Source organism: Lutra lutra, chromosome 12 (assembly GCF_902655055.1).
Source record: "Lutra lutra chromosome 12, mLutLut1.2, whole genome shotgun sequence".
Lineage (NCBI taxonomy): Eukaryota > Metazoa > Chordata > Mammalia > Carnivora > Mustelidae > Lutra > Lutra lutra.
This window is the reverse complement of record NC_062289.1, coordinates 65,563,263-65,632,248: the sequence shown is the minus strand read 5'-3', so window position 1 is coordinate 65,632,248 and position 68,986 is coordinate 65,563,263. Positions and strand designations below refer to the sequence as shown.

General features: G+C 53.5%; 2 protein-coding genes across 9 annotated transcripts; both read left to right on the top strand.

Moving 5' to 3' along the window:
* Positions 1–11,125: 11,125 nt before the first annotated feature.
* TOP3B (DNA topoisomerase III beta) lies at positions 11,126–34,762 on the top strand. 5 transcript variants are annotated; one of them, XM_047696755.1, is made up of 20 exons: positions 11,162–11,223; positions 16,898–17,099; positions 17,758–17,923; positions 18,003–18,204; positions 19,307–19,438; positions 20,700–20,806; positions 21,477–21,551; positions 22,934–23,130; positions 23,616–23,772; positions 24,551–24,664; positions 26,143–26,233; positions 28,069–28,223; positions 28,372–28,477; positions 29,165–29,311; positions 29,457–29,630; positions 30,869–30,997; positions 31,464–31,613; positions 31,996–32,096; positions 32,952–33,153; positions 34,198–34,762. In XM_047696755.1, the coding sequence occupies exons 4-20, from the start codon at positions 18,135–18,137 to the stop codon at positions 34,677–34,679; spliced, it is 2,589 nt and encodes an 862-aa protein (XP_047552711.1). In that variant the 5' UTR covers positions 11,162–11,223; positions 16,898–17,099; positions 17,758–17,923; positions 18,003–18,134; the 3' UTR covers positions 34,680–34,762. The 5 variants fall into 5 exon arrangements, with proteins under 5 accessions (XP_047552710.1, XP_047552711.1, XP_047552713.1 ...); XM_047696754.1 differs by lacking the exon at positions 16,898–17,099 and having other exon boundaries at positions 11,126–11,223; XM_047696756.1 differs by lacking the exons at positions 11,162–11,223; positions 16,898–17,099 and adding an exon at positions 16,252–16,271.
* A 5,308-nt stretch (positions 34,763–40,070) lies between these two features.
* On the top strand, positions 40,071–67,866 carry PPM1F (protein phosphatase, Mg2+/Mn2+ dependent 1F). Of its 4 annotated transcripts, none has more exons than XM_047696761.1 (8): positions 40,071–40,134; positions 46,566–46,822; positions 51,215–51,357; positions 56,997–57,199; positions 57,798–57,986; positions 60,044–60,187; positions 62,715–62,808; positions 63,971–67,866. In XM_047696761.1, exons 2-8 carry the CDS (start codon positions 46,626–46,628, stop codon positions 64,321–64,323), a joined length of 1,323 nt encoding a protein of 440 aa, XP_047552717.1. In that variant the 5' UTR covers positions 40,071–40,134; positions 46,566–46,625; the 3' UTR covers positions 64,324–67,866. The 4 variants fall into 4 exon arrangements, with proteins under 4 accessions (XP_047552717.1, XP_047552718.1, XP_047552716.1 ...); XM_047696762.1 differs by lacking the exon at positions 40,071–40,134 and adding an exon at positions 41,253–41,497; XM_047696760.1 differs by lacking the exon at positions 40,071–40,134 and adding an exon at positions 43,826–44,073.
* Positions 67,867–68,986: the final 1,120 nt, after the last annotated feature.

The following is a 68,986-nucleotide window of genomic DNA, read 5'->3' as shown; positions in this document are numbered from 1 at the left end:
CAGTTTAAAATAATCTTCACTCCAACTCAGGGGGTACAAGTGGGTCCCTACAAGTGGAATCTTACAGTATTTGTCCTTTTGTGACTGGCTTATTTCATTTAGCCTAGTGTCCTCAAGATTCACCCATGTTTTAGCATGTGCTAGAATTACCTCCCCCGCCTTTTTTTAGAATTCCCTTTCTTTTTAAGACTGAAATAAGTGTTTACCCATTCATCCACTGACGGACACTTGAGCTGCTTCTGCCTTTTGACTATTGTTAATAAATGTTCTTACGGCTATGGCTGTACAAATATTCTTCAAGATCCTCCTTTCAATTCTTTGGGGTATATACCCAGAAATAAAATTCCTGGATCTAATTTTAATTTTTGAGGAATTACCGTACTGTTTTCCATAATAGCTATACCACTTTACATTCCCACTAATTTCCACTAATTTCACATTCTCAGGAATAGTGCACAAGTGTTCCAATTTATCCGTATCCTCTCCAACACTTGTTAGTTGCTGGCTTTTTTGATAGTAGCCATCCTAATGTGTGTGAGGTAGTATCTCATTATCATTTCGATTTGCATGTCCCCATAATGATTAGTGATGCTCTGCATCTTTTTCATGTGCTTATTGGCCAGAAAATTATCTTTTAACACTATACTCACCTTTTAACACTGTACATCCAGCCTCCAAGGAGTCCTGCTCACTATACATCAATGGATACATCGGAGATTGAAAGCTCAGAATCATTATGGGCCTTACCTTCACTGGGTGTCACAGTTTTATTGGTGGTGATCTTTTTCTTTCCTGTGTGATGCATCTTACAAATTCATCTTTCTCGAAGCCATTTGACATTTGGAAAAGAGACTTTTCAAGGCTCCCGCACCAAAAAGTAATGGTCAGTGGTGCCTCGCTGCAAGGCTTGGTGGGAAAACTCATTAAGAGGATCCATGGAAACCCTTTGGAAGAGTGGTGGCCAGGTAGGTCCTTTTCAGTAAGTGCCAGTGTTTCCTTTCCCGTCTTGGTTCAGAGTGGCAAGTGCATCCCCGGGGGTCCCTAGGAGGAAGAAGCAGGTGCACAGAGCACGTAAGCCTCATGTCAGGCTTCAGCCACAAGAGAGAAAGGAGGAGAGGGAGAGTAGAAAAAGAAGGTGGGGAAGGAGAAATCCAAAGGTTTCAGTTGGCAAGGAGGGACAGAATGGATGCCTACTGCTGCCCTAGAGAAGAGACGTTGCTGTGGTGGTGAGCTCACCCAAGGCCAGATGGTCTTCTCACCAAGATATTCCTTGCTTCCAAATCACCCTCGCGACTCTCTAAGTATCCTCACTGCTGCAGCCAGCACCTGCCCACAGCCACCGCCAAACACGAATGGTCCCCAGAGATGCCAGCTCCACAGAAACTCCTAACTGTGGAAGCAGGGGCTCCCAGCACTTCGTGCACCCCAGAACACCACACACACCACAGCTGTAGAGATACCCAGTGCCCTGCATCATTAGCAGTTGGGAAGAAAAAGTTCTTGTGTTTCTCCTCTCCTCCTCACACAGAAAACTTCCTCGAGTAGATGTGTTGGTCTTCTCCCAGAGCAACCAATGCTCCAACACCAGCTGGGTGTGCTACAGTTCAACTCAGTTCTGGCTCACTACCCACATTTAATGGTACGTCCCACAGATGAAGAGCTCAGTCCCATAAGCTGCTCCCACTTCAGATCCCAATTGCAAGTTCCAGGTGGTTGCCAGTATGTCTGACCCATTGGCTATAAATTGAGACTCCTACAGTGCCTTCTTCAGTTCATCAATTTTCTAGAATGGCTCACAGAAACCAGGGAAACACATTTCCCTGGGCATTCCATAATCAAGGATATGAAAAAGGATACAGTGGAAGAACTAGATGAAGAAATACAGAGGGTGAGGTCTGGATGGATCCCGGGCCAACCTGGGTTCACCAACCTGGAAGCTCTCTGACCCCATACTTTACGGTTTTTTTTCCAGAGGCTTTGTCATATCAACATGATCATTAATTTGATCTCCAGCCCGTCTTCTCCTCCAAAGATGGGGGTAGAACTGATAGTTCCAAACATCTAGTCACACGAGGTCTTTCTTTCTTTTTTTTTTCCCAAGAGATTTCAAGAGATTTAGTTCTGTATGAAGAACCAGAGTCAAAAAATAAATAACAGCAGGAACCGGGGGCAGAGACCAATATTATTTCACAGGGGTGTGGCCCACATTCTTTGGGCATGTGATTAGCATTTGGCAAAGTCAACCGGGGGCATATAGGGAACTATTGAGTAATGAACTAGTGGATGGGTCTTTCACTCAAGCCCTGATTCTTGATTGTTGGAGTCCTAAAACCAACAGGATGATAGAAATTGTGGTGGCCCTGGATTGTTCACTGTGCTATGTATTCTCTGTATTTTTCTCCAAGGTAAGTACCACAGATCACTAGAATATAAGCCACAAGAGGGTAGATGGGTTTGTCTGTTCTATTCACTGCTGTATCTACAATGCCTGGCAATTAATAGATCATCACATAAATACTGGATGAATGTGAGAACAAGAGAAGATGTGAATGGGTAGACGTTGGCAGATGTAATTAACATGGTGAGCTCTTAGAGGTCAGTCTTCCTACTGTCATTTCCAGTGATCTCTGTACTGCTGTCTTAGCCTTTTGTAGCTTCATATTAGATAGTAACATTTTCTCTTTTTTAAAAATAAGTTTCTCTTTATTTATTTGAGAGAGAGAGCACAAGTACGGGGAGCAGCAGGCAGAGGGAGAGGGAGAAGCATGCTCCCTGCTGAGCCAGGAGCCCGATGGGGGGCCAGATCCCAGGACCCTGAGATCATGACCTAAGCCAAAGACAGAGGCTTAACCCACTGAGCCACCCAGGCACCCTTAGACAGTAACATTTCATCTCCCCATTCTCTGCTCATTTTCCCAGGCATCATTTTCGTTTGTTATTCTTAGGCATGAAAGCACAAGTATTTAGCCATGCTCCAAAATTAATACTACAGGTATTATGGAGCACTTAGATGGCACTGTCAGTTAAACCTCCAACTCTGGGTTTCAGCTCAGGTCATGATCTCGGGGTTGCGAGATTGAGCTCTGAGTCAGGCTCTGCACTCAGCGTGGAGTCTGCTTGAGATTCTCACCGTCTGCCCCTTCCCCCAATTGTGCATACTCTCTTGCTCTAAAATAAATGAAATATTTTTTTTAAGATTTATTTATTTATTTATTTGACAGACATCACGAGTAGGCAGAGAGGTAGGCAGAGAGAGAGGAGGAAGCAGGTTTCCTGCCAAGCAGAGAGCCCTACTCGGGGCTCGATCCCAGGACCCTGGGATCATGACCTGAGCCGAAGGCAGAGGCTTTAACCCACTGAGCCACCCAGGCGCCCCTGTTAATTATACTTCAATAAAAAAGAAAAGAAAAATGCTATGAAGAATTTAAATCCACAGTATTCATCATTCCACATAGTACTGTGGTCTGCTTTTCTTTTTATTTCACTAGATTAAAAGAATTACTATTTAGGGGAGCCTGGGCGGCTCAACCCATTAAGCATCTGCCTTTGGCTCAGGTCATGATCCCAGGGTCCTGGGATTGAGCCCCACATAGGGCTTTCCGCTAGGCGGAGTGTCTGCTTGTCCCTCTCCCTCTGCCCCTCCCCCTGCTTGTGCTCCCTCTGTCTCTCTCTCTCAAATAAATAAAATCTTAAAAAGGAAAAAAAAAGAATTAGTATTTGTAATGCCCCCCACTTTATCACTAGGCTATCCTTAGATATTTTAGGGGAGACAGGAAGGCAGCTTCTCTTGTGCAGGAAATTCATGTTTGCACCATTTATTTACATGGGTGTTTTGCTGGTGTTCACAGAATATACCTGCCCATTCTGGTGATTCTTCAATTATTTGTTTTGTGCAAAAAGGAATGTGAGGATGCACTCAGTCCAGGTCACAGGAGAGGGTCCCAAGAGCTCTTTCTCCTGAAACCCTGAGAAACATTTGAGCTTCTGAGACTCTTTAAGCTCTGCCCACTTCTGGGGGTGGCACTGTGAAATGTGACAGGAGTCCCCTGTCCGGACCCAGGAGAAGGAAAGCTTCAGTGCAGTCAATCAATGTTATGTTCTTCAATGCAGTTTTGTATTCTGCAATTTTAGTTTGTTTCTCCAAATTAATAGTCTACCACAAATACCATTTTATTCAAATTTCAAAAAGTAATTTTGAGGTCAGTATAATAATCCATCATATTTGGGGCATTTATACCCAAATTTATTTAAGAATTCCCCTAATTCTGTTTATTTCAACCCTGCTGTCTAATCTGGCAGCCGCTAGTCCCATGTTGCTGCTGAGCACTGGAAATGTAGCCGATCCAAATTGAGATATGCTGGGCACTTGAAATACACACTAGACTTTGAAAGTTTAGTATGAAAAAAAGAATGTTAAATGTTCAATTTTATATTTACCTTAAATAAATATTTAATTATTTAAATTTAATATTTTTACAGGGATTACATGTTTAAATTATACTATTCTGGATATACAGGGTTAAATAAAATATAAAAATTACTTATACCTGTTTCTTTATAGCTCTTTTTTAAAAAGATTTTATTTATTTATTTGAGAGAGAAAAAAGAGTGAGGGAGAGAGCATGAGGGGGTTAGGGTAGGCAGAGGGAGAGGGAGAAGCGGGCTCCCCACTCAGGAGCCTGATGCAGGGCTCAATCCCAGGACCCAAGGATCATGACCTGAGCTGAAGGCAGAGGTTTAACCCACTGAGCCACCCATACATCCCTATAGCTCTTTTATGTAGGTAATTCTCATTTGCGGCTCACATTCTATTTCTATTGGACAGCACTGATTTAAACCATTTCCAGCTTTAATAAACCATAACCAACCAAGATTCATCCTTGCTGTCATTTCTGATCTTTAAAATGTATTTTCCCCTCCATAATGAGCTTATGGTTTTCTCCTTTGAGCTACTAATGTGGAATTAGTTATAAATTCCTAACACTGAACTCTTTTTCAATTTGTGGGATGAAACTCACTTGTTGGTGATGGGTTGTTCTTTTCTTCTTTCTTTATTTTATTTTTTTTTTAGATTTTATTTTTAAGTAATCTCCACACCCAACATGGGGCTCAAACTTAACAATGCTAGGGGCGCCTGGGTGGCTCAGTGGGTTAAAGCCTCTGCCTTCGGCTCGGGTCATGATCCCGGGGTCCTGGGATCGAGCCCCGCATCGGGCTCTCTGCTCGGCGGGGAGCCTGCTTCCTCCTCTCTCTGACTGCCTCTCTGCCTACTTGTGGTCTCTGTCTGTCAAATAAATAAATAAAATCTTTAAAAAAAAAAAAACAAAAAACTTAACAATGCTGAGATCAAGAGTTGGGCGCTCTACTAATAGAGCCGGCCGGTGCCCTTGGGTTGCTGCTGTCTTCTTTTCTCATTATGTTTAGGACTGATGATGAAAGGGTTCTTTTCCTTTTCTCCTCTTTTATTTATTAGTATGTTAGACTACAGTGAAGGCTTGGGGTGTCTGCGTGGGGCAGTCGGTTAACCACTGAACTCTTGATTTCAGTGGAGGTCATGATCTCAGGGTTATGAGATCGAGCCCCAAATTGGGTTCCGTGCTCAGCATGGAGTGTGCTTGTCCCTCTCACTCTGCTCCTTCCCTGCTCTTTCACTCACTCTCTCTCATAAATAAACAATAAATAAATAAGTAAAAGAATACAGTGAAGGCCTGTGAGCCCACTGTCTAACCCGAGAACTGGAATAGCTTACAGCTTCTTCTGTGTCCACCCCTATTCCAGACCCCTACCCATCCCGCCACATTTCTGAATTTTATGTTTATCATTTTCTTCTTCTTTATCACAAATAATATAACAGATATGTATCTTCGTCTATTCAGGCTAATATAACAAAATGCCAGAGGCTGGCTAGCTTATAACAACAGAAATGTATTGCTCACAGTTCTGGAGGCTGGGAAGTCCAAGATCAAGGCACCAGCAGGGTCATGTTTCATGACGTCTCTCTTCCTGGTTCATAGCTCACACCTTCTTACTGTGTCCTCACGTGGTGGAAGGGGATAGGAATATATAAGACACTAATTCCCTTTGTGAGGGCTCTACCCTCACAACCCAGACATCTCCCAAAGGCCCACCTCCTAATATCATCATCTCTGGAGGTTAGAATGTCAACATAGGGAATGGGCAGGGAGGAGGGGAGGCACAAACCTTCAGAGCACAGCAATGTGTTTACCTAAACAGCATAATTTACTGTGCAGTTTTAATTGTATCTGAACTTTTACAAAAAGGATATCAGGCTGTATTAATGTTCTTGGAGTGTGTGTGTGTGTGTGTGTGTGTGTGTGTGTTTAAAAGATTTTGCTTATTTATTTGAGAGAGAAAGAAAGAGACAGAGAAAGCATGAGCAGGGGGAGGAGCAGAGGGAGAAGCAGACTCCCCAGTGACCAGGGAGCCCGATGTGGGGCTCCATCCTAGGACCTGCAAGATCATGACCCAAGCCGAAAGCAGACGCTTAACCATCTGAGCCACCCAGGAGCCCCTGGAGTGTGGTTTTCATTCAACATTGTATGACTAAAATTTATCTCTGTTCTTGTTTGGACATCATTCATTTTCACTGCTATGTAACATTCATCATGGGAATCATTCATTCAGTCTCACCTATGTGCCTTTGAGTTGTTTCCAGGTTTTGGTATTTCTAAATGTCTTGGCATCTGCTAAAGAAATAGAATCTCTAACTTAAAATTTTCCCACAAAGAAAATCTATGTCTAGATGGCTTCCCTACTGGATTTTTCTAAGCATTTAAAGACCTAATACTAATCCCACCTATGAGGCCCCACAGCTGGAGATGAGTAGCCTCCAGTCTCTCCTATCACCCCAGTGAGACAGGGAGGTTCTCAAATCAGCTCCCCTCCTCTGTGCTGTGCCTGCCCTCCCTGCATTCTGCCTGGGAGATGGTCCTGTGAAGGATGGCCTTGGTAGGGGCTGGAAGACAGCTCTGGACCCCTGGCGGCCCAACACAGGTGTTTGTATGTGAATGGAATCATCAGCATTGCCTGGGTGGCTCAGTTAAGCATCTGCCTTTGGCTCAGGTCATGATTCCAGGATTGTGGGATCAAGTCCTGCATCCAGCTTCTTGCTTGGCAGTGAGCCTGCTTCCACCTCTGCCTTTCCCCCTGCTTGTGCTCTCTCTCTCTCTCTCTGACAAATAAATAAATAAAAATCTTTTTTTTTTTTTTTAATGAATGGAGGGGCACCTGGGTGGCTCAGTGGATTAAAGCCTCTGCCTTCGGCTCAGGTCAGGATCTCAGAGTCCTGGGATCGAGCCCCACATCGGGCTCTCTGCTCAGCGGGGAGCCTGCTTTCTCCTCTCTCTCTGCCTGCCTCTCTGCCTACTTATGATCTGTCAAATAAGTAAATAAAATCTTTTAAAAAAATGAATGGAATCATCATGTGTACATTTATGATGACTGCCCTTTACTGCCTATCCGTTTTACGTTAACTATTTTTAGTCTCTGGGAGTTGAAGTTTGTTTCAAACACCACTTACGGAAAATAGTTTGCTTTCTCCTATTAATTGCTCTGGTGCCTTTGTGAAAAATGAATTGATATTATATATGTTTGTCCTTGACTGGAAGCTCTATTACATTTCTTTGATCTGTCTCCTTACACCAGCACCTTGATGTTTGATGACTGCCTTGTAGGAAGGGTTGAGAACAGGTCATGTAAGTCTCCCACCTGTATTCTTGTCTTTCAAGTATATAAAATAGACTAACAAAACACATTTGAGAAAAAAGTTACAAGTTTAGAAGATAGGCACGGGCACACACTCACACACACACAACACACACACACACACACACACACACACACACACACACACATTAAAAGGATCCAACACCTGTATAATAGGAGACCCTTAAAAGGAAAACCAAGACAAGAGAATAGGACAAAGTCAAGTACAAAAAGTACAGATTCAAGAAAACTTGTCTTAAATTTGAAAAAAAAAATCTTTGAAACCATATATTCCAAGGGAAACAGTGAACGTGAGAAAACATCCCAGTTACAAACACGAAGATGTATTCTGATAAAATCAATAAACTTAAAAGAAAAAGAAATAGACTTGGGCATCGAGGCAAAAAAAAATCACAAGAGAAAGAAAAATCAGACGATTAGACTTATTATTTTTTTAGATGATTAGACTTATTGAGAGCAACATTTGATACCAGAAGAAACTGGAATGACATATTTAAGATATTCAAGGAAGGAAAACATGAGTGAAGGAGTTTAGGTCCAGCCAAACTGACTTCCAAGTATAAAGACCACAGTTATCAATATGCCACCATCCCTCATGAAGACAGAGATGTATGTGGAGTGGGCATACATATGGTATAAATACTAAAAACATAAAAATGCCAGAATTGACTTACAAACCATCTCAGTGACAAGAAAGTAAAATTTACCCAGCAGATGTCATGAATGTGCTATAAGAGCCAAAATTTTTGTGTCACACTTACTTTAGGGTCTGGAGCTCTGAGCCATGCAGGTTTAAATGTGATATTATAGGAGTGACGGTAATAACTAGCTTTGTCGGGGCGCCTGGGTGGCTTAGTCAGTTAAGCGTCTGCCTTCACATCAGGTCATGATCCTGGGGTCCTGGGATCCAGTCCTGCATAGGGCTCCTTGCTCGGTGGGAAGCCTGCTTCTCCCTCTGTCTCTGCTTGCTTGCTTGCTCCCCCTGCTTGTGCTCTCTCTGTGTCAAATAAATAAATAAAATCTTAAAAAACAAAACAAAACAAAACTATGGTGCGCCTGGGTGGCTCAGTGGGTTAAAGCCTCTGCCTTTGGCTCAGGTCATGATCCCAGAGTCCTGGGATTGAGCCCCGCATCGGACTCCCCGCTCAGCAGGGAGCTTGCTTCCTTCTCTCTCTCTGCCTGCCTCTCTGACTACTTGTGATCTTTGTCTGTCAAATAAATAAATAAAATCTTAAAAAAATAAAATTAAATTTAAAAATTTAAAAAAAAAAAAAAAACTAGCTTTGTCCTCAGCCTGGAGCCCAGTGATAGTCAGGAGGGCCATGAAGCCAAACTTGGAGCCAGAGAACCAGTCCAGACTCCTAAGGGCTGATTGTTCTTCTTGTAGGTGAGGACTTTGGGGACCTGGAAGTTGCTGGTACAGTTTAAGGTACATCCCACAATGTTGCTGCCGTTTCCTGTGCAGGATATGGTTACCATGTCTCTCAGAGACCCTGACATTGAGGCAGCTGAGTTAGCACAGACTGAGCCCTGAAGCCTGAAAAGATAAAGAGAATGAAAGCAGTGAGAAGCCCCGCAGCCAGTGGTTGAGAACTTGGCTTCTGGAACCTGGCCACCTCATCTTGAAGGCCTGGCTCTGCCATTTATAAGGATATTAATCATTGTTGTAATCAGATTTAAGTGCACTAATATTAGAAAATTGCCTAGAACGAGTAAGTACTAGGTGGATGTTAACTATTAACAGTATGATCAGGGGGCACCTGGGTGGCTCAGGGGGTTAAAGCCTCTGCCTTCAGCTCAGGTCATGTTCCCAGGATCCTGGATTGAGCCCTGCATCGGGCTCTCTGCTCAGCGGGGAGCCTACTTCCCCATCTCTCTCTGCCTGCCTCTCTGCCTACTTATGATCTCTGTCAAATTAAAAATCAAAAAACAAAAAAACCAGTATGATCAGGACCATGGCCCAGCCTACGCCCAACGAAAGAGAGGAGAGACCCAGAAACGCTCAGGTTTCCCACCCACCACTACAAGGTACCCGTGTAGTAATTAATGAAGGTCAGTGGGTTCCTCTGAATCTGGGTCATTTGTCAACCTAAGGGTCCACAGGAAGTCCTGATCCGAAGTTCCCTGGGAGGTCTGGGCAGAGGACTCACCTGCAGAGCTTTCCAGGCACAGAGCAGAGGGCAGGGGTAGTTTCTCAGCTCTGACCAGAACATACTTGAGAGCCCCCAGAGCTGACCACTCAGTGGCCCTGCTGGGTCCAGCCCGCCGGTGCTATCTCCCAGTGGGCAGAATGAACCCAAACTGGATTTGAAGAGCAGAGGGGCTCTGGTGTTGCCTCTCTGCCCACTGGTTGCACCCCTTAGATCGAACCTTAGACTTCACTGCTAGCAGGGTGGAAAACAGACTGTAGGGCGCAGGGTGGAGTCCAGGAGACCAGGAGGGAGATGAGGCTTGGATCAGGATGGTGGCAGTGGAAATAGGGAGGACTGATTGGATCTCAAACATATTTTGAAGACAGGGATGGTAGGATTTTCAGATGGGTCACAATCGAGAAAAAGGGAGGAATCCAGGGTGTTTTCAAGGCACTGGGCATGGGCAACCAGAAACATGAACCTGCCATTTTGGAGGAGACCTTCCTGAGGAGTGGGTGTGGAATCAGGAGTTCTGTTTTGAAAATGAATCTCACTGTGACTTTGATTTTTGTCATTTTCCAACCTTAATTTGACCATAAAACCTTTCTTTTTCCAGAGCATCTATAGGGGCTCCTATTCCAAAAAAGACAGGTTGGGGAAAGTGTCTACAGGGAGCAAGGAAAATGTGTGTATACTATTATTTAAGAGATATTTAACTAGGGTCATGAAAATTATTTTAAGCTTTCCATAACCCTAATGCTTTAACACATACACACACACAAAAATTGCTTTTATTGCCCAATTTGTTTTCCAGATATATTTTACACAGCTCATTCATTCATTCCACAAACGTTCATAGCACTGAAAGAAGCCTGCTATACACATTCACATACACATGCACAGTTTCATTTTAATTATTAACAGCATATATATTTTCCTGTCTATCATCCAGTTTTTATAATCATTCTAAAATGTCATTCTTACTTCCCCGGTGGCAGAGAAGAACAAGGTGGAGAATTTGGCGAGGCCGCGGGGAGGGGTCAGGATGGAGGTTTGGGACCCCTGCTTCCCCCACCCCAGGGCCGCTGCGAGGAGGGATCTGGGTGGAGGGTTGGGGATCCCAGACAACCGCGCGAGCAAGGGCCGTCTGGAGGCTGTGGCCCCGGTACGCACCAGCCACGGAACCCGCGGACGCGGACGAGCACGCGCCGGAGGGCAGATGGAGGAACACCAGCCGCGGCCGGACCCGGAAGTAGAGGTTGCCGAGTTCCTCGCCCCCACCCCCGCCACGCCCCGAGCGAAAGCTGAAGCGGGAGTCCAGGCGGGAGCCGCGGTGGGGCTGCGGGTGAGCGGCGAGTGGCGGGCGCCAGGCGACCCCGGGAAATGGGAAGCGCCGGCCTCTTTTGGGCACGTTGCCCGAATGCTGGCCGGGCGCCGGGTGGGGGGTTTGGTAACCCCGGGGCATGAGAAAAGATCTGGGCTTCTTGCATATTCTCGCCGCCTCTTTCCCGGCAGTGTGGACCCCCATCCCAGGGTTTGCAGTGAGGGTTCAGGGAGGTGATGGGCCAGCGCTTAGTCCGGTGCCTGGAAGGAATAGGCACTAGAGTTAGTAACTCTCCTTCATCGAACCGCCTTGTAGTTCTTTGAGGTGCGGTCTGTTGTTTGAATCTGTTGTGACAGGTAGGGAAACTCGAGGTTCGGGGAGGTGGTGCAGCTGTCGCGGCCATTGGTCGCCTCCTGGGCCCTGGCTCAGTCTTGAGGGCACCCTGGTGTGTTTCCCTGAGTTGTTCTTGACGGAGAGGAAGAAGGGTACTTTGTGAACAAATTAGCTGGAATCCAGGGGCAATAATTTCTCGGCAGGTGTAAAGAAAAGGAAGACGGGGGCCTTCTCTTGCCTTTCTATCACTCAGCCTTTGGGAACAGGACGTGAGGAAGTCAGCCCAACGTGGGCTTGATGGCCTTTAGCCCTGGGGTCCCTAGAGCCTTGGCAAAGGTCACCCGACACTAGTCGGAACTGTTGTGAACCTCGGTTTACTCATAGTTAAAAAACAAAAATTACAAGTCCAGCCTTGTAGAGTGGTTGGCAAGATTAAACAAAGTAGCAGTTTATAGCGATTGCTTGCTTACCGAGGAGGAGCTTTTGTTCCCTCTTTTCCTGACTCTGTGGGGTTTGGGTTAAGTTACTAAGGTAGGAGATCCTAGGGCTCTAAATGCTCTTTGGACCACTGCTAGGCCTCCGCTCCCACGTTAAGTTCGGTTGTTCCTAAGACTGACAGGAAAGGACCTTATCGACTATGTCTCCCAAAGGCCACACACTATTGGTGGTAACTGCTGGTGAGAGTTGACCAGATAGTAACAGGCCAGACTGCTACTCTCTTTCACTTTGGGCCCTCCTAACTACAGTTCCAGTTTGGGGTGCTAACTCCATAGCACTTGCCGATCTTCCCTTTTGAAGTAAGAAGACAAACTTCAGACTCAGCTTTAGCAGGCCATAAGATCAAATGTGATCAACCATGCAGGTTACAGAAAGAAGCTGGTTCTGCCATTGACTACAGGATTTCAGGTCCTACAAAGCTATAAAATTTCCCTTTTAAAAGAATATACATTGAAGCATTTGTTAAAAAGCAAAAACTTAAGTGAATAATAACGTTGGTAGAGCAAAAGGGTTTTAAGATGGTATGTGGTATGATCAGAGTTTGCAAACCATTGCTTTCAGCTTTTATTCTCCTCATTGACTTCCCTTTTGAAATTGGAGTGTGCCTTCATGGAAAAATGGAGAGGCCCCAAGATAATCACAGAAAATTAACCACAGTTAAGACTGCAGAATTCTTTTAAGAGGTAGAACCTGATGCAGTTTAAAATATATATATATACCTGGTAAGCAAGCAGGACTTTCAAAAGCAACTCAGCTAACTTCCCAGGTAACTTTTGGAATATCTCTTTCTGAGTCTTAGTTTCTCCTTGAGATGGCTGTATCAGACCATCACCAGCATTCCTTTCCCAGGATTCCGTGATTCTGAATCCTTAAAGGAAGTCCTGTCTCTTTCCTAGTAAATCAGTGATACTGAGATCATTACAAAGTACTCATGCAGAACTGAAATTTAAACTGTTGGACCAAGCCAGAGCTGCGAAAGACCTACACGTATCGGGGTGGAAATGGCAACTAGTCTGTCGTGTGGACAGGTGATCTGAAATCAGGAGGAATGCTGGTGTGCCTTTGTCCAATTGTATCCCTAACCCTGGATAAATGAGGTACTCCCTTTGAAGATGCTAGGGCAAAACATTTCTCTCTGAAGGGATCTTTAGAGAAGACTGTTAATTTTTACTGAAAAGGTGTTTAGGATCCGTAGGTATGAAGAAGAGTACTAGAAATAGAAAACTTCCAGAAGCTTTGACACCATAGGAAAAAAGGACATTGAGAAGTGTTTGCAGTACTCAGATGTAAAGTCCATTTTTAAAATTTAGATATCTAAAAGTATTATTCATTTTCAGGTAAAATTATTGTTACTATTTGAGAGAGAGAAAAAAAGAGAACGCACACACTTGGAAGCAGGGGTAGGAGCAGAGGAAGGGGGAGAGAGAATTTCAAGTAGACTCCCTGCAGAGCGCAGAGCCCAATGTGGGCCTCCATCTCACTGTCTTGAGATCACGACCTGAGCCAAAGTCAGACACTTAACTAACCAGGCACCCCTTGTCTGTACTTTTAAATCTTAGTTCTCTTTGACCAGTCCTTGACCACTAAATGTAACAGGTACATAAGGGAGTATGGTTACCAGAAGCTGCTCCCAGCCCCAGTTTCCAGATCCTAACCCCAGGCCTGCCCCCAGGTAGTTCTTTGCCATTTCTTGAGCGTGTGTGTGTGTACACATGCACCCACAGAGGGCAGTGCTTTGTACAGTCATACACTTGACTTTCTTCACGTAATTTCTCTGAAACCTGATGCATGTTCGTGTTTACCGAGCAAATGCACTCCTTTCTAATTGCTGCTTGGTGTTCCATGGTACACCATACTTGGATTTAATGATTCCCTGTTGACATCTGCTACATTGTTTCTAATCTTTGATTATGAATGGTAATGCTGCAGGGAATTTCCCAGCAGTGTGTCTCATCACAGGTGCCCCTGTGTCCTCCCTCTTGAGAACCCAGTGTCCACGTGGAAAGTCTTGCCAGCGTCCACTGCTTGCTTCACAGCCTCCTCTCCCTCTGTGGCCTCATCCCCCACCCCGTTCAGGCCCCACACCACGGCCCCTTGCCCTCTGACCTCTATTTTCTTTGACTCCTGCTCCCCACTCTAGCACTTAGAGTTTTTGGACCCTCCCATGGCCTCCCTTCCTCCTTACCCATCTTAGAGAATTATTCCCCTCAACCCCGGCCCCTCTCTCTCCCTCATACTGACCTGGCAGATCCCATCCTTGCTAAATTTAGCTCTCCCCCAGCTGTCAGCCTGCCCCAAGCACCGCCTCCTGTCCTCACTGGTGACACTTGCCCTAAGAGAAGAGTGGCCCTCCTTCTGGCCAAGGACAACCACGGCTTCCCACCCCTCACCCACCCAGAGACATCACTCCAGCAGTTCCCTCCTTGCCTCCTGCATCTTCTTTTTTCCCTCTTTACTCGACCTTTTCTATCAAAAACCTGGTCGATACCGATTTTTCTATTGAAAAAACTGGTTGAGAACTCGATGAGTTCTATTCTCAGACAAACATGCCAGCATGTTTGCCAGCATTTCTTCCATCTTAAAATGAAAAAGCCCACTGTGCCCTCTCCCCTCCTTCCAGGCCTTCTTGAGCTCCCCCACTCGGGCTTTTACCTCTGGCACTCACTACAAGAAACAGCACCCAGCAGGGTCACCTGGCACCCGCAAGTCTCCAGACCCCAAGGTCAGGTCTCCGCTGTCCCTTCACCTGGCCTGCAGGTATCTGTAGCCTTCTACATGGTGGGGGCTCCCCTTCTGAAGTGCCTTTTCTCTGGGCTTCCAGGATCCCACCTTTCCTGAGTCAGCTCATCTCCCTGGCCCACAGCCTGGGCTCCTTTGCCCGCTCCACACCTGCCACGTGCCACTGCCTCCTCCATGGTCCAGCTGGCTGGCCGGCAGGCAGCTCACATTGAAGACACCTGCACCTTCGTCCTGAGCTGCTGCTTCCTCCTAGTTCCCCTCTCAACAAATGGGGAATCCCATCCTATAGCTGCCGAAGCCAAAGGCCCTGGAGTCTGTTCTCCATTCATCTCACTTCCCATTCCCAGTCTTTCTGGCTCTGCCTTCGGAATCTGCCCAGACCCCAAGTTTCACTCAGCACCCCCACCCCGCTGCTCCCCAGGGACCCAGATGCTCCCTTCTTGGAGCAGCCAGAGGGATCCCTTGAATACTTGAAGTCAGGTTATCCTGCCCCTGCACTACCTCCCAGTTCCTCAGAGCAAACCCAAAGTCCGAAGGCGCCCTCCCTGCTGTCCCCCAACCCTCCCTGGACTTCCCCCCCAGATGCTACAGGGCTTGCCTCTGCCAATCCCTCCCCTCCCTGGCTCTGCTTCGCCCCATGTGACCCATGGCGACGCGTATTGAGCACAATAAATTGCTCAGTAAGTAATTGTGGGACGATTGAATTCATTCCCAGCGGTGGGTTTGCTGGGGATATGCACCTGGAGTTTTGAGAGACATTTTCAGTTGTTCTAGGTAGAGGTCATTCCAGCTGAACTTCCACCACCTACTAACGAGTTTGTCACCAGCCCCTCACCCACGTGTGTGCTTACCCTATGATCATTGCTGGTGAGACAAACACAAGCTCGTTTTATTTCTGATATGCTGTGCTGGGTGTTATTGGCTATCCTATCACATAGGGCTGGTTTCTTCCTCATTACATAAACAACTGCTAAAAGTAAGAAAATAGCCGTCCAGCTGGGGAGAAAAAGCTTTAATAAAATTTTTTTAATCACATAAAAAATGTGAACAGACCAGTCACAGAAAAGGAAGGCAAATGCTTTTAAACACAAAGAAGTGTGAAATCCTTAGGTGTATTCTTTTCATACCGAAGTTTATGTTTCTTCTAGTATTTACCTAGTTTGAGCTTTTGGCTTAAACTTCTGCTAGATCTGGAATCTGTTTTGGTGGAAATTTTAAAGTAGGAGTCTAGCTTTACCCCACCCCGCCCGCCCGGCCGCCGGAGTTTGCCCAGTTGTCCCAGCAGAAGTCGTGTGGTTGTTGTTGTTTGGTAATACAGTGTCATATTTGTCAACGTCCAGGCCATATGTATAATAATCAAAAAGACAGACAGGGCTCGTGTTTCTTTTACTTAGCCAGCAGGAATTCATTGTCTGAAAGCAGTCTTGGAACCAGCTGTCACCATCACCAGCAGTGATGTAGACCTCAGGCTGCTCCTGCGCTGCTGGGAATATGAAACAGTAACTAACCACTGCGGTGGGGGGGGAGGGTGCGGTCTGTTGTAACGGGCCAGGGGCCAGCAGGAGGCATGGGAGAGCTCTTTAAACAACAGTTAGCACTAGAACTGGGCCTTTGTACAGTTGAGCTACATTCTCTGGGCTTGGCAGTATGTTCCAAGCAAGGGAACGCAGGCCTGAGAATATGGTTTTCTTTAGACAGTCATGTCCAGTTTCACTGGCCAGAACATGGTCTGCAATGTGAGAGTTTGCTTGGGGCAGGCAGGAAGGTAGATCAGAGTCCATTGGAAAAGGGCTGTCAAGTTCTGCTGGGGTCTGGATTCCCTGGCCAGTGGGTCTCAGGTCTAGTTTTGGATCAGAAGGATCTGGAGAACATGGCCTGGCATCTGCCATTTTATAAAACGTCCCAGAGCCAGGCGCCTGAGTGGCTCAGTCAGTTGAGCATCTGACGACTCTTAATTTTGGCTCTGGTCCTGATCTCAGGGTCCTGGGATCATGAGCCCCAAGTTGGGATCTCTCAGCAGGGAGACTGCTTTTCTTTCTTCCTCTGCCCCTCCCCTGCTTGTGTGTGCACGCTCTGTCTCTCTCTCTCAAATAAAACTAAATCTTAAAAACAAAAACAAAAAAAGTCCCAGGGCATCCCGATTCTCAGCTGAGGTGGAGGTGAGCCTCCACCCTGGGGAGCAAACGGAACTCTGCCCTGGGAGGAGGGCCAGCCATCTGCCTAGCCCAGCCTATCAGTCCAGATCCAAAGACCCCAAAGTCTTCCTGGCATGGATTTGGTGACAAGACTGACCTGAGGTCATGGAGCCACATCTGCTTCTCCCAAAGGTACCCAGTCCCCCAGGTGTCCATCTCTAAGCCAGTTCCGTTGCCCTGGTTTGTCCAGTGTCTTCAAGTTTCCCTTACTTCTTTTTCTCACCTCAGGTTTGGTGTTTGCTTGTTTGTTTTTTAAGTAAAGTCTACACCCAGTGTGGTGGGGCTTGAACTCACAACCCTCAGATCAAGAGTTGCATGCTTTACAGACTGAGCCAGCCAGGCACCCCTATTTTGGGGGTTTGGTTTTGTTTGTTTTACTTTGTTTTGTTTTGTTTTAAAGATTTTATTTATTTATTTGAGAGAGATAGAAAGAGCACAAGTGGGGGGGGGCAAAGGGAGAGGGAGAAGCAGACTCCCGGCTGAGCAGGGAGCCCGACATGGGGCTTGACCCTGTGACCTCCAGATCATGACCTGAGCCAAAGGCAGCTGCTCAACTGACTGAGCCACCCAGGTGCCCCTTTTTTTTTGTTTTGTTTTGAAGTAGGCTCCCTGCCCACTGTAGAGCCCAACATAGGGCTTGAACTCAGGACCCTGAGATCAAGACCTCAGCTGAGATCAAGAGCTAGATGCTTAACTGACTGGGCCACCCAGGCACCCCAAAGAAATTGTGTTTGCTTGTTTTCTTTTTGTTTTTTGTTTTTTTTTTAAGATTTGTTTATTTATTCTATAGAGAGAGAGCACGTGCACATGTGAGCAGAGGCAGGGCAGAGAGAGGAAGAGAGAAACCCAAGCTGACTCCTCAAGCGTGGAGACCAGCGAGGGGCTCAATCTCACGGCCCTCAGATCAGACCCAAGCTGAAACCAAAAGTCTGACGCTCAAGAACTGAACCACCCAGGTGCCCTCTTTTTTCCTTTTTTTAAAGTGAGTTTCCTTCTTAGTGGTAGAGGTTCCATTAGAAGCATTTCTCTTTTCAGGGTCTTGTCTTCTCACCAGGAGTCAGCATTGACAGTAGCATTGAGCCACAGAAAAGCAGTTTCTGAACCTCATTGCCATCTCTCTAAAACTGGCGTGTGAAGGGCCGAAGCCCCCGACAGCCTTAAGACAAGATGAGGACCGTGCTCATGGTTGCAGAAAAGCCATCCTTGGCCCAGTCCATTGCTAAAATCCTCTCTCGAGGTAGGGAGGACAGCCCTCAGGGTGGGGGTGGGGCACGGTCCTTTCCTTCTTTTCCCCAAGTGTGACCCAGCCCCCTGGAGCTGAGTGCTGCAGGACCGCAGGCGTCAATGCAGCATCTCAGTATTATCACTGTAGGATGCGTTTATGGCCACAGCCAGTGTGGGCCAGGACTGGGACTCCCAAAACCTACATGCCCAGGTCACAGCCTGGTCACAGCTTGGCACCAGGTAAGCCACTGTAAGAGCAGTGCGCCTGTCCGGTTGTTGGTCATAAGCAGCAAGCAGCCCTGGTAACTTACACAGAGAGAGAATTCACTGGAAGGAAGAAGACAGAGCCAGGCGCCCACCCTGGTCTAAGTCTGACACCGATCTTAGACCCCAGTCTAATTCTGCGGCCATGCCACATTCACTGCCGTTACCCCAGGACCCTTGCCCCTGCCCTCAAGTGCTGCAGCTGCAACCTCTGTGCTTCATGTCACTCAAGAGGAGCCACCAGACCGACCCTCGTCTAGGCCCTCCTGGGACACCAGGGCACTAGCCCCGCTCTGGCCACTGGGGCAGTGGGTGGGGTGCTGCTTCCCTTCCTATCTCTGGATTCTGTCCAGGTAGGAAGGGTGCCCAGGTGCTGGGTACCTAGAAGTGGTACCTACGTACCACGACCACGGAAGGACAGTGGGTTGGCATCTCTCTGAAGGGAAGGGGAGAGCTGAGAAGTGCTGGGTCCCCAGATGCCGAGGGGCTTTCAATGGGGAGCATGAAAAGACACCATGGGACTTGATAATGAGGAGGCCCCCAGAGGCCTTCAAGTAAAGTTGGAAAGAAGTGAGGCAGAAGTGCAGGGAAGGGCCCAAGAGTGTCGATCTCGAGAGCATTCAGAGAGGGTGCTCCTGGCCCTGAGCCTGCCCGGGGCTCGGCATGGGAGCACACTGTGTTGGTTGGTTACTGCAAACTGCGTTTCCCTTGAGAAGCCACGACATCGCCCAGCACTCAGTTACGTGCAGTAGCCGGGGACCATAATCACTGACTGCCCTGGGGAAGGGCATGGGGCCGCCTCAGTGGCTGTGGCTTGTCGGAGTGGCCGTCACCATGCTCCTCCCCTGCAGGAAACATGTCCTCACACAAAGGCCTGAACGGAACGTGCTCGGTGCACGAGTACAGCGGGACCTTTGCTGGCCAGGCCGTCCGTTTCAAGATGACATCTGTTTGCGGTCATGTGATGACCTTGGACTTCCTAGGTGAGCCCCCAAGGCCCTGCTCATCCCCTATCCTGTGGAGGGAGGCCCTGCGGAGTGCTGCCATGGGTCTAGTCAGAGCCAGGGGAGGGCTCCAGGCAGAGGGGTTCATGCAGAGCCCATGAGTCCTGAGGCCAGTAGATCATGGAGAGATGACCCAGGGTCCCTGGGTGAGGTGCCCAGAACCCACATTTTGGAGCTCAGCACCCCCTGGATCCCCATCTCAGAGAGAGTCCTTAGTCACTGCATGCCCTGTGCTCCTTCCTGTGCTTTGGAGACAGTGAGTGCCCACCTCCGGGGGGGCCTGGTGCACGCAGGCATTTGCAGCATGCTTCCTGCTGAATATGACTGTTGTCCAGTGGCCAATCGGTGGCCGTCATTGTCATCCTTCTATCTTTGCTATCTGTCACCTTGGAAGAGCCCGCTTCAGTGACCCAACAGCCAGGTGCAGGGTCCTATGCTTGACAAGAGTCCGGCCTGGGCTCTGACCCCTGCTCCAGAGGCTCATGGGCTGGGACCGGGGCCCCTAGGAGTTTCTGTCCCACATGGGTAAAGTGGGTCTTCCAAAGGAGCCATCTACTTCCCGGGATTGTTTGAGGACTCAGTGTGACAGTGAAGATAGAGAGCTTACCACACAGCAAAGTCTCAACACTTCTTGCTGCTCATTAACAACAATGACATTGATTCAGTTGTGTGGCCAAGCATTTGGATTCCGGAGTTTTATCACCAGCCAGGAGGCGGGGAGCTGGGATTTGAACTTGACTCTGTCTGACCCGGTTCTCCCAGGCTGTATGAAATGGGGTTGCTCAGCATGCAGGCACGAGCCCTGCATGGAGAAGTGGTTGGAGGTACCAGTCATGAGGCTCCAAAGATTGATCCCCCACAGGGATCCCCTGAGCACCTGTCCTGTGTGCCGTCTCGTGCTGGGTGGGGGGAGACTTGCAGAAATCCAGGCTGGAAGAGAAGGCCGAAGTATGAGTGGTATGGTTCAGTGCTCTGGCAAAGTGAGCCAGCCCAGGAATGGTGCTGCCAGCCACAGGGCATGTCCTGAAGTGAGGCTGGGGCAGCGGTGGCCCTGCCCAGGGGTGGCTCCTGTGGGTGGCGATGGTGTGGTTTCCCTCTATGGCCTGGAGGAACGAAGGCCCAGGTCTGCCTCTAGTTGTTTTCCAAGCCTCCCTCTCCTCCTGGGGTTATGACCATTGCAGAGGTCAAGCTCTGTGAGCCAGGAAGTGTGATTCAGATGTCACCGTGGTTATGTTTGTAGGAAAGTACAACAAGTGGGACAAGGTGGACCCCGCAGAGCTGTTCAGCCAAGCCCCGACAGAGAAGAAGGAAGCTAACCCCAAGCTGAACATGGTGAAGTTCCTGCAGGTGTGTGCGGTGGACTGGGGCGGTGGGGCCTGGGAAGTCTCGGTCCTGGCCTCCCCGCAGTGCAGGCGGGCACCTGAGTCCTTCCCCCTTTCAGGAACCTGGAGGCCTTTGCTGGATACCCAGGGCCGGCCTCCCAGCAATTTCTATCAGCGCCCCCTGCTGGCCCACGAGGCACCTTTCAGGCCTGTTCCTGGCCTTAGAACCACCCACAGGCCCACCTGGGCAGGCCTCTCACTTGGCCCTGGAGAGCAGAAATTCTGTTTTTTAAATTGTTTGGTGGTGCTGGTGATTTTCCTAGTTTTAAAACAATGCATACATATTGTGGAAAATATTAGAAAGTAGAGGGAAGAAAAATGTATCTAGAATCACACTGCCTAAGACAACCCCCATTAACCTTTAGGCTTATTTCATTTCACCCCTCTCCCCGAGCAGTTTTTGGGGTTAAGATCATATTGCATTTATAACCTTTTTGTGTCCAAAACACTAAGTTCTGAGCGAAGTTCTCTGAGTGGCAAAGGCAGCCTAACCATGGCTAGCACATCTGCTCAGCCCAGGCCCTGTTCTGGGCACCCGTCCTGCTCCACAGGACTCACGTGCCAGGAGGGAGCACGGTGGGTGGACAGTGTGGGCCAGGCCATGGAGGTGCCAGTGGCTGTGTGCTATGTGGCAGGTGGAGGGCAAAGGCTGCGACTACATCGTGCTGTGGCTGGACTGCGACAAGGAGGGGGAGAACATCTGCTTTGAGGTGAGAGGGGGACCCACTGCGGTCCTCACTTCTGGTCTTCCCGCTGACTGTATTTGCAGTCACCCCATTCCGGGGGCTGTGGCCAGGAATCCATGATATTGCCTTCAAAATGTCTTTTTTTTTTTCCCCTCCTTTATTTTGGAAATTGCATAGACACTTCCAAATTTACAGACTCTACCAAGGGCAAAGGGGTGTTACTTCCCCTGCTGGGGCCCACTGTGTGAGCAGACAGAAAGGGCAGAATTTTCTAGGTGGATGGGAGGGGGGTGGCTTTCAGCATCCCAGCCTACTGGGCACCTCTCAGGGACCTTCGGCCAAGGCTGGTTTCCACTTGGCTACGTTCCTCACTCCTTTTCTCACCTCTGGCCTTCACTGTCCACTCCCCACCCAAGATGCCCTCCAGCCTTCTGTCTCCAACCTCCCTGTATGCCTTGGCTGCAGGTGTGGCGCCCTCACACGGGTCCTAACTTGACTGCAGGTGTCCTCTGATGCCACTCACCCTCCTGCCTCTGCACCCCAGCTCTCACCTGGGGCCTGGCACACCTTGGGGCTCAGGAAACGCTTCCTGTGTGACAGAGGGAGCTCAGGGCACCCCGTGTTCCAGCACAGCATCCTCAATGAACATGATCGTGCTTTGTCCCTTCCCAGACACTCCACTCCTAGCCCCTCCCCTACAGGGCTGCTTCTCCCCTGGGGGGGACTTTGCGTCTGGGGATGGAAACTCATGGGGCTTTCTCCGCCTCAGAAACAAAGGCACCTCTTTCTTGTAATGAAGCAGCGTGGCCAGGCTCCACAGTGACACCCTCCCCTCCCCCGCCGCCCACTGCACAGCCTTCTTGGTGAATCTGGCTCCAGGTCTTATGCTATACTTCAGCCCTGAGGCCCCCCCACAAGCTCCCACCTTGGGAGTCCCCTGTGCCCTCCCCACTCCAGCCCTCTGCCTTTTCCTCCTCATTCTATTTTACTTCCCTGGCTTTTCTTCAGTCTCTTAAAAGTTCCATCTACCCCTCCTAGCACTCTGCCCTCTAGAAGGAAGGGAAATGGGTCAAGCAGGGAGGATTTCGTGACTGAGCTCCCTTGCATCCATGGCATTAGCATTTCCTGGTTTGGCTGGGATGAAAGAAGGTGAGAGAGAGGATGGTAGTAAGGGGCGGGTATTTGAACAGGTTTGTCAGTGGAAGAAAAAGAAGCCATGTAGCAGGAGTGCTGGGGAGAGACTGAAATTTCTGGATGGGGAAGGGGATGGTGGAGGGGCTGGCAGGAGGGAGAGGAAGTCCCACGCAGTGAGGTTCGGCTGGGAGAAGAATCGTGCCTCGCAGGTGGGGTGCAGAGCAGAAGGCAGAGACCTCCGAGGTGGGTGACCACTGGGCCGCCTCCCCCAGGTCCTAGACGCCGTGCTGCCCGTCATGAATCCAGCCCACGGTGGCGAAAAGACAGTGTTCCGGGCCAGGTTCAGCTCCATCACGGACACGGACATCTGCGCCGCCATGGCCCGCCTGGGGGAGCCCGACCACAATGAGGCGCTTTCAGTGGACGCCAGGCAAGAGCTGGACCTGCGCATCGGCTGCGCGTTCACCAGGTGCCAGCTGCCCGCCCCATGGCCAGAGCCCCTGCCTCACCGTTCCCCCTGGTCACCCTGCACTTGGTTAGCACTAGGCCAGCGCCAATATTCTACAAACCCTGAAGGAAGCCATCTGTCTGGCTGATTTAGACCACACAGGGCACCATGTGACAAGCGGGGTGTTCGTCTGCATGGTGTGGGTCTTGAGGAGAGGGTGGAGGGAATGGAATAGACTAGAAGGGTTTCCCAGCCCCAGGATCGGTGCAGTGTCTGCTCTTCTCTCTTGCCTTCCACACCACGTGTGTACACACACGTGATTCCTCTCTACCCACACACAGCCGCCTCAGGCCCACTGCTGAGTGTGTCCTCACCTTGTCCCCTGTCTTCTGAGCAGGGCGCCGCCACCAGCTGGCCCCAGGCTGGACTCACATGGCTGGTTAATGATGGTGTCTTGAGCGAATCCATGACCAGAATATCTTTCTCTGTCCCATGCCTTCCTGTAGGTTTCAAACTAAGTACTTCCAGGGAAAATATGGCAATCTGGACAGCTCCCTCATCTCTTTTGGGCCATGTCAGACCCCTACCCTGGGCTTCTGTGTGGAGAGACATGATAAAATCCAGTCATTCAAACCGGAGACCTACTGGGTGCTGCAGGCCAAGGTTTGCTTTCCCTTCCCTCTGCACGCTGGGTCTTTCCGGGTTCAGGCTGTGGACTCTGAGGGTATTCCATCACCATCCTAGCCCTGCAAGCCCCGAAGGCCAAGGGCACAGAGGAGGGAGGCCAGAGTGTTCTTCAGGGTGCCCAGAGAAGGGACCCTAGCCTTCATTGGCTTGGATGCATTGAACTTAGAGAAGCAGGAATGAAGTCAGGTTTGGCAGCGTGGAGGAGAGAGGTCATACCTCGGGGCCATCAGCTGTGATGGTTAGATCCAAGGTCTGAACTGAGGGCCATAGGCCCCTGACTTCAAATGTTTTGAAGTCTTAGAATCTTCTTTCCAAATAAAATCTTCCATGTAAGCTGCTTGTAACATTTAAAACATAATACAGAGCTGGTCTGGTTGACATAGGGCGGGGGTCCCCCCGAAGGGCCACCCCCAATGTTGGCCAGGCATTAGATGGTGGGCAGGGATAGCCTTTGAGGTGTAGGTTCCCATGCTCCTTAAAGACACCTCAGCTTTGGGCTCCCATCATTAGACCACCAGCCTAATCTCAGGGGAGAGGCCTGGAATCAGAGCAGCCCTCCCTCGCCGGGCTGGGTCTCAGCCTGCCTGGCTATGCACCTAGGCACACCTGTACAGGTATGGCCGTGAGACCTCAGAGATGGGACCGTTGTCCTCCCAGACAAGGAGCAGCTTCATCTGCCTCAATTCCCTTCCCTGGCAGTGGGCTCAGCTGGATATTTCTTTCCTGTCTTCTTTTTTTATCCTTTTTCCTACAGGTTAATGCAGATAAAGACAGATCTCTTCTTTTGGACTGGGACCGAGTGCGAGTGTTCGACCGGGAGATCGCCCAGATGTTTTTAAACATGACAAAGTTGGAGAAGGAAGCCCAGGTGGGCCTTCCCCGCCCACATATGTCATGTTTGCTCTGGGTGGGAGGAGGCCTTTAGACGCCTCTGGCTGGAAAAGCAGCTTGTGACCTAGGGTGCCGTCTTGGTCTCCTTTTCGGAAACAGACATGTTTTGGAAAGAAAAATGGTTCCTGATGCTCACAGTCACTGTGGTGTGCCCCTGCTCTGTACTGGGCCCTGCCCCACGTCCACCAACTGCCAGGGGCATTCTCTCCTTTTGGCAGGACTCCCATTTCACACAAATGTCCCTTTTCTGTGATGCTGAGTGCTAACAACTCCCCCGGGACCTGTGTGACCTGCCCAGGGTCACACAGCTAGCATGGGGTAGCCCAACTTCGGTCAGCTTTCATGGCCTCTGTGGTGCTGTGGTTCTTTCTCAGGGTTTTATTGAATTTGAGGGTCATATGCTTGGCTGTTAGGATGAGGATGATGCCACCTGGCAAGGGGCTGGCTGCCTGGGGTGGAGACAGGTCCACCGTCATCACAGCAGCCCGCAGCCTTACCAGCTACCAGAGTCGTGAAGGTGCGGCCTGGCCTCCTTCAGCAGCCTTCTCTTGTACTTTTCAAGCTTTCCTTGGGTGCGCTCTGCTCAGCCTATTGCAGTTGACTCAGGCTTCCAGAGCTTTCTCCAAAGCTGCTTCATTCTTTATCCACAATCACGTTCCTCAAGAGACCCTTGCCACCTTCTCCAGATCTCACCCATAGTGGTCCCAGCCTCCCCTGATGCACATACCCATTTTGGCCTAAATTCGCCCCCACTTTTGTTGGTCTAGAATTCAGAAGGCACCGTCCTGACCTGTGGCTGGGTCTCCATGGGATTGGGAGGGGCAGGGCACTGGACTTGAGTTGTTTGGATTGTTTTTGCCTCAGGCAAGACAGAGCCCTCTCTTCTGACAGCCACTCAGCCCAGACTTTGAAGCTGACCAGTATTTTCTTTAAACTGCATGGTGTTTACAAGTATTTTAAAATAGTTACCAAAATTGGAAAATTACAGGATTTCACATAAAAGTCCTGATTTGCAGCTTTTGTTGACGAACTGGAAGATGAGGCAATGCCAGTAGGCCCTTGTGGGATGTTCGGGGGCAGCGAGGGGTGAGCAGCTGCTCCTGGGGTGGGCCCGAGCTCTGTGGCCTGGCTCAGGCCTCACCTGCCATCCCCGTGGCAGGGCCGCCTGGCTGCCACTGGCTCCTGGAGGATTTTGAGTTCACAACCCCTTCTTTTGGCTCTTTGCCATTCTTCCAAGTTTTCTCTTTCCCTAGAAATTCTCTAGAAAAGAGTTTTTTTTTTCTTTTTCCTTTTCTGGGCCTAAATAAATATTCAAGTCTTGAGACCACTGTAAAGAGTGAAATTGAGAAGCAGAGAGACCACGTGAATGAAACCAGACCCTTTGCCCACACAGCCGGATTCTCTATTACGGCATCCTTCCCCTCCACCGGAATCCCTGACGGTGCTGTCTTCTAGGTGGAGGCCACAAGCAGGAAAGAGAAGGCCAAGCAGCGGCCCCTCGCCCTGAACACTGTGGAGATGCTGCGAGTAGCAAGCTCTTCTCTGGGTATGTAGGGGTGTTCCTCAAAGCCCACCAAAGACTTCCTGGGATGGGCCCATGGCTCACCGTTCAGCCCTGGTGCAGCGCCTGGGGATGGGGGCCAATGCTGATGCTCTCGCCACTACTACCAGCACTCTCCCTCCACGCTCACCTATGCTGAGTGCCCCCCCCAGTCTCCCACTGTCCTTACCCCTGCGGAGGCCCCTCGCTCTGTGCTCACCTGCGCCAAGTAGCCCCCTCCATGCTCACCTATGCCACGTGTTCCCCCCGACCCCCCCTCTGTGTGCTCACCCATACTGAGGCCCCTCGCTCTGTGCTCTCCTGTGCCAAGTAGCCCCCTCCATGCTCACCTGTGCCAACTGCTCCAACTGCCCCCCAGGCCCCCCTCTGTATTCTCCCCCTTGCTGAGGCCCCTTGCTCTGTGCTCACCTATGCCAAGTGCCTCCCCCGCCCCCCGCTCTGCTCCCCCATGCTGAGGCCCCTCACTCTGTGCTCACCTGTGCCGAGTGCCCCCCGCCCCATGCTCACTTGCGTCAAGGAACAGCCCACCTGCAGTATCCTGTGAGGCTTAGTGGGAATCTGAGCTTCATGCAGAATTCATTTTTCTTAAATTGTAGAGTGAAAATAACTATTAACAAACTAACACGCAAGAGGATCCCTTCTCAGAGGATTGTTGGTTAATATTCAACAGCTTCTTTGAATTTATGTGGGGAAAACTCAGACCATTTTGTATTACTAAACATCTCCTCAGCTGCTGCCTGGGTTGAACACATGGAAGCCCATGGTTAGGGATCCCCTGCAGGGCAAGCCCTCATGTTTCACTGGCTCAGTGGAGTCCCCTCAGAGGCATTAGACGATGGAGTTCCAGCTCTGGACCCAAACTCTGGTGCCATCTCAGCTTGGCTACTTTCTTTCTTGTCCCAGAGCCTCGATTTCCTTACAGGAACCCAGGGCGGCCATCATGGCCATCGCGGGGGCTTGCTTGTTCTGAGGATGACATGACTGAGATGGTGCACCCTCACAAGAGTGGAGGCAGTGAGTGCCACCACCCGACAGGGGCATCCTGGCATTAGCAACCCAGAGCAGCTTCCCTGGTATAGGGGGAGAGGCCATGAGTGGGAGGCTGGCGCTCTGGACCCACCTCCTGCATAGACAAATGCGACCAGTGTTGATGTAATCTCTCTTAGCCTCATTTCCATGGTAGTGATAAGGGGTTGGGACTGGAAAGTCAGCCTTCTCTGACAGCTGTTGGCCTCAAGGCATTGGTAGCCTCTGCAGCCTGGGGAACCTAGACAGTGTCCTTGCAGAGTGGCACCTTCAGGGATCCTCAGGGCAGTGATGACACCAAGTGACCGACAGCTGAGGGCGAGCATCTGCTGGTCAGGGAGAAGCAGGAGGATAAGCCATCCCTCGGTGGTCCCGGAGTGCCATGAGGACAGAAATACCCAGGTGGCTCAGAATGGGGGGCGATTGCTAATTCTGCTGTCATAGTGGGACATCAGCCAACCCCGAAGCAGACCCCAGGCGCTCCATGGAGTGTGCGAGATCAGCACTCTGGAGCCCACATTGAATTGGCATAGCCCATGTCATGACGGTGGGACTGTGGAGCGTTCCTATCCTAGGTCCACTTCACAAGTTCAGGACCTTGGCCTTGGAGAATGCTGCCCAGGCACAGATGCCTGGCCAGTAGCTCCATGTGCTTGCAGTGCCCACTCAGAGCCATCCTCACCTACCAGGAGGCCCTGGCCACCTTGGGTGGGGAGCCCGAGTGCCCAGGCCCATGGGCAGGGGCCTGGCCATCCCCAGCACTCCAGTCCAGCTGAGCCTGCCCTCTCTTGCAGGCATGGGGCCACAGCATGCCATGCAGACCGCCGAGCGGCTCTACACACAAGGCTACATCAGCTACCCGCGGACCGAGACCACCCACTACCCCGAGAACTTCGACCTGAAGGGCCCTCTGCGGCAACAGGCCAATCACCCCTACTGGGCTGACACAGTGAGCAGAGCCACTGGGCACGCTTGTTGCCAGGGTCTGGGGACCCAGCCCAGGCGCTTTGGCCAAACCTGGGACTGGTGCTGGCTCCCTCCCTGTGGGAAGACGGCTGTGTCCAGACTTACACACCACCTTGTCTTCTCTAACTCAGGTAAAGCGCTTATTAGCAGAAGGTATCAACCGGCCACGGAAGGGCCATGATGCTGGTGACCATCCCCCCATCACCCCCATGAGGTCTGCCACTGAGGCCGAATTAGGTATTGGACACTCCCCCCAACACACACACACACATACCCACTCCAGGCTTCTGGGTGCGAAGCTACTGTCACGTGGCACCTTTGGACGGTGTCAGGCCCCATTGGCAATGTGGGGGCTCCCTCCCTTCCCCACCTGCCCCTGGCTGTGGCAGAGGGGGTCCCCTGAGAGTTGTGTTTTGTGGCTGTGAGACAGGACAGGACTGCAGTGGCCGCTGGCAGGAGGCAGGAACAGGAGGGGGATACAGATGGGCCAGGACAGAACAGGCCAGGACCAAGACAGGGAGTGCTAGGGCCCCGCCTACCAACGTGGTGCTGGTGGCCTATGTCCTGGGAGGAGGCAGGGAAGGGGAGAACTGTACCCGTAGAGACTGGCCACTGTGCACAGCCCGAGTTTGAAGTGATGGTGGTAAGTCCCTTGCTGCAGACCGGCCAGGCCCTGAAGAGCAGTCCCACGTCAGTGCGGGGGTGGAATGTGGGAGCCCGAGCTGTGAAGGAACCGCCGCAGCCGGGGAGAGTCACTTTCTCTTCCTGTGTTTCCTCCTTCACTCTTGACCGTCAGTGCAGGCCAGCCCTGCCATCCTGTGCCAACAGCCAGGGCCCTGCTGCCTAAGGGAGAGCTGTTGGTGGGGGGGGGGGGGGTCCTAAAACCAGTCCCTGGCCAGTGACAAGCTTCCGCGCGTGTTGCAGGGGGTGAGGCATGGCGGCTGTATGAGTACATCACCAGACACTTCATCGCCACGGTGAGCTACGACTGCAAGTACCTCCAGAGCACCATCGCCTTCAGAATCGGGCCCGAGCACTTCACCTGCACGGGCAAAACTGTCATCTCTCCAGGTACAGCTGCGCATCCCACTGTGGCTCCTCCCACACCTCCACAGACTAACAGAATGTTCTCCATCGTTCTGGGAGAGAGAGGCCCAGTGTCTTGGGCCTGGGCTGCCTGGGCAGGACCCTGAGTGGTCGCATTTTGTGTCCCCAGGCTTCACGGAGATCATGCCCTGGCAGAGCGTGCCTCTGGAGGAGAGCCTGCCCACCTGCCAGAGGGGCGACACCTTTCCTGTGAGCGAGATAAAGTTGCTGGAGAAGCAGACTAGCCCGCCCGACTACCTGACTGAGGCTGAGCTCATAACACTCATGGAGAAGCATGGCATCGGTGGGTGCACCTGTCTGCCCAGGCCCTGGGCCCAAGGGTCCCCATCCTGGGACCATGGGCCAGGAGATGGTGCTTCCAGAGCTGCTCGTGACCCCTCCATGCCCAGCACCTGGTAATTGGCGCCCAGGATGTAGCCAGCTCCTCAGGCAGTGTTCACTCCGATGGGAACTGCCTGGTCCCTGATGTGCCCCACAGCTGACCAGGCTCTGGAGGGCCTCGAGCATCCCAGTTGTTATACCTGGCTTCTGCTCTGTCACCAACAATTATGACGGGTGACGTCCCACCTGAGGCTGGGACTCTGGGAACAGTGGAGGCCTCAGCTGGAGAGCTGCACCTGCTTCTTCCCAGGGGCCTGGTGCCTGCTGTGGGTCCTACCCTGGGTCCTCAGGTACAGAGGCTGTGGGGTGTCGGTGCTGCTCCCCCAGCATCCTCTGTCCTTCTCCATTGACAAATCCATGGCTCCTTAGACCCCATGACCAAAATGAGTTTGTGTCCATGGAGAGGGCTCTTGTGACCTTCTGAACCAGGCAGTGGCCAAAAGCAGCCCTGTTGACTTGGGGCCCCCAGGGCTGTTTAAAGAGGCTCTCCCCTCCAGCAGTGGCAAGAATGCAAGGGATCCAGACCCCAGTCCCAGCATTATCCTTCAAGTGTGATCCCGTTAGCCTCTGAGCACCATCTAAGGAGATTCCTCAGCACGGTGGAGCTGTAAGGACAGCATCTGGCAGTGCCAGGTGACTTTGAAGTCTCCAGGGGAGGTCCCGCCCCGGAAACTGATCACAAGGCACCTGGGAGCCAGAAAGTGGGCGATCCTGTGCAGGTTTCAGAGGGCACGATCTGGCAGCAAGCCTGGGAGTTCCTCTGTGTTCAGGGTCTTGAGCCCTGGTTCCAGAAGGCTCAGGTATCTTAGAATCAAGGCGGGAGAGCCCGAGGCGGTCACCTTTCCCAGGTGTGAGGGGCAGGTGGAATGAGCTCCCGTGACATTGGCAGAGTTCCTTAACCTCTGTGAGCCTCTGTTGTCTGTAGACAGGGATTAAGCCCCCAGCACTGACACTGGGAGAACCATCTTTGGATTCACTAGACCATTCTTGAAACACACACTTGGTGTCCCACACAGTGCTGGCCGGAAACAGGGGAAGGGGCTGAGAACTGGGGGCCCCGTGGGGGGTGGGTGCAGTTGTGGAGCCTACAGCGTGATGGGGGCAAGCTGAGGAACCCCAGAGCCTTGCTGTGTATTGCAGGGACGGACGCCAGCATCCCCGTGCACATCAACAACATCTGTCAACGCAACTATGTCACTGTGGAGAGTGGGCGCCGGCTCAAGCCCACCAACCTGGGCATCGTCCTGGTGCATGGCTACTACAAGATTGGTGAGTCTGGCCAGCTATGGCTCCCTGTGGGAGGGTCCTACCTCCCACTGCAAGGGTACTATACCAGCCCCCACCAGAGGACGTTTCCCAGCAGGGTGCTCCATATTGTTGATGGATGGATGGACAAGTGCAAAGGTTCCAAAAGAGGAGGTGCAAGGGGTGCTTCCCCACAGACCAGCTGGACCCTGGGTCCTCCTTGCAGAGCTGTCTGCTCTGTCTCTGAGAGATTGCAAGGAGACCAGGGGAGATGGTGGGGCACAGGCCTGGCCCCAGGACTCCCAGGAACTGTGACACTGTCCCAGAGACAGGATGCCCCTGGCCACTCCACACAGGATTTTCTGGGTAGGAGATGAGGAAGGGCCTGGGGTCACGGGACTCCAGGCTGAGCTGGTGGGGGCCGGCCACAACCCCTCGATGTGAGTGCTCCCAGTGGCACCTGACCCCTCCCCACCGCCGCACCTTGCAGACGCAGAGCTGGTGCTCCCCACCATCCGCAGTGCAGTCGAGAAGCAGCTAAACCTGATCGCCCAGGGCAAGGCTGACTACCGCCAGGTCCTGGGCCACACGCTGGACGTCTTCAAGAGGAAGTTCCACTACTTCGTGGACTCTATCGCCGGTGAGGCCCCCCTCTTCCCTACCCCTGGGAAGTTCTACATGGTCAGGGCCACCATGGCCGTGCGGGACTGGTGTCCAGATCTGGGGTCCAGACTCTGGGGATCCATTGGGAGGACAAGGCAGTGGCACCTTACTGCCAGGCTGTCGTCATCATCGGGATTAAAGCACAGGCATCTCACCACCGCACACAAGCCACCGGCTTAGGTGACCAGTGAGGCGGCAGCTCTGCCCTTCTGTGACCCGCCCGCACCCTTGGGGATTGAGACGCATGCACTCAGGTCCTGGCCCACTCATGGGGACCTCCCCTCCACCCGCCTTCCTGAGGTGAGGGTGGGCTGCCGGGCCCAGAGGATGTGACTCTTCCCCGCACTGCTTGCCCCCAGGCATGGACGAGCTGATGGAGGTGTCTTTTTCGCCCCTGGCGGCCACGGGCAAGCCCCTGTCCCGCTGTGGGAAGTGCCACCGGTTTATGAAGTACATCCAGGTAAGCGGGGTGAAGGGCTGTGGCCTCCCCTCTAACCTCCGGCCCCTACAGGCATAGACTCGGTCAAGTCTTGCCACCTGTGGAAGCCTCTGCTTTATCTTCAGTCCTGCGGGAATGACGGTCTTGGTCCTGGTTGTCACACAAGCATGAGAGGCCTACCGCGGCCTTGCCCACAGACACCCATAGTGTCCCCTGACCCCAGGGACATGTACACTGTGAGGCCACTTAAACACATTGTCTGGTTTTTCCTAACAAAACATTATTTGCCGTCCTGGGTACTTGTGTACACGCAGGGGATTTAGAACTGCCTTTCTTCGTGCGTGCAGCAAGTGTGCTGAGACTCGTGGCCAGGGGTCCTTGCCTGAGAGGTTGTTGCCTGGCAACACATTCCACGTTTTGTGTTATGTGTGACCTGTTACCTATTACATACGACACGCGTATTATGTGTCTGCATTCTGTTACGTACAGAGGTATACTACCGTGTTACACGTTACATGTTGGTGCTATTTACTACACAGTACCTACATATTCTCTACACAACGTATGTATGATATATATATGACATATATATGACACAACAAATGCATGATATATATCATATATATGACATATATATGACATATTGTGTATTATGTATTACATGTTATATTTTCTGTATCACATATTACATTGTGCATGACTTGTTACATGTTGCATATGCTGTGTTGTGTGTCCTATGTAATAGATTACATGTTACATGCATTGTGGATTACATGTTACCAGTTACTTCGGTATCATGAGAATGAGGGTGGGCAGGAAAGTTGGGTGACCCCGAAAGTTCAGTGACCCCGAACCCCCTCACTGGTGTTACCTCAGGCCAAGCCAAGCCGCCTGCACTGCTCACACTGTGACGAAACCTACACGCTCCCCCAGAACGGCACCATCAAGCTCTACAAGGAGCTCCGGTGCCCGCTGGATGACTTCGAGCTGGTCCTGTGGTCATCGGGCTCTCGGGGCAAGAGCTATCCACTGTGCCCCTATTGCTCCAACCACCCACCCTTCCGAGACATGAAGAAAGGTGAGTGCCATGTCTCTGGGCCTCGGCCGCTCCCTCCAGAGACAGGCTGGCCTGTCCCCTTGGGTGTCCATAGTGCCTCTTTGGGCCCCGCCCCGGCCCCACACCATGCTGGTCTCTGAGGGGCCCTGCCCCAGCCCCAGCCCCCACACCAGTGTGGGGGTAGGAGACCTGGGGTGGATTTGGGCCCTGCTGAGGTGGCCCAGCTGTCTGCATCTCTCCATGCCGGTCAGAGTCGACTGGGCAACTCTAGTCAGCTCGTTTGGGATCTGGGCAGCAGGCGTGCTATGCCCCTTCACAAGTGAAAGGATGCAGCTGTCTGGGGGCCCCCTCCTGGCAAGGGGGTGTGCTCTCAGTCAGTGTCTACCACTGTTCTGTCTCCTCACGGTTATTACTGGAGAAAGGGAAGCATGTGTCCAGGTGGGACCAAGAGTCTAGAGGGGGCCCAGGGCCTAGCATGCTCGCTCTTGGCTATGCTGTCCTTTACACCACACCCAGCCCCTTGTGTCATCACCCCATGCCATAGACAGGAATGAGGCACAGTGAGAGGCATCTACCAACCTTCACCTGGAGGCCTGGGGAGTCCTCAGGGGTCTCCGTTCACCCCTCCTGACTCGGGCCTCACCTGTGTGGCAGGGACAGTCTGCATTTGAGCTGCTGGCATCACCGAGGCCCTTCGCTGCCCTCCAGCAGCTTCGAGGGAGGCCAATGGCCCCGTGTAATCTGATGGCATAAGAGCCACTTGGCTGGAGCTTGGAATGAGCTGTGGAAGCAAAACAAAGAGGGGGATGAACCTGGCTGGAGGCCACCAGGAAGGCCTTCTAGAAATGATGGGGGGTTGGCTCTCGAAGGTTGAGGAGGTTTTAGAGAAGCAGAGAAGCAGGGGCAGTGGCAGCAGAGGTACTGAGAGCCAGCATAAACAAGGCCGAGAGGAACACTTCTTGTTGGGATGAGGGTTCCGGACCGTGAGACCCTGGGAGGAGGCCCCTGGGGGGAAAGGGGGAGGAGATGGGGGTGTGCATCATGGGCCGCCCTCCCCCCGACCAGGCATGGGCTGCAACGAGTGCACACACCCCACGTGTCAGCACTCACTGAGCATGCTGGGCATCGGCCAGTGCGTGGGCTGTGAGGGCGGCGTGCTGGTGCTGGACCCCACCTCGGGCCCCAAGTGGAAGGTGGCATGCAACAAGTGCAACGTGGTGGCACACTGCTTCGAGAATGCCTACCGTGTGCGCGTGTCTGCCGACACCTGCAGCACCTGCGAGGCTGCCCTGCTCGCCGTGGACTTCAACAAGGCCAAGTCCCCACTCCCGGGCGACGAGACACAGCACACGGGCTGTGTCTTCTGCGACCCCATCTTCCAGGAGCTCGTGGAGCTGAAGCACGCAGCCTCCTGCCACCCCATGCACCGCGGCGGCCCAGGGAGGAGGCAGGGCCGAGGGCGGGCCCGGGGCCGGCGGCCGCCTGGCAAGCCCAATGCCAGGCGGCCCAAGGACAAGATGTCAGCCCTGGCCGCCTACTTTGTGTGATGGCCTCGCCATCCCTCGCTAGGCCCCACATGGGTGTCCTGTGGGCTGCAGAAATCATTAAAATGCATTTTGTTCTTCTCCGAGCAAGCGGCTCAGGACCTTTCACTGGCGCCTGAGGATTATGGGGTCCTCCCTGCCCATCTCTTCCTTGCCCTTCCCAGCATCCTTGCCCCAGTTCTCCCTCCATTCTGCACACACCTCCTGAGTACCCTTGCTCTGCCCACAGCCAGGTGCTGCCCATAGGGAGGCCACCGAGTGTGGAAAGGGGGATCGAGCCCAGTCCGAGGCTCACATCTTACTTCAGTACGTGTGGGAACGCATGGTAGCTGTGTGCACAAGTAGGAGGTGTCCCCTCCTTGCAGGAGGCATTCCCTGCAAGGCAAGGAAGAAAGAAGGGCCCCAACTGCCTGTCTTCCCAGGCCTATGTCATAGGAGGGCCACCTGTGGAAGGAGGCAGGGCTGAAAGAAGTCCTTACCAGACCTTGGCCATCCCCACAGCCCACTGTTTGGGGTCAGAGGGTGGCTCTGAGCAGGCCTGTGTGTGGTGCGTGCAACCGTTGTGGCCTCCCAGGGCCTGTCCTGATTCCTGCTCTCCCATGAGCCCTTATTGTCCCAGACAGAGGCAGGCCAGCCACTTCCTAGGAGGAGCTGGGTGTGGGTGCTGTGCTGAACCAGAGGGACCCCGCAGAAGCCATCTGCAATTTGTCGGACAGAAACCATCTGTCCGATTTAGGAAAGAACCCATCAGCCAAACCTCCCTGTGAGCTGTGCCCCACCTGCCATCCTTCCCATGCCCCTTTATTGCTCCAGCCCCTGCAGGAAGGTGGTAGATAGAACAGCTTTCCAAGCAGTATGGTACTACACCTCTGTGAGGGACAGGTCAGGGACGTTTTGCATGTGGACTCCCTATTTGGGCAGCAAACTCACAGTCCACACTGGAACATACAAGGCTCTGGGAAGAGCTTCCGTCAATAAACTTGTGACGGCCCAGCATTCCAAGCCAGTGCTGCACCCTCCAGGCTCCCTCTTTTGGGAGGCCCCAGCGAACAACCCAGGTGTCTCAGGAACACCGTGAAAGAACTCTAGAAGCTCAAAGAAAATATGCAGTGAGCAAGGGAGATGACGACGTGACCTGAGGGCAGACTCCCCGGAAGCTGCTGGGTGGGATGGTATCCCCGGGAAGGGGGGCACTCGGAATGCTTGTGTTCCTCCCCACCTCCCCTCTTGCTAGAACCAGACTCGGGGGGCACCAGCAAGGCCACATCTGCTAGTGGATAGTGTCCCTGGCACAGGGCTGTGGCTGCTCTGCCAGCCCATCACATAGCGAGTGGACCCAGGGCCTTCTCCATGGGAGGGTGACCCAACTCCATTCTGCTCTGGGATCTCTCTCTCTCTGTCACACACACACACAGCCCAGGTGGATGGCCAGAGGGGCTTGCGGTAGGGCAGAGACTGTACCTTAGGCTTTAAACCCAAACTACGTATTCCTTACCAGGAACCTGCACTGAGATTTCTGCCCCAAGCAGGGCTAATCATAAAGGATTCGTTCATTTTTCTCTGCAACTATCCCTTGTGTGTGAATCTCCTTAGCATTCGAAGCTGGAGTCTACCTTTTGGGTCCCATCATCTCGAATCATCCAACAGCATACAACTCTTCCAGCGTGGCTGCAGGAGCCAGGAGGAGAGGAAGAGACAAGGCCCGCTCTGGCTGGAACAGCCTTCTGTGCTCCTTAGGACTGCACCTTCTGCCCTTGAGGTCAAGGAGGTCTGTAGCTTCAGGCTGACCTGCTCTGGGGGAGCAGGGGCCAGAACTCCTTCAGACTAGGCCTTCGAGCATGACTCACGGAAACAGGGCCTGGTTGTGCCGCTGAATTGCCCTGGACAACATCCATCCCTGTCACTTCGAGACTCTGGTGCGCATCGCCACTACGTGCCTCATGTGCGTTTGCTCAGTCGAGTGCGGCACACCTTCCAGGGCTGCTAGATGGGAGAAGCCACCGCAGACCTGCAGTTACCAGCGGCCAAGATGCTCCACAGGCCCCCTCTGAGAAAGCGGCACTGCCGGCAATGGGAAGCCAAGCGGGAGACCCGAAAGTCAGGGGTGAGGGTTTGTCCCTTCTTTCCAAGGTCACAGCATGGCTGATGGTTCGAAAACCCAAGAGCAATGTCACCACCCCATGTAGACCTGTGTCGACCCCTGTCTACAATGGGTCTGGCAAAGTGAGAAGGGGCAGGGCAGGAAGATAGGAGGAGGTAGGTGTTACTATCCCCAGACGCCTGAGGTCGTGTCAGAGGGAGTAGAGGGTTTGGGGTGGGGTTTCAGAATAATGGACATGTGGGGACGCCTGGGTGGCTCAGTTGGTTAAGCAACTGCCTTCGGCTCAGGTCATGATCCCAGCGTCCTGGGATCGAGTCCCGCATCGGGCTCCTTGCTCGTCGGGGAGCCTGCTTCTCCCTCTGCCTCTGCCTGCCATTCTGTCTGCCTGTGCTCGCTCTCTCTCCCTCTCTGACAAAAAAAAAAAAAAAAAAGAATAATGGACATGTGGGGACAAGGAAGGGGTTGCCAAAGGGGGCAGAGACAGTAGCAAAACCCAGGCTGAACACTTTGGGAGCTCCGTGTGATCTGCTCACCTCCGCCAGGGGCGCAGCCCGGTAAGAGAGGCAGAGCTCGAAGGCAGTGGCTGGATGGGGTGGATGACATGGAAAGATTCCTTTCACAAAGGTGAAAGCCAAGAGCCAGAAGCTGAGGCGTGATGAAATTCACAGGGGAGGGGTTGCCAGAAGCCACAGGGCACAAGTCATCTCACAGGAAACGCCTTGGCCTAGTTCCCCTGAAGGGCCAGCTCCAGGCCAAGTGGCAGTGCCTCACTTTGCTGTTATCTCTAAGCCACCAACACTGAATGCAATCAGTGCTTCAAAGAATCTAATGTAGGCCCTCGGTAAGGAGGTCCGCAGGGACCCCAGCTTTTACAGGCACCCCATTTCACTGTGCAGGAGGTCCTGTGCCAAGTACCACTTCACCTGTGCCCTAGTTCTCAAACTTCACCTCATAGTCATCCTGATGCCGGCAGTCTGGACAGACTTTGAAAAACACTGATGCAGGGTCTCACAACGACCCTGTGAGATAGCTTGGTTGCTACAGTCCCCATTTTCCTGATAAGGAAACAGGCTCAGATGAGCTAAGGAACATGCCCAAGGTAGGACAAGTCATAAGAAGTAACCTCAAGGGGCACCTGGGTGGCTCAGTGGGTTAAAGCTTCTGCCTTCAGCTCAGGTCATGGTCCCAGGGTCCTGGAATCAAGTCCCGCATCAGGCTCTCTGCTTGGCGGGGAGCCTGCTTCCCCTCTCTCTCTGCCTGCCTCTCTGCCTACTTGTGATCTCTGTCAGTCAAATAAATAAATAAATCTTAAAAAAAAAAAAAAAGAAGTAACCTCAAGCCTTGCTTGGGGTCATCACACTGACAGGGGGTTATAGGATCTAAGAAGGTGTAAGTAGGAGAATGACGTGAGCCAGCGCCTCTGTCCCACCCTGCTTTCTCTGCCTAAATACTCCCTGCCTTCCAGGCTTGCCTCTACCCGAAATGGTTTCCTTTCACATCAGCCAGCTGCTAGTTCTCCAAGGTTCCTTGCTTCCCTAAACCCCTCCTGTTAGTGAAGCATCCCGGAGACTGTGATTCCTGGGAAGAACAGAGCCCCATATGTGGGCCTGAAAGTCAAGGAGGTGGGGCTGCAGTACGGCTTTAGAGGGCCCTACTTCCATAAAAATGTTTTTAACTTTTTTAATTATACCATACAACTGCATTAATATAAAGATGACTATATTAATACTGTATGTTAAAACATGTCCTTTGATCTCAAAATTTATTTCTTCTAGCTCGAAGACAAAATATTTTCATGGGCCTCTATGGTGGCAAAAATATGCCCCCTCCGAAGATGTCCAGGTCTTCATACCTGGAATGTGTGTTAGATGACAAAGGAGAACCAGGGTTGCAGACAGAATGTAGGTGTCACATCATCTAACTTTTTTTTAAAGATTGGTTTATCTTATTTATCTGTCTTATTTCATTTATCTATCTATGGGGCACCTGGGGGCTCAGTCGTTAAGCGGCTGCCTTCAACTCAGGTCATAATCCCAGGGTCCTGAGACAGAGCCCCACATCGGGCTCCCTGCTCGGCGGGAAGCCTGCTTTTCCCTCTCCCACTCTCCCTGCTTGTGCTCCCTCTCTCGCTGTGTCTCTCTCTGTCAAATAATAAATAAAATCTTAAAAAAAAAAAAAAAAGATTTATCCATCAGAGAGAGAGAGTGCCCGCAGGCAGAAGGAGAGGCGAGAATCTCCAACAGAATCCCAGCAAGGCTAGATCCCGGGACCCCTGGATCATGACCTGAGCCAAAACCAAGGGTTCTCCGGCTCAACCCACTCTGGCACCCCATCATCTAACTTTACAATACTGAGATTTTCCTATCTCATCTGGGCAGCCCAGTGGCATCATAAAGGTCCTTAAAAATGGAACAGGGAATCCAAGGAGAGGACCAGAGAGGTGGCAGCAGGAGGACTTGTCCAGATGTTCCTGGCTTTGAATGTGGAAGAGGCTGCAAGCCAAGGAATGGGCAGTCTTTAGGAACCAGTAAAGCAAGGGAACAATTCCTGGCTAGAGCCCCCAGAAAGGAACGCACCCCACCAACACTTCAAATTTACAGCCCATCATCTCTTGCAGGCTTCTGACCTCCAGAATTGTAAATAATAGGGGCACCTGGGTGGCTCAGTGGGTTAAGCCTCTGCCTTCAGCTCAGGTCATGATCTCAAGGTCCTGGGATCGAGTCCCACATCGGGCTATCTGCTCTGCCGGGAGCCTGCTACCTCCTCTCTCTCTGCTTGCCTCTCTGCCCACTTGTGATCTCTCTCTGTCAAATAAATAAAATCTTAAAAAAAAGAAAAAAAGAATTGTAAATAATAAATTTGTGTAAGTTTGTGGTAATTGTCATAGCAGCAATAAGAAACGAACACAACCGCCAAAAGTATGCTGGGCCCCCAGGGACTGTGCCTCCTCCCCTGATAGCCCACCGGAGCAGTCTGGGTCTGTATGTGCCTGCTCTGCAGCTCACCAGCTGCCCACAGCACATGTTGCTTAATATCTGGGCGCTGTGAGATAGGGATTGCTTTCCCCATCTACCCAGCCATCCGAGGCTTGAGAAGGGAAGCAGTTCGCCAGTGATCACACGTTTTGCTCCAGAACCCAGGATGGGGACCGTGTCGCCGCGCGACCCTTTTTGGGAGGAACGCAGCTCTTCTCCACCGGTAAAGAAAAGGCCGTGAGGCCGTCAGGGGGCAGCAGAGGCCCGACCCCGCCCGTCCTCGGCCCGACTGCGCCTGCGCGGAGCCCGAGGCGGCGGGGGACGGGAAGTGGGCGGGGCCGGCCGGGAGCGGCTCGCGGGGCAGGGAGCTGCGGAGTAGCAGGTGAGGCTGTGGGGTTCCCTGGGGTGAGGAGGCCCGGGGCATGGGACCGGGGGGCTGACCTCGCTGGAGTGAGGCTCAGGTGGGGACTTGAGATGTATAGGGGTGAAACGGGGCGCTGAGAAACCGGAGGGTGCGGAATAGGGGGGGCTGGGGAGGCAGGGAGGCCGAGACGGGAAGACCCAAGGGGTTCAGGGGCAGAGTGGGGGACTGAAGAACGGAGGGAGTAACCAAAGACCTGAGGAACCCGAGGCAGAGAATTGGAGGGCCAGGGAGGCAAGGGTGTAGACCTGGGGGGCTAGGGGCCGGCGGGGGTGTGGCCAAGCCGAAGACCAGGTGGGAACCGAAGGCGGTGTTGCAGAATGGATGTTGAGGGGCCACGTGCCCCCATTTGCCCGTGGCCGAGCCCCTGTTCTTAGGAGCATCTGGGCTGGGCCCACTGCCCTGACACCTACCCCACCAGCCCCTGCACCTTTGCGGGTCCACATCTCTGCCACGTGCCCTTACCCCGCGGCCTGCCCCTGCCCGTGGCCCCCGTCCAAGTGATTTAAAGCGAGTGTTTTAGTGAAAGCGAATGCTTGGGCTGCTGCCCTTTCAGCCCTAGGTGTGTGATAGGAATCTCAGGCAGGGAGGTAATAGACTTCACCACTGGTTGCTGTGTGACCTCAGGCAAGCCTCCTAACCTCTGTGCAGTAGGGAGAAATGGCACCCAGTTCTAGAGATTTTAATGCAGGGCTTAACACATAGCCAGGACTAGTTGATAGTGATGGACTCCTCCCCCACAGCCTTCCACCCAGCAGGACACATGGCCTGAGTGACACATGTCCACCTGGTACTTCCTGGGGCAAGGCCTGTGGGCAGAGCTATACTCCCAGGAGATGGAATGTAAGGCCAGCTCTGTGAGGTCATCTTTAGCACACTTCTGGCCTTTTTTTTTTTTTTTTAAAGATTTATTTATTTCAGAGAGAGAGAGAAAGCCAGAGTGAGCAAGCAGGGGAGAGGGAGAAACCCCAGCAGACTCCCGGGTGAGCACGGAGCCCAGTGCCTGGCTCCACACCAGGCTGGATCTCACAACCCTGAGATCACGACCCCAGCTGAAGCCAAGAGTTGGTCTCTCAACTGACTGCATCACTGAGGCGCCCCTTACTTCTGGCTTTCATGGCCATATCTGTTCTATTGTCTGATCTCACTCTTTCCCTCCTGTAACCAAGCCAGAAGCGACAAAAGGTGTCAGAAGACCTTCTGTGAGTCCGGCTTTGCCGTTTCCTACCTGTGTGACCTTAGGCAGACAGCTTACCCTCCCAGAGAATATTTCTTCATCTGCAGTGTGGCCTAACAGCTTATTCTCAGGAGAGTTGTGCAAGAGGTAACAAAACAAATACCACTCCAAATACCACTTTGAAAGCTGTAAACCTCCTTACCAGTTCATTTGTAGAATTCCTTTCAGATACTGCTGGAGGCCATCCCTGCCTTTAAAACCTTTCTCCTCTGATCACGGTCATGATTGGGGTTCTCCCCAGAATATCCTAACTTCCTCTTTGAAGGTGTCAGGCCTCAGGGTGCTTATCTCAGCCCACACCACCCACTGGCAGTGGCAGAAGGCAGCCTGCATCTTCCCTCTGCCATCACACTTGCCAGCTGCCATGCACAGAGGGGTGGGCTTCCTGACTCAGGGAGCAGAGCATCTAGTTGAGAAAGTCAAGCCTGGGGCGCCTGGGTGGCTCAGTGGGTTAAGCGGCTGCCTTCAGCTCAGGTCATGATCTCAGGGTCCTGGGATCGAGTCCCGCATCGGGCTCTCTGCTCATCAGGGAGCCTGCTTCCCTCTCTCTCTCTCTCTGCCTGCCTCTCTGCCTACTTGTGATCTCTCTCTGTCCAATAAACAAATAAAATCTTTAAAAAAAAAAAAAAAAAGAAAGTCAAGCCTGTAGAAAGTGGTGGGTCCCCAACAATGTGAATGTACCTAAGGCCCCAGAACTGGAGAGGGGAAAACGGGCAGAACAATAAATTGTATGTCACGTGTATTTTAGCTACATTTTTTAAGAAAAAAAAGATATATGTGTAGGAAAAGATCTGGAAAATTGACACCATATTCGTCGCAGTGGTTACTTAGGAATAAACAAGATTCTCCATTTACAGAAAAGCTTTTAATAAAGAAGGCAATACTGTTGTAACGATGACACAGTTTTAAGGATTGCTGTCTTCTGCCTTACTCCTGGGTTCTGAAGTTGAGCAGGACTCTCAACAAGTATTTTGTCTGTACCATCTAGAAAAAGGCAGTTGGCGCCTGGGTGCCTCAGTTGGTTAAGCGGCCGACTCTGGATTTCAGCTCAGGTCATGAGCTCAGACCTGGGATCGAGCCCTGGGTTGGACTCTGCCCTTAGCTGGGAGGCTGCTTGAGGATTCTCTCTCCCCCTCTGCCCTTCCACCTGCTTATGCTCCCTCTCTCTCTAAAATAAATAAAATTTTTTTTAATCAAGAAAAAGCCAGTTGTACAAATATGCGTTAGTTGAGTTTATGAGTCAAAACCGATAAACTAGAGGAAAATAAATATTTTTTTCTTTGGGATCAAGCACATGGAAGGCAGTGCGCTGGACCCCAAAGGTGTCGCAGTTCAGCAGGGTTTGGCTCAGAAAGGTCTGGGGTAGGGGTGGGGCCAAAGTGGGATTCGACAAGGCAAATCACAGAAGTAGGGAGGTGAGGGGCTGGAACAGGGTGATGGGCACAGAGATGGAAGAAGAGGCCATGAGAAACTGAATTCCCAGGCTGGTGACCTAGCGAGGGGTGGGCGGGTGAGCCCCCAGCGTGAACCCCATCGAGGGACTTCGAACGAGTCACTTGGTTCTTTTGCTCTCTCCCCCCACTGGTAGCCCCCACCTGTCATGACCCCTACCTGGGGAGAATGACAGCAGGTTGCTGGGAGTGGGGAAGAGGAGCAGCAGGGAGAGTGCCATGGGTGTGGGCAGCTGGGGGCTGCTGGGGGGTGCTAGCTGGGATTGTCGTTATTCCCACTGCCGTGGCTGCCAGCTGATGGGCTGTGCAGGGCGGCAGCATTCCGGGAGCCGGAAGGCCATGGTCCATGCGCCACGTTTGGCCAGTCTGGTGGAGGCAGGTGACAAGGGGCCTGGCAGCCCAGTGTACCTCCCCTGGCCTCTCCTTGTCTTGATGACTAACCCAGACTCACAGGCAAGTCCCCCTCCCCAGCCCTGCTCAGCACTGCATCCAGCTGGACACCTTGCCCCAGCTCTGCCTCACCTCCCACCACCTCATCCTGCTCTCTGCCCGCTCTGCCCCCATTGGGCCAGCAAGAGCTCGGGACCACAAGACAGCCCCCTGCCTTTTTCCTGCCTCTATCTGTAGGCCCTGGGCTCCTAGAAGAGGGGATTGTTTTGCTTCTCTCTTTATGGCTTATGTGACAGATTCAGAGTTTCTTGGGAAAAAAAGAAGGGCAAGGAAGGAACTTACTCTTATCTTTAACCCCAGCTGGACCCTAGAGAAGGAGAGCCACATCCTGGTTCCTCTCCTTGCCCCTCACCTCCGCCTGCTGATGCAGAAACCAGCATGTTTGGTCCTCAGCAGGCAGGATGGCCCTGGGTACCTGCATTCCAAAATGCTGAGCTGATGCCACCAGCAAGTAAGGTCACAGGCGAAGGGTCTTGTATTCTGTGCTTTACGCCAGGGGCCAGGCTTTCTCAAACACGGCCCTCCTGTGCACTCTGGGGAGGTCGGTGAGCCAGCCCTCCTCTCACTGAGGTCTTAATCATACGCTTACAGGAGTGGGCACTGTCAAAGATTCCAAGCCCTGCAGAGTATTGTTTCTGGGCTCACAGGGACCCAGACAGCATTTCCCCGACCCTGGAGCCCCGGCTGTTGCTTGGGACCAGGCCTGCATTATTCACATTTCTCCCCTAAGCAACAGGCCAGAGCTGTTCGCAAGCAGAGGAGGTAGGTGGCTTGGCCTCTTTCTCTGCCGGAGGGTGTGGGAGCCTGCTGGGAAATTCTCGCCATCTTCTTATTTTTCCCTGGCTTGGTTCTCGCTCAGCAGCTCGGCCAGCCTGCTCGCTCCCCAGGCGACCCTCACCACCCCCCCACGAGGCTCCCAGCCTTTTCTGATCTCCCCATTTTACAAAGTCTTCCTCTCGTGGTTATGACTCGGGTGTCCAACCTGCTCTTGTCCTGATTCCTGCTGCTTTATCTCTTTATCTTTTTACCTGTTCACCTTTTGTGACCCAGGTCTGCATTGTATTTACTTTTACTGATAAGTAAAGGTGGGTGAGAGCGATGATTTTAAATCCGTCCCCATAACCTTCCATCATAAGTGCCCTAATTTCTGTATTATTTCTGTGTCTGCTTTATTATTTTTTTTTTTAAGATTTTATTTATTTATTTGACAGAGAGAAATCACAAGTAAGCAGAGAGGCAGGCAGAGAGAGAGGAGGAAGCAGGCTCCCCGCCGAGCAGAAAGCCCGATGCGGGGCTCGAACCCAGGACCTGGGATCATGACCCGAGCCGAAGGCAGTGGCTTTAACCCACTGAGCCACCCAGGCGCCCCTCTGTGTCTGCTTTAAAAAGTCAACTTTGACAAGTCTCTGAAGGAGAGAGATTTTGTGGGCTTGGGGTTAGTTTTGTTCTGTTCTGTTTTGTTTTGTTTTGTTTTACTTACTCCCCCCTCCCTTGTCCTTGCACGTCTTTTCCAGATTAGACTCTTAACTAACTCCCTTTCCCCTTCACCCCATGCTCTTCTTGTGGTTTTTTTTTCCCCTCTTTATTCTGCCACAGACTTGTGCTGAGTTAGTGGCTCTAGACAAGGGCAGCCGTGCCCACGGGTGTGGGTACTGAGCGGGCTCTCACCCCTCCTCTCGGTGGCAGGTCCCTCCAGCCTCCAATTTCCAACCCCTGTCACCACTGCCCTCTGGTAATGTTTGTAGGCATGAGGAATTCCAGAAGAGTCTGCCATGCCTTCTCCCTGCCTGTACTCGTCAGAACCGGGAAGGCCTCAGGGAAGGGATGGGCCGTGAAATTGCTCCCCAAATTCTCTGCCTGCAACTTGGGATTGGACCCTCAAGTTCATTCTGGTTCTGCTACCAAAGCAAGCTTCCCACCTGGGTGTTGTGGAGGCCCTGGGGGTGCCCCAGCCCTGGGAAGGCTCAGAGGGGAGTGGGCCTGTGCTTGGCATTGGTGGCCAGGGGGTTGCACACGTGGGTGTGGGGTAGGAAGTAGGGCCTAGAGAGCAAATGGGGGAGGGTGTATGCCGGAAGAGAGATGCTCTAGGACCATTTGGGTCTGGAGGGCTGAACATAAGAGGCGGTGGGCCATGCAGGAGTCTGAACTCTGGGAGGCAGGGTGAAGGAAGAGGGTAGGCTGGTGGTACATGGAGGCCCTGAGCTGGGGGAGAGGAGCTGGAGGCCCACCTTGGGGAGGTGGATATGGTGAGAGCCCGCTGTGACTAAGGCCCTTGTAGGAGAAGAGCTGGGTGGGATGGTGATGAGTATGGGCTCCAGAATCCCTCCTGGACCCCATCATCTCCCAGCCTCAGTTTCTGTTTGTGAAATGGGGGCTCATCCTGGCTCCCAGGGTTGTTAATGGGCAATGCACAGGTCCTGGTAGCTAGTAAGCCCTTGGCCTTCCTGAGGACAGGGCATGAAGAGCCTGAGAGGGGGAATCCAGTGCCCACAGCAGTGGGGTCAGTGGCCTGGGCTGTCCCTGGTGCCTCTCCTTCAGCTGGGTCTCAGAGGCCCAGGACTCTTCCTGTTAGAGAGGACACATCACAGGTGTCCCCCTTTCCTCGCTTCTCTCCTGCTCACACCCCGAGGTGCCCTGCAGCCTCTGTGGCCTCTTCCTACTCCCCCTCTGGTCCACATCCAAAACATCCCGGACCAGCCCCAGCACCATCCAGGCCCTTCTTTTACGTCCCTTGACAGGCATCCCTTCTCGCCACTGGGCTCACAGACGTGATGGCATCACCTCCTCACCTTCTGTCTGTCGAGCTCCCAGGGTCAGGTTGAATCCATTTACCTGCTGTGTTTTCCTGCCTCAATGGCCTGGCCCCGGTGTCCACCTCCTGCCTGCCTTTGGCCATGGCAGCCATCTCCTACCAGGAACATCCCTGCCTTCTCTGTCACTTTTCCTTCAAGGCATCCATGTGGCCTCTTATCCCAGCTCTGTCTCCTGAAGCCACTTTTCTTGGGCTTCCGAGTGCCCCTCTTGGAACTGTGTCAGGACACCAGCTAGGCTTGTTGCTCCCCCTTACTTGGGTCCCCTGAACTCTCTGTGAGGCCAGTAGCCCTGCCCTTCCGCTTTGAGGCCCCGGGCTTGGTGTGACACTTGCTGCGTGATGCCTCCAGGTGAAGGAGAGAAAGCAAGGCACCACGCACTCCGCACTGTGGGGTGAGAGCACTGATCCCCCTGTGTCTTCTGACCCTCACGTCTCTCCTCAGAGCGAAGACCATCCAGAACCCCAGCAGAGACCCCCCCCCCCGCCCCGGGATGCTCTGGGCATGGCCTCTGGAGCCCCCCAGCAGAGCAGCCAGCCGGCAGAGGAGATCCCAGGCTTCCTGGACGCCTTCCTCTGTGACTTCCCAGCTCCACTGAGCCCAGAGAACCCTGCGCCATGGAAGCTCCCAGGGACAGTGCTGAGCCAGGAGGAGGTGGAGGGCGAGCTGGCTGACCTGGCGCTGGGCTTCCTGAGCAGCAGGTAGGTGACAGGCCTGCCAGGTGGGGACAGCACGGGGGCCGGGAGCAAGGGTCTTGGCATGGGCCACCTGCCAAACTGGACTACAGCTGCCACTCACCCCGCACGCCCTGCCCTGTGCCAGTTGTGCTACCTAATGACATCCCTGTGACAGAGCTGCATTGCTTCCCCAGGGCTGCTGTCACGAAGCAGCCCGGTCTGGGTGGCTTGGAACAATAGACACATACTGTTTCATAGTTCTTGAGGCCAGAAGTCAGGGATTAGGGTGTCGGCAGAGTCTCGCTCTCTCAAACAAAGGCTGTGGGGCATTGGTTCCAGGCCTTTCTCTCAGTTGCTGGTGCTGCCAGCAGTCCTTCCTTGGGGTTCTTTGGCCTGTAGCGGCATCACTGCAGCCCAGCCTTCACTGTCACATGGTGTCTGCCCTGTGCATCTGTGTCTTCCCGTGGCGTTCCCTCCCTGTCTGGGTCTCTTCTCATCTTGTAGGGACACCCTGCTCCAGTGGGGACCTCCTCTTACACCTGCAAAGTCCCTAATTCCATGTAAGGTCATATTCTGAGCAGGTTAGGACTTCAGCATCTCTTTTGGGGGAACACAGTCCAACCCATGACAGGTGCAGTCAGTCCTGTTTCTGTCTCATTTCACAGATGGGGAGCCAGAGACTGGGGGGTTAAGAGCCCGGCCAAGGCCTCAGTGGGGGCAGGGCCAGGCCATGTGCCCCTAGTCACGATGACCCAAGAGGTGATAGTGCTGTCCGCTATTCACAGGCCAGGCAGCCGGAACACGGAGATGAGACACAGCAGGCTGAGCAGATTAGAAGGGAGAAACACATAGACAGTAAAGGCTAGCAGCCCATACCAAGTCTGCATGAGCCTCATCCCTCCCCAGGGGCCCTCACACCCCTGAGTCAGACCACGCCCCCAGCCTCAGCATCCTGGCATTTGAGTGTCCCCAAGCGTGCTTCCTGTGGGCTGGTCAGCTCAACCCTGGCGCACCATCTCCCTCTGCCCCCGCCAAGGGCCTGCTTGCTAGAGTCAAGCAGAATTAATGACTCTTACTCACCCCTGCAGTGTGGGGACCCGGGTCTCTGAGCATGAAGGTCAGGGTGAGCTGGCTTGGTCCATCCTGACAGCCCCATGGCCCCACTGAGCTCAGGCAGACATGCCCAGTGACCGTGCCACTTTAGGGTGTGGCTTGTGTGGAGGGTGTCACTGGCCTATTTTGTTCTGCTTTGAAGAAATATTTTGGAGGGGGCATAAGGCAAGTAGATGCAACAGAATAGGCCCGGGTTGCTGCACACGGGGGAGGGGAGGGCTCCCGGGGCTCTGCCTTCCTCAGGGCCCGGGGTCGCACAGGGTCTGTCCTACCAGCAGCCACCAGGCCTCCTGTGGGGTTTTTAGGGGTGGTGGGAAGAAACGCAGGCCCAGCAAGATTGGCTCCCATGCTAGCCCTGCATGCATGCGAGCCCAGAGACAAGAGAACCACAGGCTGCTGGCTCAGAGTCAGAAGAGGGACAAGCTATAGGGCCGGGCCTGGGAGGGGCACCGGGGTGAGCCATCAGTCCGCTGGTCGGGGGAAGAGAGGGCACAGAGGAGGGATGGGGCCAGAGGGGCGGGATCCCAGAAGGTTGGGCTTGTTTTGCTCCACGGCAGTGGAGATGGAAGCTGGTGAAAAAGAGGAGGGTAGCCGGTGACGAGCTCTCCTGCCCAGGGAGGGGCCTGAGCTGGAGAAGTCAGGGGTCTGACTGTTGGGGTCCGCAGGGTGCAGGGCCTTGGGGGCGAGCAGGTTTTAGTTATGTTGGATGGCAGCTATCTCAGGCTACGGGTAGGAGAAAAGCAGAACTTGCTTGACATGATGTGGGGCCCCATGAGGCCCTGTGGCAGGCCCAGGCTCAGGTGTCAAGCAGGTACCCCATTAATTAGCAGGATGCCAGAGCAGGCCTGAGACCATTACCCATGAGGGCAAGAGAGGCCAAGGGTCATGGCCCCCATCAGCCTCCTAACGAATCCATCTTAAAACACCTTTAAGGGGTGCCTGGGTGGCTCAGTGGGTTAAGCCGCTGCCTTCAGCTCAGGTCATGATCTCAGGGTCCTGGGATCGAGCCCCGAATTGGGCTCTCTGCTCAGCAGGGAGCCTGCTTCCTCCTCTCTCTCTGCCTGCCTCTCTGCCTGCTTATGATCTCTCTGTCAAATAAATGAATAAAATCTTTAAAAAAAAAACACACACACCTTTAAAACATTATATTTTAAAGTCATGTATATCCTACTCATCTTGATGGATTTATTTTTGGTTCCTTTTGTTTTTTGCTAGTATTTCTTCCCCATGTAGACACAGTGTTCATGTATGCGAGCGCACGTTGTCTGCTCTGAGTCTGCCTGTCAGGAGCACCCCCACGGACGTTCCTGGCAGCTTCCTGGGGGCTCCTGTCCCTCTCCTTCCCATCCCTGTGGCTGGTGTGGAGGCCCCTGAGTGTCGGGGTCCCCAGGCAGAGTGGTGCCTGGTGTTTTTTCAGATTGTAGATGGTGTCCTTCATGAGACTGTTGGGAAGTCAGATCACCAAGTTCAAGGGTGCAGTGATTTACGTCCTATCTTCCCCCTCATTGTCAGCAGTTCTGTGTCCCATCTCAGATCCCTGAGCAGTGCACACCTCAGGCTGTAATTATTCCTCTGCATTTTCAACTCGGTTGCTAGGCTGCAAACTTGAAAACCCCAAAGCAGGTGGAACTGGAATGTTTCTTGGGTACCTGGCCTTGCATACACCTTCTGTTTACTGCAGCATCATCTGGAGTCTTTAGGAGCCCTGACCATTGGGAGAATGTTGCGGGGGCGGGGGGCGGGCTAGGGGGGAACCCCTGGGCGGGCATATCCAGGAAACAAGGCCTATGGCCTGAGGCCAGGCATTGTCTGTGTCCCCAGGCCAGAAGCTGCTTCCCTGCCCCGGAAGCTGCTTCCCTGCCCCGGTGGCCTTTCGGGCCTGCAGGAAGCCGAGGCACCACCCCCCAGAAGCAAAGAAAACAGCACCGCTTCTCCCTGCTGCGAGAAAGGAAAACCCAGTGGTTAGCAGGAAATCCCCAAATGACAGCGGAACTCATTTCTCATGTCTTGGCTGGTTGTTTCTCAAAGGTAGTTCCAGAGGCCTCTCCCCTGAGTCACCCTCTCATTTTAAAAAAAACCACAGATTCATCCCTGTAGGTTCCTAAGACTATCTATAGACACACCGTGGATGCCCAGCCCCCAAAAAGAAGTGACCCATTTGCGTGGCTGTTGGGAGGTCCTTGCACTCAGTGAAAAACCAGGTGTGTCTGCCCCGCAGAGAAGCACTGGCTGCCCTGGGCGTGGACCCCCAGCCCTCGAGGACAGACACACAAAGGCGAACACACATCGTCTGGCCTGTGACGGGTTCCCACTGGTGGGGAGGCAGATTCCGGGATCAGAATGCATCTAGCGGTACAGGGGCAGCAGAGGAATGGACTCCTTCTGCGCAGGGGAGCCAGGGAAGGCTTTCCGTGGCTGCGGTGTGGGAAGCACTGTAGGCCGAGCAGCTCAAACACAAAAATGTATCATCTCAGTGCTTGGGAGTCTGGAAGGCCAAGATCAGGGTGTCAGTAGGGCTGGTTCCTTCTGGTACTTTCTGGCTCATCACCCCAGCGCTGCCTTCATCTTCACACACAGTTCTCCCTGTATGCATCTGTGTCTGGGGGGTGTCAGCTCTGTGGTCAGCTCAACCCTGGCACACCATCCCCCCCCCCCCCCCCGCAAGGGTCTGCTTGCTAGAGTCAAGCAGAATTAGTGACTCTTACTCACTCCTGCAGTGTGGGGACCCGGGTCCCTGAGCATGAAGGTCAGGGTGAGCTGGCTTGGTCCATCCTGACAGCCCCACGGCCCCACTGAGCTCAGGCTTTTCATAAAGACACCAGGGTTCCTGGATTAGGGACCCACCCTTCTATATGACCTCACCGTAACTAATCACATCTTTTTCCAAATCAGGTCACATTCTGAGGCCCTGGCAGCTAGAACTTTAACATAAGAACTTTGAGGGACATAATTCAACCCGTAAAGACTCCTGAAGTGCTAGAGGGCCACCAACTGGGGTTGGTGGCCGGGAGCCGTCATCAGCCTGGACACCGGGCAATTTGTGCAGCCCCCCACAGCCCCAACCCATGCTTGCTGTAGCCCAGGACCTGGTAAATGGCATCGAGCTGGTGTCCATCCAACTCCTCGAGGACCAGAGGCCGACCTGCCGCTTGCCGCCGCACGTTGTGGCACAGGCAGTTATCACTCCCTCCAGATGGGCGTCCCTGAGTGGGGAGGTCTCCATCTAGAGCATTCGGGGAGGCACTGGGGTCTTAGCTTCTGCCAAGGTGCCAGCCCCGCCTCACTCCTTGTTCCGGTCTGCAGGGGCGCCTTACCACCACTTGCTTCATCTCTGGCCCACGAGGCAGTTTCCCAGCTGCTACAGACAGACCTTTCTGAATTCAGGAAGTTGCCGGGGCAGGAGGAGGAGGAAGATGACGACGAGGAAGAGAAGACCCCTGTGACCCGTGAGTTCTCTTCCCTTTCTGGCTGGGACACTTAGCAGGCGACAGACTCACCCACCAGACAAAGGACGGGATGGGGTGGGAGGTGGGGGGATGCCAGTTCCGGAGCTGTCAGGGCTCACCTGGCTGCCACCGCCCTTCCTGTTGCTAGAGGCAGTCATAGGCAGCACATGGCTGAGGGCCATGGAAGGGCAGCGTTTACGCGTGCTCCTGATGGCCACCTGGATGCAGAGAGAGCGCTCGCTCCAGCCTCAGGTCGGCAGGGGGAGCACGGCCGCTGTCTCCCTGAGCTTTGGAACCGCCCAGGAGATGAATAATGCTTTTCCCATTCTACATGGGAGGAAGCTGAGGTGGCAGCTTGGTCGCCCACTTGCTCTTCTGCCTCAGCTGACACTGCCCCAGGGTGGCGTAGGAGCCAGGAGGGTGACATGTGTGGGGCTCCTGGGGGCGGCCTCAGGGTCCAGCTGGCAGAAAATACCAGCATTTGGGCCAGTTGACCGACCTGATCCAACTCAGGACCCTGACAGGTGGAGACTCCACGGAGTCTGGAGAGCTAGCTTGGGGAGGGGCCCGTTGGTCTGCCTCCTCCTGGGGCACTGGTTAGTGTGGCATGCCCCCAGCCACCCCACACCACCTGGGGAACCCAGAAATGGGCAGTGAACCTCATCATAAAAAAATCAGGGCTCGCTCTTTGCATGTCTTCGTTTCACTTTCTCGATACAGTGAAGGAATTAATGAAATTGGGAATTATTTATTTTTTTTAAAGATTTTATTTATTTATTTGACAGAGAGAAATCACAAGTAGGCAGAGAGGCAGGCAGAGAGAGAGGAGGAAGCAGGCTCCCTGCTGAGCAGAAAGCCCGATGCGGGGCTCGAACCCAGGACCTGGGATCACGACCTGAGCCGAAGGCAGCGGCTTAACCCACTGAGCCACCCAGGCGCCCCGAAATTGGGAATTAATACGGTGAAACCCCCCCCCGTCACCTCATCCGAGGGGGAGGTTCATTTTAAGACCCCCAGGGAATGCCTGAAACTGCGGATCGCACCAGACCCTCTGTATATGCTGCATTTTTTCCTATACACGCACACCTCTGATAAATTTTAATTTATAGACTAAGCACAGTAAGAGAGTAGCAACTGATACTAAAATAGAAGAGTGATAATAATACACTGTAGTAAAAGTTACATGAAGGTGGTCCTCTCTCTCTCTAAATATCTTGGTCTGTACTCACCCTTCTTCTGGTGATGACGTGAGATGCCTGCGCGGTAGGATGGAGTAAGGTGAGTGACATAGGCATCACAGTGTAGCACTGGGCTACTGTTGACCTTCTCCCTTTTTTTTTTTTTTTTTAAGATTTTTTTATTTATTTGAGAGAGAGAGATTGAGAGATAGAGAACATGAGAAGGGAGGGTCAGAGGGAGAAGCAGACTCCCCACTGAGTGGGGAGCCTGCTGCAGGACTCCATCCCTGGATTCCAGGATCATGACCTGAGCCAAAGGCAGTCGCTTAACTGCCTGAGCCACCCAGGTGCCCTTGCTGTTAACCTTCTGACAGTACCCTCTGATAACCCCATGCCCCAGACCGCAGTTGACTGCCAGTACCTGAAACCTGGGAAGGCGAAATCGTGGCTAAGGGGAACTCCTGTATAATTTGTTGATTTGCTCCTTTATATATTGCTTATGATTACTTCTGTCTTTATGGATTTAGTCTCTTTATATATTGCATATGGTTACTTCTATCTTGTCTCGTATTTGTTATCTGTGTTACTTGGAGTTGAGCCTGAGTGTGAGTGTTGAGGGCAAAACAAGGAACAGGTTGGGGGAGAAAGAAGGTAAATGCACGCGGCCCCTTGCTTCAGCACGGGCCGAATTCTCATCCCCCCCACCCCCGCCCCTTCCGTGGCTCCCTGCCCACATTCCATCCCAGCATGGCCTCACATTCCTGCCTGGGAGGTGCGGGAGACAGCAGCCCACAGTGACAGGCAGCCTTTGTCCTCCGCAGAGCCCCACAAAGGGAGTGCCCCACCCGATAGTCCCGGCGGGAAACCAGCACCACCTGCTGGCGGGAAGGCCCTACACGGGGCTCCTGCAGGCCAGGGAAGGGGGGATGGCCCCTCGTGGTGGGAACTCACAACCTGCCCTGGCCCTCCATTCAGGCCCTGGCTCTGGGACCCTGATCAGCTCTCCCTGTCACTGGGACAGAACATAGGAAAATCTATCATCTTGAAGCCCTTCTTGGAAAATGGGCTTCCGGGCAGGTGTTATGAGCACCCCTGCTCAACGCCAGAGGTATGACTAAACCCCCCAGGGCTGGGTCATGTGGAAACACCAGCCGGCCCCGCTCCAGTGAGCTGGTCCTGTGGGTGCCAGGATGAGGCCCTCAGCGGGGAAAGCAGGTGTGTCCTGCCAGCGGCATCAGGAGTCCGTGAGCCAGCCAATTGGCCCATGGCTTATCCATTGCTTATCATTGTCAGTGGTAATTGCCTTTGCTGAAGCTGAAATTCAAGTTCAAATGTGTTGATGGAAATGGTTGCACGACCTAAGGCAGGAGAGTACATGGTGCCCTGTGCCTCGCCGGGTGTCTCAGGCCTAATAAAAGCAGAGCCCGGGGGCACCTGGGTGGCTCAGTTGATTAAGCATCTGCCTTTGGCTCAGGTCATGATCCTGGGGTCCTGGGATCAAGCCCCACATCGGGCTCCCTGCTCAGTGGGGAGTCTGCTTTTCCCTCTGCCTGCCCCTCCCCTTCTGCGTTCTCTCCCTCTGACAAATAAATAAATAAAACCTTTAAAAAAAAAAAGCAGATCCCAGAGGGAGAGGGAAGGAGCCCAGGAGCCCAGATAGTCGTCTGAACGTAACTGTCTACAGAGACAGCGCTGTGCAGTCCAGCTGAACGAGGGGTCTCTGACTTTTTGGCAGGGGATTCACTGGGCCGAGCACGTGTGGACATGTCTTCCCAGAGCTGAGCCTTCCTGTTCCCACAGCCCCTCAGGCCAGCCCGGCTGGTCTCCCACTTCTTGCCAAACACCTGAATGGTGCCTGTGTCCTGGGTGTGCCCACAATGGCTAGTACTAGACACACCTGCCCCCCACCCCCGACTTTCACGTGTGGATTCCCTCAGACATGTCTTCTGTGGCCTCTTGTGCCTTCCCTGGCCTCTCCCCCTTTTTCTTTTTCTTTTTTTTTTAAGATTTTATTTATTTATTTGACAGAGAGTGAGACAGCGAGAGAGGGAACACAAGCAGGAGGAATAGGAGAGGGAGATACAGGCTCCCTGCTGAGCACGGAGCCCGATGCAGGGCTCCATCCCAGGACCCCTGGGATCATGACCTGAGCCGAAGGCAGATGCTTAACCCACTGAGCCACCCAGGCGCCCCCCTACCTTTTTCTTCTGCAGCCTCCACCTTTGGGCAGGAGCTCTTCCTTCTCCGACACCTCCCCGCTCCAAGTCCTTCAAGTGTGTCTGGTGACTCTCCTCAAAGTCTGCCCTTGATCCCCCTCTGAGGTGACCGGCTCCAATTCACCTGTGCCTGCTGCATGCACCTGGGCCAGCAAGAGTCCCAGGAGCATTTTGTGTGTGGAAATGACCTGAGCCTCTGAGGCTTACCACCCAAGGATTCCTTGGGACCTGTTCCTTGTTAGTTCCTTGTTAAGCTTTTCTTTAAAAGGCAGGTTTAGGTAGGATTTGGGGTGTGTGTGTGTGTGTGTGTGTGTGTTGTAGGGGCTGTTACCTGTTTTGTAATGAATTCCCCCCAAAATTTAGTGGCTTAAAACCAACATATATTATCCCATAGTTTCTGTGGGTCTGGAATTTGGGAGCCACTGAGCTGGTGGTTCTGGCCCAGTGTCCCTCATGAGATTGTGGCCCTAGGCTTGTGGCCAGTGGAGCAGAGGTTCCATTTCCAAGGGGTTTGGCCACTTAGCTATTGGCAGGAGGCCTCAGCCCCTCCCCACATGGACCCTCCACAGAGCTGCTTAAGTGTCCTCCTGCCATGACGGCTACTCTCCTCAGGGCCAGTGATTCACCAGGGAGATGGAGAAAGAGAGACAGAGACAGAGACAGGGAGGGAGAGAGAATGTGCCAGGTGGGAGCCACAGTGCCTCTCAGGAAGCAGTTCATGGTCATTTCCGGTTGATTCTGTTTCTTAGGAGCAGGTCCCTAAGGCCCACGCCCACGGGGAGGAACCAGGCTCCCAGTCAAGCGTTACAGAATTTATGGACATATTCTGAAACCATCACCTGGGGCTAACACTTGTCCTGGAAAATTGAGAAAACACCAAAAAAGTCTTAAGAAAAAAACATCCGCTGTCAAACCACCACCTGCAGACACCCACTGCTGCCATTTTGATTGTATGCTTTTCCTGCCTTTAGTTTTCTGGTCCAAGCCGTTGAAGGCTTTTTTGGGTCCTCGTGATCAAACCCTGTGTGGGATTTTCTGTTCTCCTTCTTTGCTGTGACATTTTTTTCCTTGATGTTTTTTCCTTGATAATTGTGACATAAGCATTCTACACAATCATGCACTCTTTAGAAGTCCATTTTAGTTTTACCCTTTAATTTTTTCCCATTAAACTTGGCAACAACCGTAGGCTCGCATGCTGTCGTAAGAAATAACAGGGGTTCCATGTGTCTTTTACCCAGTTTCCCCCAATGGTAAGGTCTTAAAAAACTAGTAAACCATCACGACCAGGATCTTGACATCGTCAAGATACGGCAAGTTTAATTCTACAAGGATCCCTCATGTTGTCCTTTGTGGCTACCCTAATGCCCCATGCTCCTGTCCCCAACCCTGACAACCATTAATCTTCTCTGCTTCCATAATTTCATCATTTCAAGAATGCCTAGAAATGGAATCCTAGAGTATATAACTTTTGGGGATAGGCTTTTTTCTCTCTGTATCATTCTCTGGAAATTGATCTGAGTTTCTATAACATGCCAGGAGTTCGCTCCTGCCTTCCTTCCTTCCTTCCTTCCTTCGTTCCTTCCTTCCTTCCATGAGTAGTATTCTGTGGCACGATATACCGAAGTTTACCTGCTCTCAGGTTGAAAATCATCTGGGCCATTTCCAGTTTTTGCCCATTGCAGGTGAGCTGCTGTGAACACGGGGGCACCCAGGGTTTTGTGCGCACGGTGTCTTAATTTCTCTGGGCTCAATCCCCAGGGGTGCAGTTGCTGATCCATGTGTCCATTGTGTGTTTAGTTGTGAAAATCATGTTTAATAGCAGCTTAATTCTTCATCAAGAGACTGAGCCGTCATTTACTTTGTCGCTGGATATGTACTGCTTCTAATTAACGTGCCATTATAAATGATTTTAAGCTTTGTCCTGAAATTATCTTTGCGTTTCTGGCTTTCCTTGGGGAGGGGTCCCATGAGTGGAGCTGCTCACTCTGGGTCAGGAGCCTCCTTCCTGAGCATGTTGTCCATGCAGACATTGCCCAGTACTGATGACACAGGCTGTCATACACAGGCTAGGGTGCTCGGAATACCCCTGGGGCTGGGGGGCTGGGGGTTGGGGGCGTGCAGGCCTGTGGTGGGCACCGTCTGAAGAGCTCCAGGGGCCACGGGGAAAGGGGGGGCAGGCAGAGCGATTGGAGCCCAGCTGGCCTGCATCGGTGCCTCCCTAATGGTCCTCCTTTGTGCCTAGCAGTGCTGGATGCCAAGGGCCTGGCACACACCTTCTTTAACCGGCTCTGGGAAGTGTGCAGCCAGTGGCAGAAGCAGGTGCCCTCGACTGCGCGGGGCCCTCCGGGGCCGTGGCTGGTCTCCATGCATGCCATCCGGAATACCCGTCGCAAGATGGAGGACCGGCACGTGTGCCTTCCCGCCTTCAACCAGCTCTTCGGCCTGTCGGTGAGTGCTTCACCTCCAGTGCTCCTCCTCCCAGGCGCCAGTCAGAACAGTCAGAACAGCCGAGGACGCCTCACATCAGGGGTGGGGGCCAGCCAGGGTTCTGAGCGGAGCGGCCAGCCAGAGCCAAGGCAGGAGTGATGCCTATAGCTGTGCCCCCCAAGCACACCACTGGGGGGAGCAGAGGCCTGATTCGTCGGCCCAGCACTTCTGGGCCAGAGCAACCACCAGCCACCTTGCTTTCCCAGCTGACAGACTGAGGAAAGGGAATGATCTGCCCAAGCCTGTTAGAACGGGGGAGTGGGGAGCCCAGGAGTCACACCCGCCCCAGACTCAACAGTTGCTGAGCCCTGCCTTGTCTTAGGCGCTGGGAGCCACCTGGCACCCCTTCCCTCATTTTATGCTCCAGGAGCTCATTACAGAAAGTAAACCGAGGCTCCAGAGGCTTGTCCTTTTCCAGTGCTGATGGCCAAGGCCATGCTGATTCTTCCAGTCCCTCCCCAGTCAGCGCCTAGGCTCCACCCCGCAGACCAGAGCATCAGCTAGGTGACAACCTGGGTCGCGGCGAGGGCGGTGTGACTCCCGCGGCACTCCCCACCAGGACCCCATGGACCGAGCCTACTTTGCCGTGTTTGATGGTCACGGAGGGGTGGATGCTGCCCGCTATGCCGCCGTGCACGTGCACACCAATGTTGCCCGCCAGCCCGAGCTGCCCACGGACCCCGCCAGAGCCCTCAGAGAAGCCTTCCGGTGCACCGACGAGATGTTTCTCGGGAAAGCCAAGCGAGAGGTGAGAACCAGTTAATGGGCCTCACACACAGCATGCAGTCCGCAGTCGTTCACATCAGAGAGGCCCAGCCCCAGGGTTGATCTGCAGGCACGGGGAGGGAGCGCCCTGTGGCAGATCCTTCCCAGTGGCCTCACACGGAGGCCTAGGCGAAGCAGGGCAAGGCAGGTCACGGCAAGTGGAGGGTTGAAGTTTGAATAACCCGTTTGGGCTCTGGGCTCTAATCAGGGCCACCTGCCGCCATCCAGGCCAGGAAAAAGGGCCTGGCTTGAGAGACAGAGGATGTGACTGAGGACACGGGTTCAGGCCAACTGGCTCGTGCGTGAAGTTTGTGCACTCAGGGTGGGGGGACCTTTGCTATCTCTAGGACCAGCCCGTCCTGGGAGAGGAACTCTGTCCACAATTAGCAAGTACCCCAGTTTGTCAGAACATCAGAATAGAGGGGTGCCTGGCTGGCTGTCAGAAGTGCTGGGGACACTTGATCTCAGAGTTGTGAGTTTGAGCCCCAGGTTGTATGTAGAAATTACTTAAAAGTCTTGAAAATTTAGGGCGCCTGGGTGGCTCAGTGGGTTGAGCCGCTGCCTTCGGCTCAGGTCATGATCTCAGGGTCCTGGGATCGAGGCCCGCATCGGGCTCTCTGCTCGGCAGGGAGCCTGCTTCCCTCTCTCTCTCTCTCTCTGCCTGCCTCTCTGTCTACTTGTGATCTCTCTCTGTCAAATAAATAAATAAAATCTTTAAAAAAAAAAAAAAAGTCTTGAAAGTTTAAAAAAAATTTTTTTTTTTTTTTTTAGAAAAGAAGATATAGAAAATAAAGCCCATGATTAATACACACAACCCCCTGGGGCACCTGGGGGGTTTATTTATTTATAAATAAATAAAATATTTAAAAAAAAATACACACAAACCCCCCACCCTGCTCCCACTCACCTAGGCAGGGTCTTGGCAGGCTGCTGGTGCCCACTGTGTGTACTCTTTCTTTTTTTTTTTTTTTAAGATTTTATTTATTTGACAGAGATCACAATTCACAATTAGGCAGAGAGGCAGGCAGAGAGAGAGGAAGGGAAGCAGGCTCCCTGCTGAGCAGAGAGCCCGACGTGGGGCTGGATCCCAGGATCGTGGGAACATGACCTGTGTGTATTCTTTCCTCAGGAACTGTAGCCATGTAGGGATCCAGCCCTTGTTTCGGAAAGAACACATCCAACACCTCCTCTATGAACTTGCCACCCACTGGACCTTACCCACAGAACCTCATGGGGCCCTCCCAGCAGCCCTGCCAGGGAGCTACTAAAATGGTGTCCCTTTTAGACATTGGGAAACTGAGGCGCAGAGAGCTTAAAGGACCCGCCCCTGTTGACATGGCTTATCAGGAGACTTGGGAGGGGATTCGCTGTCATCAGGCGCTCTGAGCACAGACCCCAGTGGAAATCAGCAAAGGCAGACTTTGCATCTTACCAGAAAACCATATAGCATCTAGACCTAAGTGGCAGCCCCATGAAAAAGGGACAGGCCTCAGCCCCCATGGCCTCTGTCACCCTGGGCCACCTCCCAGGGTAATGATTCTCTGAAGTAGGCTCTCAGATCAGGTTGCTGTTATTTTAAGGTAGCTTTGTGGAGATGTAATCCACATGACAGATTACACATATTGCCAGCATACAACACAGCGTCAGTTCAGTAACAAGTAAAGTGTGCAGTTGGATAGGTTTTGGCATTTGTCTACAGCTGTGTAACCCTCCCCCCGGTTACAGACCCAGCCACCAACCCTGAAGAGTTTTCTTCTGTCCTTCGTTACCCCACCCTCCTGCCCACATGCTCCCCAGAAGAGCACTCATCTGCTTTCAGACATTACAGATACTAGAGCTCCTGTTTTCTAGAGCTGTGTGCAGACGAGACCACACAGGCTCTGCTCTCCCATCGTGCAGCGGAGACGCCTCATGTCCTTGTGTGCTTCAGCAGTCCGTTCCTTCTTTCTGGCTGAGCACTGTTCCAGGAGTCAGTCCGTCTGGCTGGGTGTGAGCCCTCCGAGCTGGCGCCCGGCCCACCACGCCCCTCTCTCCTGGCAGCGGCTCCAGAGCGGCACCACGGGGGTGTGTGCACTCATCGCAGGAAAGACCCTGCACATCGCCTGGCTCGGGGACTCCCAGGTCATCCTAGTGCAGCAGGGACAGGTGGTGAAGCTGATGGAGCCGCACAGACCTGAGCGACAGGTAAGGGCCCCCTCCCTCTGGGCCTGGGACGTCCCCAGCCCCCATCACACTGCACTGCGCAGGACGGCAGATGGTCATCGAAGTAAGAGGGGCCCTGGACCACCTTCCGAGGGAACTCCTGGTGTTCCCCCGGAGGGAGGGCTCTTGTGACTTGAGTGACCGGAGTTTGGCGGTGGTCCCTGAAAGCTCACAGCCGAGAGTCCCAAGTAAGCCCTTCTTACCACAGTGACACGGAGCCTAGAGCTGTGGGGGAGAGCTGGGCCCTCTGCCCAGCAGGCAGCCCAGGAAGGGGGGTCAGAGGGCAGGATCCTACACTTCATGCATATGGCAAGGGGTCAGCCAGCCACTTGGGCTATGAGAGGAGAGGGTTCAAGGGAGGAGGTAATGCTGAGCCGGGGTCAGAAGGAACAAGGCTTGGGTCTTGGTTGGGTAGAGGCTGCGCTAAGATCCTGAGGTCACCAACTGTCTGAACCTTGGGGTCCTCACCCGGACATGAGGATGGTCTTCCTCCATGGACCCCCATCTCACAGGTGTCTAGTCTGTCTCCTTATATAGGGAAGCAGGGAGTTGGCTACTGGGGAACGCCTGTATGCCCTGTCCCCGCTTGGCTTTCCCCACGTGGATGGGTGTTCCAGGGCATTCCACGTCAGCATGGGAAGCGCCCCCACCCTCCTGTAGGGCTCCGCGGAGCTCCAGTCTTCCCCAGTCCTGTCCATGGATGTGGAGGCTTCCTCGGTGTCTTCATGCTAACAGCAACACAGCGGCAAATGACTCAGTACTGTATTTCATGGCTCAGGGTCCAGCACATGAATAGAGCAGCGTCCTAGAAGTGGGATGGAGGGGTTGGAATGTTTTCAATGGTGGTCCTGGCATGGTTGCCACATTGCTCGCCTCGGGCTGTGTGTCCACGGGAGTCCCTTTGCCCACAGTCGCACTGAACCACAGGCTCCTGCCAGTCTGAGAGGAAGGAAAGCGGCTGTTGGGTTTATGTTTGTCTTAATGGACTGAGCCTGAGCATCTTCTCCAACACGGGAGGTCATTTACATTGCCTTTCTGGAGAGCCCTTCCTTCTTGTCCTTGGCTCACAGGTCTCCTGGGCTGTTGCTGTTGTTCTTATCAGTTTGTAGGTCAGCTCCTTGTCTACAGGGTGATTTGCAAATAGCCCCCTGCTTTGTCTATGTTTAGGGGCTTTTTGCCTTGTAGACACTTTGGTTTTTATGTAACTGAACGGAGCTGTCCTTTTGTGGTTTCTAGATTTGGAAAGCACTGCAGGGAGTGTCAGGCAGCGATCACCAAAACAGCCAGGAATGACAGCATTCCTGGGCCTCCCCTCCTACATATGCTCTTCTCATCATATGGAGGAGAGGACTGAGGCTCAGAGAGGTTAAGTAACTTGTCCAGAGCACACAGCTGAGAAATGGCAGCTATGCTATGTCCCTCCACCGTCACCACAGCTCTGGGGCATTTGGTGTCTGCTCCCCGTTGGACCATCCTACCCTGAGACGGGCAGTCAGGTGAAATGCAGTCTAAGTCAGGACTAGATTCAAGCCTCTGGGTTCCTGCCTGCCTGCATCCCCGCAAGCTCACTGTCAAGCTACACCACCTCTGCGGCCCAGCGGGGACTTTTCCAGGCAGCATTCCCCGAGCCCCCCTGAGCCCCACTATGCGGCACCATGGCAAAGAGCACAGCCCCCCCAGCCAGCCTGCGTATCCACCTGACTCTCCCCAGACCCTTCTGAGTCTCTCTTCCCCCTCCACCTGCTTATTCCTTCCTCCTCCTTCCCTGCCTGTGTTCATGCTCCTTTTTGCCTTTTTCTGGAACTGCTCACACCACAGCGGGTTCTCAGGCCCAGAGGGAGCCGTGCAGGCAGGTCAGGGCTCCTGCAAACCTTCCAGGTCCCACTGCTGCCCTCATCTTCAGGGAACTACATGGGAGGCCCAGCCTTTGCTATTGGTGTTCCCCCTCCCTCTGGCCCTGCAGTAGGTCTAGATCTGCACAGAGACCTAGAGGAAGGGCCCACTTCTGTGGTCCCAGAGAGAGGGGACTGGGATCTCCAGTAGACACTGTCCCATGGGGCATGGGAAGCTCCCAGCTCAAGAAGCTGGTACCCCAGTGTCTATCATGGCGGTACTGCTTTCATTTCCGGGGGGGGGGTGTGATAGAGGCAGAGGGACTTCGAGAAAGGACAAGGCCTAGTTCAGGTTTCATCCAGGCCTGCCAGGTGGCCACACATCGCACAGGCTTGCTGTCGCCCCAGTGGCTAGCAAGGAGGAGACAGTATCCCAGAGTGAAACGTGAGGCAGCGAGGATCTGTGACCGTGGCTGCTCTGTGGCTGAGGTGGCCCTTCCTGCAGCTGGAGGAGGACGTGCAGGTTCCTCGTGGTCCATCACCATTCTCCTAATGCCTCCTCTGGGCGCCGCCCCCGGGCCACGGCTCCCAGCACTGTCTCGGGAACTGGTGCGTCTTGACTGATGCAGCCTTGCCGGGGACCCTGCCCCAGCGCCTACTCCGGCTGTCCCCCACAGGACGAGAAGGAGCGCATCGAGGCACTGGGTGGCTTCGTGTCTCACATGGACTGCTGGAGAGTCAACGGGACCCTGGCCGTGTCCAGAGCCATCGGTAAGGAGGCAGGAGGGTGGGAGACCAAGGCCTTTGGCCTGCTGCCCGAGGGTCACCCAGCTGTCAGGAACAGCAGCATCCTCTGCTGAGAAATACAGCACCTGTGATCTGTGGGGCCGTGGAATCGGACTGAGAGACCTCTGGTGAATTTAGTGCATGAGCAAACACCTCAAGGTCTTCCATCTCGCACAAGTAATCCCAGTTTAAGTGGTATGCGATTATCTTCTTATTAAAACATTTTCCCAGAAAAACCTACTAGGAAACCCTTGGATAGCTACTGTATGTGCTGGAAGGTCGTTTTCAAATATTCCATCAATGAGGATTATCGATTGTCCTCTACCTGGTCGTGCTGATTCTTTTCTCCATCTTAAAAAAAATCCTGCTGCTGCTGGGCCTCAGGCTAGGGCTTGGCCGCCACACCCCACACCTCTCCCCTTGGGTACTTAGATGCCGCTCTGTTCCTACTGAACCCCACAATGTGACACCCGTCCCTCCCGGCCACCTCGCACGTGCCGGCTTAGAGCCCTTCTCCCTACTGCTGCTGCCATCATTGGGCATCTGTACACACCGCAGTGGGGAGGTGGCCGGGTGGGCCTCTCCAAGCAGAGGCTCCTTCCACAGAGCAGGACACCCCAGGCAGTTCAATGGCAGAAAGTGGTGGGGGCTGGTGTGCCCTTGGAGGGCAGGTGTGGAAGGACGGGACCCGTGGGCCTGGGCAAGGTGTAAGGAGGAGGCCGTGGCTTCCAGTAGCACTTTGAAAGTAAAGCCAACAGAACTTGCTAGAAGATTGGATGTGGGGTACCAGGGAGAGGGTCCTGAGGGAGAGGGAAGCTACAGACCTGAGTATAAGGAAGGAAAGGTGAGGTCTTCTCCCTCAGCCACCACCCCCTCTCTGACTCTGGGCCCAGCTCCACTGGAAGGGAAGAGGCTGTTGGTCAAGTTGACCTCTGGCCCAGCTGGGCTGTGACTCTGCCCACTGGGACACCAGGATAATTCTGCCATGTCGCCCTCTTGTTTTCTTCATAGCCTTTAGCACCGCGTGAGTGTCGAATTTCACCATTGAGCATGGGTGTCAGAGGAGGGTGGCCGGGGCCTGGCGGGATGGCACTCGGCAGTGGGCAGCCTGGCCCTCTGACTCGAGGCCCTTCTCTCCCATGCCCAGGGGATGTCTTCCAGAAGCCCTATGTGTCAGGCGAGGCGGACTCAGCCTCTCGGGAGCTGACCGGCTCCGAGGACTACCTGCTACTGGCCTGTGATGGCTTCTTCGATGTCGTCCCCCACCAGGAGGTCGCCGGCCTCGTCCAGAGCCACCTGGTCAGGCAGCAGGGTGGCGGGCTACAGGTGGCTGAGGAGCTGGTGGCCGCAGCCCGGGAGCGGGGCTCCCATGACAACATCACAGTCATGGTGGTCTTCCTCAGGGACCCCCAAGACCTACTGAAGGGTGGGGCCCAGGGGGCAGGGGATGTGCCCTCTGGCCTCTCAGAGCCAGAGACCAGCACTCCACAGAGAAGCTAGGAGCTGCAGGCCATCGGGCCCCACCCCCCGCCCCATCCCATACCCTTCCCCCTCAGATGCCTTAGGACCTGACCAGTGGCGATGGGCAGGCAGGTGCCCCCCTCACAGTGCTTTCCCAGGGCCCCGAGTCCCCCGTGCTGCTTGCAATCAGTCCGTCCTGGAGGCTGTGGGACTGTGCTGGGGGTTGTGGATGGGTTATTTATGTCCTGCTCGCAAAGGCAGTGGGATGGCCCGGATCTCTGAAGGAGGCCTAGGGAAGAGACCTCAGCAAAGAGAAGAGGACCTGGGAAGTGGGGCAGCTCTTATCCCGGCCCCATTGGGTGGGGGCAGGACCAGAGGCCACAGGTGTGAGCCACAGCCAGACCAAAGATGCCAGGTGGGCGCCTGGGGCAGCAGGGCACTGCATGTGAGACCCCAGGTGGACCCAGGGCACTGGCCACCTCCAAGTGTGTCCCGGGTGAATGGCGCAGGTTTCTCATTGGCTCCTCCCTGGTCACAACTGGGAGGACTCCTCTTTCCAGATGCGCCTGGCTGCTCCTGGCCTGCCAAGCCAGGTTCCCAGAGTGGGGAGCGCAGCCCCGCCGGGAAGGAGGGAGCACCAGGGATCTGGTCTGCTGTGGGCACTTGTGGTCCCCCCAGCCTCCCTCGTCCCCTCCCAGCCCTGCACACACCAAGGGAAGGGAAGGTCAGAATGATGACATGTGGGTCTTTGTTTGTGGTCTTCGCCCCCCCCCCCAGGGAAGTCTTAACTCAGAAGCAGTATTTCAGGTTTTTGTCTGTTTTGTCAGTGCCAAGTGGACATGTCGTGTCATATAACTTAAACAGAGCTGAGCGTTTATTTTATTCTTAGAAAACTTAAGTATTGATTTTTTTTTTTTATTTGAAGAAACTTCTTTTGCAGTATTACTGATTTTTTTTCCTTAATCAGGATTGAAACAAAAACTTTTCCAGGTGGCGTTAATAAGCCATTCAAGTGCCTTAAACAGCTTTAGGTAAAGGCTAGGACCGCCAGGCCTGGAACGGATTCTAACAGGCATGTTTCCATTTTTACAAAAGCAGGATTTATTTTGTTATAGTGGCATGATCTGGGCTAGAATTCTTCCCGGACGTGTTCTTTCCGCCTCTTGTGATTCCATTCGCTGCTGACAGCAGAGCAGCCCTGAAGAGCATAGGCTATGCTGTGCAACTGGGCCAGACCGCGGGGCTCTGGGAGATCAGGGTGACCCGCCAGCCTCCCTCGTTTGACTGGAATATCCTAGGATGTCTTGTGTCGGTAATCAAATGGGTTTCATTGGGAAGCACCGCTTAGAGGCCCCAGCAAGTCCAGAGGCAGCCGGGGGGACTTGGGCTCTGTTCGGAGCCCATCCTACACAACTGCTCTATAGCCCCCAAAACCCCTCCTCCTGTCTCCCACCGGCCACAGCGGGCATCCTCTGCCACCTTGCTCTGCCCACAGCCTGACCACCTCGGGGAGAGTTCTACACTCCCTAGCATGCTCTGGCCAGGCGGGGCTCAGGAGCTGCGAAACTTGGGTGACTCCAGTGAGGCGGCTGTGGTGTGGGTGTCCAGTGGGAAGTGACAGGGCTGTGTGTAGAGTCCAGGCAGAGGTCAAGGGCCCAGAGAGAGGGCTCTCTGGTGGGAGGACCCAGGCCTCCAGGTCTGGGAATGGCAGTGGCTGGCCAGGAGGGTGCAGGGAGGACCCTGATTCTAGTGTACCGAGGGGCGCCTTCCGAAGAGGCGGCGGATCAGTGGGAGAGGCCCCCCGCAGGCTCAGCATCTACCCCACATTCCCGCAGCAGGGATGAAGAAGCCCAGATGACGCGATCAATGCCGTGCCCCCCAAGGCTCCTGATGGAAGGCATCTTAAACACAATCGCTGCAATTCAGAGACGGTTTAGTGGGAGCCAACAATGACCTAGTATTGCCCTCACTGAATCTGAAGGCCCCACTGTTTTCTGGGGGTCCAAAGCCCCCTGTTTGGCCCTTCCCGGCAGAAGGCTGGCAACAGCATGTGCCCCTGCCCTTCACTGCTGGCCTGGCTGCCCCCGGGCGTGATCTTAGCAGAGGGAGGAAGCGTGGACTTCCGTTGTTCTCCCTTCTTTGCCAGTCTCTGATTCCGTGATTGCCACCAAGAGCGGGGCTTCACCCATGGAGCCCAGATCTCACTGTGTGCCAGTCTGATTCGTGCCCCGTGTTGCAGTGATACACCCCTCTGGCAGAGGCTTCTGCTGTCTGGGGCTGCTCATCCTTGCCTTGGGGCTGAGGGAGCCCTCGTTCCTCCTGCACAGATGCCAGCTCTGGGCCAGCACCTAGGCATAGAGGTCTCTTCTCTCTTGACCAGACCTGGACTGGGAGCCATGGGCATCTTCAGCCTCTGAAAGCCCTGGCCCCCCTCCTCTTCGGAGGCCACAGTCCCAAGAGGGCCCCTAGCCGGGACCCCAGGTCTGGAAGCCTCAATCTCCATCTCAAATCCTAGCTTTGCCACTAGCTCATTGTCTGAGCTAAGCAAGTCACGGAGCCCTCCTGGGCCTCAGTTTCTCCTCTCTAGGGCCCAGGGTTGCACGGAAGCTGTGATTCTGGAAGGTCCTGGAAGGTCCAGGGCTGTCCCAGGGAGCTGCTGCCAGTTCCAGGGGAGCCTCCCCTGCTGCCAGCGGGAAGAAGTGAAGTATTATTAGGGTCTATTCTTACAGTTAAGTGGGCTGGAAGGGAATGGAGCTGCTGATGCTTGCACCCAATCTGGAACACAAAAGCTAGAGAGAGCCCTACTAGAGAGCTCTGCTTTTACAGGTAGAGCAGATTCTGAGCCAGCAGAGGTGGGAGAAGCAGACTGGGCCCAGCTCCCTCCCCCCATAGCTGTAAGGTAGAAGGACATGGAGCTGGGCTGGGCACAGCCAGGCTCTCCCTGACCTCGCTCATCCTCGGCACCCGGGCCAAGGAAGGAGATGTGCTTTAAGGGGGCAGTGGTGGGGACAGGCCCCACTAGAAACATGCAGGCTCTCTGAGGTCCCGAGCCAGCCTCTAGCCACAGCCCACTCTCTTCCTACCCTCCCCAGCCAGCACGCGGCCCTCGCCTGTTCCTGTGCCCTACTGGCTCAGGGTTCTGGGTTCGCTGCACAGGTAGGGTACAGTCCCGTGGCCGGGGGTACAGCCACACCAGTTCCCAGGCCTAGCCCTGACAAGGGCTCAACGGAAACCTGCTGGGCCTGTGCAGAGTAAGCTGGTTCGGTTTGGGATCCTGCCGGTCGCCCCCAGGAGGCAGCCCCAGGAGACCAGCACTTTCTGCCGAGGCTCCACAGCTTTGCCAAACACGCCGAGCTTTGCCATTCATGCGCCATGCAGCCTTGCCAAGGGTTTATCTGTGCACATCTCAGCAGGGCTCCTGGGAGAGGTGTTTTCTGTGAGGGGCGTCTTGTCCCAAGACGGGATGGCTGTTCCCTCTGTCTGTAGGGATGAGTCCCAGGCTGAAGGGGCCAGAAACGTGGTTTCCTCCCAGGGGTCACTGTGCTCAAGTGTCAATAAACCATGAGTTCTGAAACCCTGTCACCTGAGTCCTGCCTTCTCTTGCCTCTGAGCCCCCGGTGCCCCTGAGTATCCAGGGCGTGTTTAGAAAGTGCTGGGGCATGGAGTAGGGGGCCGGGGACCATCTGGCAAGCTCCCCACAAAGGCAGCACACTAATTCGGAACATTACTAGACCGGCCTGGTTCTCTTCCCTGGGCTCCAAGCCCACCCTGTACCAGCAGCACGAGGGCATGGCCACTGTAAGCCTGCGCAGAGGCTGACAGGAGAGGAGTGAGGCCCCTGGGCGAGGGGGCATCTTACAACACAGGGGCGCCCATGGGAGCCTGGAGTGGCCCAGAACCACTGAGGATGGGGACCCTCCCAGCAAAAGACTCAGGAGGGACAGAGCAGGCCAGCAGCGGCCAGGACCGCTCTTGAGCTCCCGGATGAACTCAGACTCCAGGAAACAGGAAAACATCCAGAATGCCTCCATACAGATGCTGCTGAGCCAAGGGCCCAAAATGCCACCTGGACTTCCCAGAATGGAAGGGAGGCCCTTCCATTTGTGTTTTGGGCTTAGTTGGGGTCAGCTAGCCAGACGGCTACGTCCCTTCCTCCCCCCACCCCCCAAGCCCTGCCCTGGATACCAAGACTTTGCCCACGTTTGGGCCTTGCCAGAGCAGCTTCTAGTCCCTTCCCAATTCACCCTGAGAGCTTTCCGAGCCCCTCCCGCTCCAGGCCTCACTGCAAGGGAGGCAGCTTTATCTGTCTCCATCTTGTCACGGAGAGGGGGCTGGGGCTCCCAACCAGGCCCTGAGCACCACCCCCCAGCCCCTCCTACTCACCCATCTGTCTTCCCCCTGCCCGATCCCCTCCGCCTCCTTGGAAGCTCCCTGCAGAATCTGCCCAGCAGAACCTTGTTCTTAAGTATATGCTGTCTTGATTGTTCACAAACGAATTGCCTCATGTGTCTGACTCGCATTGCTAGAGCCAGATGGTGGCTCCACATTCCCCCCACCCACTGTCACTGAGCTCTGAGCCCTAGGAGAGCATCCTCTCTGGGGCCATTGGGGTGAGAGAGCGGGGAGGGGTGTATGAGGGACCAGGCACCAGGCAGGTACCGAGTGGCTTCTGGGGCAGTAGGGTGTCCCTCACCTGCCAGAG

What these genes read in the sequence shown, in the direction of transcription:
- TOP3B (XM_047696754.1), top strand. Translation starts at nt 18,135, where the DNA reads ATGAGGACCGTGCTCATGGTTGCAGAAAAGCCATCCTTGGCCCAGTCC. An exon ending in TGCCACTGAGGCCGAATTAG is followed by an intron (nt 28,478 to 29,164) that starts GTATTGGACACT and finishes CGCGTGTTGCAG; the next exon opens with GGGGTGAGGCATGGCGGCTG. An exon ending in CAAAACTGTCATCTCTCCAG is followed by an intron (nt 29,312 to 29,456) that starts GTACAGCTGCGC and finishes TTGTGTCCCCAG; the next exon opens with GCTTCACGGAGATCATGCCC.
- PPM1F (XM_047696761.1), top strand. Translation starts at nt 46,626, where the DNA reads ATGGCCTCTGGAGCCCCCCAGCAGAGCAGCCAGCCGGCAGAGGAGATC. An exon ending in CTGGGCTTCCTGAGCAGCAG is followed by an intron (nt 46,823 to 51,214) that starts GTAGGTGACAGG and finishes TCCGGTCTGCAG; the next exon opens with GGGCGCCTTACCACCACTTG. An exon ending in CGCACAGACCTGAGCGACAG is followed by an intron (nt 60,188 to 62,714) that starts GTAAGGGCCCCC and finishes TGTCCCCCACAG; the next exon opens with GACGAGAAGGAGCGCATCGA.